Source organism: Staurois parvus, unplaced genomic scaffold (genome assembly GCF_062004578.1).
Source record: "Staurois parvus isolate SC_StPar_1 unplaced genomic scaffold, SC_StPar_1.0 ptg000030l, whole genome shotgun sequence".
NCBI classification, from domain to species: domain Eukaryota; kingdom Metazoa; phylum Chordata; class Amphibia; order Anura; family Ranidae; genus Staurois; species Staurois parvus.
In genome coordinates, this window is record NW_028317826.1 from 1,789,190 (window position 1) to 1,861,278 (window position 72,089).

A 72,089-nucleotide genomic window follows, 5' to 3' on the forward strand; every position below is an offset into this window, starting at 1 on the left:
CGACTATGTGGCCAGAAAGTCAAGCGTGGCCAGGGGGCCCATGTTTCCATCGCCACACTCTGCCATATGCCACTTTCAGGTCTCCTCACACTGCTGGTGGGTTCCATTTTGTCATAGGGTGCTGGCAGATTACGGGCCTCCCATTGCTGCTGCCAGGCCCGTAATCTGTCATGGGCCCCTGTACCGCCCCCTCATGCTGCTGCCAGGCCCGTAATCTGTCATGGGTCCCTGTACGGCCTCCCATTGCTGCTGTCTCCATCGCCACACTCTGCCATGTGCCACTTTCAGGTCTCCTCACACTGCTGGTGGGTTCCATTTTGTCATAGGGTGCTGGCAGATTACGGGCCTCCCATTGCTGCTGCCAGGCCCGTAATCTGCCATGGGCCCCTGTACCGCCTCCTCATGCTGCTGCCAGGTCCAGAGTGTGTCATGGGTCCCTGTACGGCCTCCCATTGCTGCTGTCTCCATCGCCACACTCTGCCATGTGCCACTTTCAGGTCTCCTCACACTGCTGGTGGGTTCCATTTTGTCATAGGGTGCTAGCAGATTACGGGCCTCCCATTGCTGCTGCCAGGCCCGTAATCTGCCATGGGCCCCTGTACCGCCTCCTCATGCTGCTGCCAGGTCCAGAGTGTCTCATGGGTCCCTGTACGGCCTCCCATTGCTGCTGTTTCCAACGCCACACTCTGCCATGTGCCACTTTCAGGTCTCCTCACACTGCTGGTGGGTTCCATTTTGTCATAGGGTGCTGGCAGATTACGGGCCTCCCATTGCTGCTGCCAGGCCCGTAATCTGCCATGGGCCCCCGTACCGCCTCCTCATGCTGCTGCCAGGTCCAGAGTGTGTCATGGGTCTCTGTACGGCCTCCCATTGCTGCTGTCTCCATCGCCACACTCTGCCATGTGCCACTTTCAGGTCTCCTCAAACTGCTGGTGGGTTCCATTTTGTCATAGGGTGCTGGCAGATTACGGGCCTCCCATTGCTGCTGCCAGGCCCGTAATCTGCCATGGGCCCCTGTACCACCTCCTCATGCTGCTGCCAGGTCCAGAGTGTGTCATGGGTCCCTGTACGGCCTCCCATTGCTGCTGTCTCCATCGCCACACTCTGCCATGTGCCACTTTCAGGTCTCCTCACACTGCTGGTGGGTTCCATTTTGTCATAGGGTGCTGGCAGATTACGGGCCTCCCATTGCTGCTGCCAGGCCCGTAATCTGCCATGGGCCCCTGTACCGCCTCCTCATGCTGCTGCCAGGTCCAGAGTGTGTCATGGGTCCCTGTACGGCCTCCCATTGCTGCTGTCTCCATCGCCACACTCTGCCATGTGCCACTTTCAGGTCTCCTCACACTGCTGGTCGGTTCCATTTTGTCATAGGGTGCTGGCAGATTACGGGCCTCCCATTGCTGCTGCCAGGCCCGTAATCTGTCATGGGCCCCTGTACCGCCTCCTCATGCTGCTGCCAGGCCCGTAATCTGTCATGGGTCCCTGTACGGCCTCCCATTGCTGCTGTCTCCATCGCCACACTCTGCCATGTGCCACTTTCAGGTCTCCTCACACTGCTGGTGGGTTCCATTTTGTCATAGGGTGCTGGCAGATTACGGGCCTCCCATTGCTGCTGCCAGGCCCGTAATCTGCCATGGGCCCCTGTACCGCCTCCTCATGCTGCTGCCAGGTCCAGAGTGTCTCATGGGTCCCTGTACGGCCTCCCATTGCTGCTGTCTCCATCGCCACACTGTGCCATGTGCCACTTTGAGGTCTCCTCACACTGCTGGTGGGTTCCATTTTGTCATAGGGTGCTGGCAGATTACGGGCCTCCCATTGCTGCTGCCAGGCCCGTAATCTGTCATGGGCCCCTGTACCGCCTCCTCATGCTGCTGCCAGGCCCGTAATCTGTCATGGGTCCCTGTACGGCCTCCCATTGCTGCTGTCTCCATCGCCACACTCTGCCATGTGCCACTTTCAGGTCTCCTCACACTGCTGGTGGGTTCCATTTTGTCATAGGGTGCTGGCAGATTACGGGCCTCCCATTGCTGCTGCCAGGCCCGTAATCTGCCATGGGCCCCCGTACCGCCTCCTCATGCTGCTGCCAGGCCCGTAATCTGTCATGGGTCCCTGTACGGCCTCCCATTGCTGCTGTCTCCATCGCCACACTCTGCCATGTGCCACTTTCAGGTCTCCTCACACTGCTGGTGGGTTCCATTTTGTCATAGGGTGCTGGCAGATTACGGGCCTCCCATTGCTGCTGCCAGGCCCGTAATCTGCCATGGGCCCCTGTACCGCCTCCTCATGCTGCTGCCAGGTCCAGAGTGTCTCATGGGTCCCTGTACGGCCTCCCATTGCTGCTGTCTCCATCTCCACACTCTGCCATGTGCCACTTTCAGGTCTCCTCACACTGCTGGTGGGTTCCATTTTGTCATAGGGTGCTGGCAGATTACGGGCCTCCCATTGCTGCTGCCAGGCCCGTAATCTGCCATGGGCCCCCGTACCGCCTCCTCATGCTGCTGCCAGGTCCAGAGTGTCTCATGGGTCCCTGTAAGGCCTCCCATTGCTGCTGTCTCCATCGCCACACTCTGCCATGTGCCACTTTCAGGTCTCCTCACACTGCTGGTGGGTTCCATTTTGTCATAGGGTGCTGGCAGATTACGGGCCTCCCATTGCTGCTGCCAGGCCCGTAATCTGCCATGGGCCCCCGTACCGCCTCCTCATGCTGCTGCCAGGTCCAGAGTGTCTCATGGGTCCCTGTACGGCCTCCCATTGCTGCTGTCTCCATCGCCACACTCTGCCATGTGCCACTTTCAGGTCTCCTCACACTGCTGGTGGGTTCCATTTTGTCATAGGGTGCTGTATGGCCTCCCATTGCTGCTGCCTCCACCGCCACACTGTGGCTCCACACTCTGGTTTTGGCCCCGTGACTGCCCAAATGAGTGAAGTGTGCGGTGATTCTAAGATCGACGGCACTCATCTGCATGTCATACTGACTGACAGTATTATTTCTCTTCCCCAGCAGACTCCAAGGGCATTTAAATTAAAGGTACAGTGTTCTGCACTAATATAAAGGCTCTCTGAAGCCTAGAAACACCCTTTTTATAAGTGAAATTCGCAGCGAATATATTCGACTCGAATCAAATTTATTCCGCGAATTCGCCGAATCAGCCGAATCGAATTTTTGAATACTTCGCTCATCTCTACTATTTATTCTTTATAATTAGACCTGTTTGGGATCCAAAGCAATGATGTGCTGGCAACTGGAGTGCCAGGAAAATGGGAATGACTTCTCACGCATTTATAAAGCACAGCAAAGGAAAGTAATAGCATGCAGCTCATCCATTTATAATGACACCACATTTGTGGACACTTGACAATCATGCATATTTAAGTTTGTTGGTCATGCATTCCAAAACCACAGGCATTAATAAGGAGATGCCCCTCCGACCATCTTTTGAGGTTACAACAGCCTCCCCTTATCTGGAAAGACTTTCCACAAGATTTTTGAGTGTGTCTATGGGAATACAAGCCGTTCAGCCAAAACAGCATTTGCAAATCAGGTAAAGGTAATGAATGAGAAAACCCAGCTTACAATTTGCTGTTTCAATTCATCCCGAAGTTGGGTTGCCACCTCATCCCTTTAAAATTGGACACATATTAATTACACAGGTTCTGTGGTTGATTAAGGTGGTAATTAAACTCACCTAGTGCCTTATCTGCATTAAATGAGCCTCAGAAACTGTGTAATTAACGTGTTCGGTTTTAAAGGGATGAGGTGGCAACCCTACCCAAAGGTGTTTCATAGATTTGAAGTCAGGGCTCCAGTGGAGGTTCTCCATACCAAACTCAGAAAACACAACTGGCTTTGTGCACAGGGCCACAGTCATGTTGTAACCAGGGGCGGATTGACAACTCATGGGGCCCCCGGGCAATAGGGGGCCCCTGTGTCCTTGCCCAAACTCAAAAATGCCTATGAAAAAGGTATCAGGGGCATCTCATGGGGCGCCATACTGACCCCGGGCCCTTGGGCAGTGCCCGAATTTCCACATGGTCAGTCCGCCCCTGGTTGGAACCAAACAGGAACTTCCTCATATTGTGATGGCGAGGTTGCAGGCACACAACTTTCTAAAATATCTTTTTTTAATGCTCATGTTCACATAAATGTTTGCCAATGTAAATTGCATGCCTATGTGCTTAAATTTATGCTCCTGCTTTTGGAAAAGGATGCTCAACAAGCTCACATACTGTATGGCGATGGTCAGGTATCCACAAACTTTTTGCCATACAGTGTAGCAAAAGAGGTATATATGAGAGTAATAGTTATTTGACTTCCATCATCCAATCACGTTCAAGCAAAAATGCTGTTTTTTTTTAATTTTCCTTTTATTTGGTTAAGTAGTCTTTGCAGTGTTAACCACTTGCCCTCCAAAAGATTTACCCCCCTTCATGACCAGGCCATTTTTTGCGATACAGCGCTACGTTAGTTTAACTGACAATTGTGCAGTCATGCAACGCTGTACATAAATTAAATTACTGTCATTGTTTTCCCACAAACAGAGCTTTCTTTTGGTGGTATTTGATCACCTCTGCAGTTTTTAATTTTTGCGCTATAAACAAAAAAGACTTTTGAAAAAAACTATATTTTTGACTTTTTTCTATAAAACATATCCAATAAAAAAAAATCTTCATTAATTTAGGACAAAATGTATTTTGATATATGTCTTTGGTAAAAAAAAAAAATCCCAGTAAGTGTATATTATTTGGTTTATGTGAAAGTTATAGCATCTACAAATGGCAGTATATATACTAGAATTTTTTATTTTTTTTATACTAGTAATGGCAGCAATCAGCAACTTGTAGCGGGACTGCGGCGGGCATTCTGACACTAACTGACACTTGGTGGGAGCTGACTAACTGCCACTGACATCTCCAGTGACACTAACACAGTGATTAGTGCTAATAAAAAGCACTGACACTGTGCTAATGACACTGGGCAGGAAGGGGTTAACATCTGGGGCTATAAATGGGTTAATTGTGTACTGCTTTGTGATTACTGTGTAGTGTTTTACTAGGGGTTATGCTGCTTTCTATCTCTCTGTTGTGCAGAGATAGAAAGCAGCACATTACTGCTGACAGAGAAGAGATCTGTATTGTTTACACACAGATCTCTCCCCTGTCAGCTGCTCCGCTGATCACCGAGTACCGGCCATGATTGACCTTTCTGGGAGCCAATGACAACATGGGTAGAGTGGCACATGCGTGTGCGCACGCCCCCTACCTGGAAATGCAAGCTCATATATATATATATATATATATATATATATATACACATGATTTTGCACAGCAGGGCCACCTTGTAGCAGTACATCTGCAATGGGGCAGTCAGCAAACTCCAAGGAAGTCATATAATTCAACTAAATACACAGTAATGTTTCAGAAAATTTGAACATCCTTCTTGGAAACATTTTCTTTCTTGCAACGTGTAGTATTAATTTTTTACCCTTCTCTTTGCATCTTAGATGTGGGTAAATGAAGCCCTGGCCGGAAATTTTATCTCCCTGCTCCACCCCTCCAGTGCTGTAATCTCGTGCATGGGCACTTTAACTTGATCCACAAGGCACAACAATCAATTCTTGCCCTGTTCCTACTCAGCTCTTATCTGCCTTCCTACAGCCCTCCTCCATCCCTGACCCTCCCCTGACAGTAAACTCTCATGAGAATGAGAACAAAAAAAGATGACTCCTGGGATACGCAATGATTCTATCCCGGGAATCAGTGCCTAGGCGAATGACAAGCAATGCAAGCAGAAGTAAAGAAATTAAGGTAAATCTAGAACCATTATTCAACATTAGTATCAAATATTATCTAATAATTATTTAATCATTCCTATCAAAGGTTAATATTTTCAACTTAATGTGTATCAAACCTGAAGCAAAAGACCCAGAAAGAGCCTTGACGGAGTGTCAGATTTCCAAATCGTTCTAAAAAAAAAAAGGTCCAATCCTAAGTGGCTGAAATGTTTTGAAACCTTCTGCAAAACACTAATCGACAATTTTTCACCGCATATGTTCCTTGAAGATTAATTAATAGTCCAAAAAGTGGAAAAACCTTCAAGGTAACTAAGGTAGAATGTGGAGTAAAAGATTTTCTATTATCTATTTAGGAGATTAATGTGGAGCCTTGCATAGCAAAAGGTATGGCTGTTTCAATAAAAAAAAAATGTAATTTGAGATGGTAATGACTTCATCATGAAAAAAGCTAACTTCATAGCAAAATACAATAGAAATTCAGAAATTCCAACCATACAGTAGTCACGTGTAGTTGCCAGGTATCCAGAACCAGTCTAGGCAATCCTTGCCTATATAAAAAGTTAGAGGAGATTTTATTTTTTACTTACCCAAATGGATTGCATGGAATAGGGTGGAGGGGGGTGATAAAGACTCACAAATATCATGAAAGATACATTATTTTTATCATAACCTTCCTATTGCTTTGTTATTAACTGAAAAAAGTGTAACACAGGGATGACATTATTTGTAATATATTTGAAGGTGGGAATATACCTAAAATCATTGGGAGACTTGTAATGCTGAAATGAGATGGATATGGTAAATGGTTGGAATCAACTCCATTTAACAATGAACCCCCAAAATGAACCAATCATTTCTCAGAATCAGGAGATAGTATAGAGATCCATTAAACATATTAGAAATGTCTCTGCTTTGAAGTGATATTACATGTTTTAAAATCCGTGTTAGATTTTATTTCTGTGTCCATGGGCAGAACAGTGGCTAGATGGTTAGCACTTCTGCCTGGCAGTACTAGGGTTGTTGGTTCGAATTCCAACCACGGCACCACCTGCTTGGAGTTTGCATGTTCTCCCTGTGCCTGCGTGGGTTTCCTCTGACTACACTGGTTTCCTCCCACACTCCAAGGACATGCTGATAGGTGAATTGGTTCCTGTCTAAATTGGCCCTAGTATGTGTATGTATGAATGTAAGTTAGGGACCTTAGATTGTGTGCCGCTTGAGGGTTAGGGACTGATGTGAATGTACAATATATATGTAAAGTGCTGCGTAAATTGACTATATAAGTACACATAATAAATAAATATTGGGAAGATTCTCCATCTATGGAGAGGGTTGGGAAATCCATAAGTTTAGCTTTGCAACAGGAGGTAAGAAGGAATTGTCCCTTGCTTTGGAGAGATTTCCTCATTTTCCTGTTGTATCCCTGGAACAAGAAGTGAGGGAAATCTCCTATTCTGGACACAAGAAAAAAAAGTTTTCTCTTTACATAAACTTTAATTTGTATTTGTTAACAGCTTCCCGACCACCCTATAGCAGAAATACTGCTACAGGGTGGCACAGGCGAGGAAAAACACGTGTATATATATATATATATATATGTGTGATTTTTCATTTCTGGGTAGGAGGCCTGCGAGAGTCTCGTGCGTGTCCTACCCGTGCCGCTATTCATGGCCGTGGCTGTCAATCGCCAGGTCCCGCCCGGTGATTTCCAAGGCTGGAAATCAGTTCTCCTCCCTGTCAGCTTGGTCACACTGCTTTGGATGGCTGTGCACAACACAGCCATCCAAAGCAATGTGATTCCAGTGAAGCACACAGACACCACCACCTAGTAAAACATTACCAGCACACAGTTAACCCTTTGATTACTAACCCCTTCCTGCCCAGTGCCATTAGTACAGTGTCAGTGCTTTTTTTTAGCACTGATCACTGTATTGGTGTCACTGGGGATGTCAGTGACACCAAGTCAGTTCCCCCCAGTGTCAGAATGCCCACCGCAGTCCCACGGTCTTACTATAAGTCACTGATCGCTGCCATTACTAGTAAAAAAAAAAACTTGTATATATACCACCATTTGTAAACGCTATAACTTTCACGTAAACCAATTATTTACACGTATTGGGATTTTTTTTTAGCAGAGACATGTAGCAGAATACATTTTGGTGTAAATTTATGATGAAATTAGATTTTTTTAATTTTTTACTGGACATGAATAATAGCAAAAAGTAAAAAATATTGTTATTTTTCTCAAAATTGTCGGGTTTTTTTTTTCGGCGCAAAAAATAAAAAAACTCACAGGTGATCAAATACTACTGAAAGAAAGCTCAATTTGTGGGGAAAAAAAGGACGTAAATTTAATTTGGGTGCAGTGTTGCATGAATGCGCAAATGTCAGTTAAAGTAACCCAGTGCTGTAACGCAAAAAATGGCCTGGTCAGGAAGGGAGGTAAATCCTCTGGAGGGCAAGTGGCAAGTACTTTAACTGACAATTGCGCGGTCATGCAATGCTGCACCCAAATGAAATTTATGTCCTTTTTCTAACAAATTGAGCTTTCTTTTGGTGGTATTTGATCGGCTGTGCATTTTTTATTTTTTGCGCTATAAAAAAATGTATTTTAATTTTTTAATGTAACAAAAAAACTCATTTTACAGTTCTTGATAAAAATAATTTATTATCCAGGGGTGTTCGCCCCTGGATTTTTTTTTTTCAGCCAGGTAGGAGGAAGAAATATCTGAGTGGTGCTGCTGAAGCAAGACAAAGCATTTAACAGAAACAACATAGAAAATAATCATAGTAGTAGAAGAATAGTAAAATCAGTGCAAAAATACAAGCTGTGGTTGTGCGAGATTTAATCTAGTGTCCCCGTCCTATCCAAAATAAGAAATCTGGCTATATTTGGGCTTTAAAGTACTGTATAATTACATCAAAGGACAGAAAAAGTAATATATTGCAGTTTAGATGTGGTGGCTTTATTCATTTCCTTTTTTCAGGCTAATTACATGTTCTGCAAAAAAAAAGTTGATCCTCATTAAAATCCAGTGTCCTTGTACTTTTCTGTGTACTGAACTTAAATCTTATATAATATCAGTAGGGTTGCATGGATACTGATACTGGTATCGGTATAGGTGACAATACTAAGCATTTGCACAAGTATCGGTACTCGTGCAAATGCTCCGATACCTAAAACTGGTACCTTCCAGCTGGTTCTTTCAGCAGTCAGTGGGATTCCGAAGTGTAATTGTTTTTTTTAAATGGCAATTACTGGTTGTTAAGAAATTCTTACCCACTGATGACTCTTTCAGCTGTCAGCTGAGTTCCCCTGCTGACAGCTCAAGTGTAACCAAGTCTTGGTAAGTGGAGCTGTCAAAAAAGAAAAGCAGCAGTTTATCAACAACATTGCTCAGCAGTTAAAACAGAAAGATAAAAAGAAACATTGTTTCTTTTTGTATCTTTCTGTTTACTTATCTACAGAGCAAAGGGATGAAGTCAGTTAAAAGCAACCTGTCAAGTGAAAAAACGTTTTTCATGTTTTAACCGCTTTCCCACCGCCGTATAGCAGGTATACTGCTACAGGGCGGCAGGGGTGCATAAAATCACATATATATATATATATATATACATATATATATATATATATATATATATATACATGATTTTGTATTTCCGCGTAGGGGGAGTGCTTGAGCTGCGTGTGCCCTACCTGCGCCACTATTCGCGGCCTCAGCTGTCAATCACCGGGTCCCGGCCGGTGAGAAATCACCGACCCCAGGTGATTGAGGTGCATTACCGACAGAGGGAGGGAACTTTAAGTAAACAATACAGTTCTCTCCCTTGCCAGCTCCTGCACATTGCTATGCATTGCAATGCCATGCAAAGCAGTGTGCGTACAGTGTAGCACACAGACACAGCTTACAGTAACCCCTGGTTCACATATATGTGGCCGTGCGGGCCACATTTTGTGTGGACATGAGAGCCCATTCATTTGAATGGACTCCCGTGCCCGTGACACGCAGGGAAGAAGTCCCTGCACTTTTTTGGAAAACGCAGCCTGCACGGGAACCTCGGTTCCCAGTACGGTTGTGTTTTCCAGTGTGGGCGGCGTGTCATTAGAACTAAAGGCACCCGCCCGCGGGTCCGCATTTCTCTGTGCGGGTGGTGCTGCTGCACGGATTTTCGTGCAGATACGCAGTGGCACCACCCGCACAGATGTGAACCTAGAGTTAAACAGCACACAGTTAACCATTTGATAGCCCCAGATGTTAACCCCTTCCTGCCCTGTGTCATTAGTACTTTTTATTAGCACTGATCACTGTATTGCTGTTACTGGGATAGTCAATGACACCAGGTCAGTTCCCCACCAATGTCAGAATGTCTGCCTCAGTCTTGCTATAAGTCGTTGATTGCAGCCATTAATAGGAAATTTAAAAAAAAAATAAAAAATCCCAGGTATATATACTTTTGTAAATGCTATAACTTTCATGTAAACCAATTATTTTACACCTTTTGGGATTTTGTTTTAGGAAAGACATGTTGCAGAATACATTTTGGCCTAAATTTATGATAAAATTAGATTTTTTACATTTTTTTTACTGGAGCAGTTTAATAGCAAAAGTCAAAAATATTGAATTTTTTCTCAAGATTGTCAGCCTTTTTTTTATAATAGCGCAAAAAATAAAAACCACACAGGTGATCAAATACCACCAAAAGAAAGCTCTATTCGTGGTGGAAAAAAAGAACATACATTTCATTCAGGTGCAGCGTTGCATGACTGCGCAATTTTCAGTTAAAGCAACACAGCGTCGTACTGCAGAAAAAGGGCGTGGCCAGGAAAGGAGGTAAATCCTCTGGAGGGCAAGTGGTTAAATTAAAGGTTCTTCTGTTTAACCCCATATTAACCCATAAGTTACTCTAATCAGCCCTAATTACCTCCTTATTTATTCTCATTCTATATATAATTGTTTTCCTGATGATTTTCTTTTGTTGTTTATTTCCATTTTATAAACTATTCATAAAGTTTTTTTGGTTTTTATTTCCTTTGTTCATTAATACTTTTACATCTTTAACATATATTAACATGTTTCACATTGGAAAAAGCACAAAATTGAAAAAAATAAATGTATTTCATTTGTAAATGCCTTTTCAATGCTTTGTACCATAATTTTAGTGTCATTTTAAAAGGACAAATTACAGAATAAAATGCGCACTATTTTTTTTTTTAAAAAAAACTAACACTGCTCAAAAAAAAGAGAGTGCATTTTTTTGTTTTGTTATATGATTGTGAAAAAATATAATTGTTGCAAGACAATATTCATGAAAAGAAATCCTTGTTTGTCCTTAAAAAAACAATATATGTATTACATTGTTATCTTAACCTCTTGGCGCCGGTGCCTCACAGCTCTTTAAGAGTTTCAAAAGCCAGGAGGCGGGGCGGGTTTTAGGGTCATATGACCGCCGTGATTTGCCATCACGGCAGTCACATGATCGGAAAAGGTCCCAATCAAAAAGGGAGATTGGGACCTTTCCAGGAGTAGCAGATATATGTGCTAGGAGCTTGCAGGGCGCGCACTCTCAGCACATATGTATTTTTTAATTGCACGCAAATATGCAGCCGCTCGGCGTCAAGGCCCAGACACCAACAGGCCGCATATTTGCATGCAATTGGCGTCAAGGGGTTAAGTAATGACAAAGTTATCGTTGAATAAACAGTTCCATAGCAAAAAAGGGATGAACAGGTGTGAGAGCCGTAGTGGTTATCAAGTGTGGCCGTAGCATCCTTAATAACCGATCACTCATTCAGCTATCAGCGGGGTTCCCCTGCAGACAGCTGGAGTGTAAAGAAAACAGTTGCCAGCAGGTATTGGTAATTGGTATCAGTGAATACAAAAAAAATATATCGGTACTCGCTGTAAACAAATGGTATCAGGACATCCCTATATATCAGTTTTCCCGGCTGCGAACTGCAAAACACCTCATCCCTATATAATGGAGGGGGGAGGTGTTTGCTGTCCAAATCAGGAGAGCCTAAGGTGACAACACTGCTCCTCCATCAATACATTGTTGAGATTGAGTGTTGTCACCCTAAGACAAGTCATGTGTTGCTGGACACGTTACAAAATATTTTAAAAAAGAAAACAAAAGCAGCCACCACATCTAAGGACTGGTAAGCTGCAATATATTACATTTTGTTCTTGGATTTAGACAAACTTTGACTAAAACTCAAGGTAATGTCAGGTTACAAGTTTCAACTGACTTGATATAAAGTGCCAGGTGGCACACTATGGAGGATATACAAATCATATTAATTAGTGGAGCACGTTGTAAAATGCTGGAGCCACTTACGTATAAATCTGAAACATTGCAAATAAAAGTTGTACAGAGTGATCACAGTCCCCAGGTAGATTGGTCCCATTAAACTAATTATATTTGGATTTCAAAGAAAATAACCTCAAGGATAGCTTAAGGAAAAATCAATGTAGAATATGCATGAAGTTAGTTGGTGACACTCTATTTTTATCATAATAAACCAGTAAAAAATGAATTCTGCCACAGAACGTTGTGGGAAATGTGTAAAGTAGGCAAAGCATTGTTTGAGGCTAAGGAAGCAAGGCGCAGCAATTAATGGAACATGCAGCATAGCGAGATGCTGTGCTAGAATTTAAATAAATCCTGCAGGGATTAGTGTCAGGGCCTCGCTAGATCTACCGCAAGCAGGAGAGGGGTCTGAGAAGTGTGAATATCATACTGGAACATAAGACAATAACATCTAATTATGCAGAGGAAAAAAACAACGGATGCTAAGACTAGTAGATAAAAATAGTACTCGTTATACAAGGGTAACTTATGTATGGTACTTAGGGATTGCTAAATGAAAACAAACACTACAGTTAAATGGTAAATACAATGATATATAATATGGTAAATAAAAATTGGATTTTTGCAGTTCAGCATATAGATACATCATCTTGGATTTTTAAGCAGATTTAGATTCTTAAAGCTGAACTCTAGACAGGTATAAAAGACACAGATTAATGCAGCTCTATACTCATTAATAGTGATGAGCCAAACTGCCCTGGGTTCGGTTTGAGCAGGGTTCGGTGAACCTCAAAGAAGTACAGATGTCAAACCTGAATCCCATTGAAAACAATGCAAGCTGAATCTGTCATAATTAAAAATGTATATTTTCTAGGCTAATAGGGAAGGGGGGCATAAAAAAATAGTATGGGAAGGGGAGGGGGTGTTCGCTACCCTGGGGGTCATGTACCAATGCAAAAAATGTTTTTTTAATTCTATGCAGCCAAGAGCAGTGATTTTTTTTTAAAGCACTGATATTTACAAAAGGAAAAAGTTTTAAATTGCTGGAAAATATAATTTCCCTCCTGGCTGTGTGCTTTTTGGGTTTTTTATTTAGACGCTAGCAATAATAGTAATTTATTTGATAAGTTCACCTTTTGAAAAAAAAAATGCATTAAAAGTATGTATAGCCTACTGCATTAGGGTGTGCACCATAAACCTCAAACACACGTGTCTACATATATATGGCACTGGCACATTGATCTCGCTGCCAGCACAAGGAAAGACAAGCGCATGAGCACTTCTCTTATGGCAAAGTCAGTAAGAGGGAGATCTTTCCCATCTTCCCACCTGCACACAGAGCAATAATGCTAATATGCATGGGGGGATTAGGATGTGCCCAGGCACATCCAGGACACCCTGTGCACACGCCTATGAAATGTACATTTTGTTGCAGGCAGATCAACAGTTTGGGAGTGCAATCTCAGGTTCCTGCAGACTCTCAGGATAGCTGCCTGCCTGTACTTCATACAGGCAGGCAGTTACCTGAGTGCAGGAGGAATCAATGAACTACCAAAGCACTCACCAGCACCCTCGTAGCTCATTGAGAACTACAAGCTGTCAGCCGCAATGGCTGATGGTATTCTAGGCATTCATTCACAAGAAACTGGGAATAAATGACACGGCCATGTGGGCAGAGCCCTGCAGGGCTGTGCTGTTTTCAAATTGTGACAGATCAACCTCCCACTGTCACAGGGAGTGGGGGTGGGGAATCTGGGGTGCAGGGGGCAGATGCTGGAAAATGCTACATGTTCCACTCTAAAAACAAGTGAAACAGGTAACATGTTCCAATGGTGAACTTATCCTTTAAACTGTGTCATTTTTATTTCCATTCTAAATGTCTGTGGGGGATTGCCAGTTGGCCTCCCTAGAGGGAAGGTTGGAAACCACAAACCATTTCATTAATTCTTCACATTTCGGTTTTCAAGCATTTGCCCTCCTCATGCCTGGAAGCAATGGACAGTCTAAGACTCCTTTTTGATCCTCCCTTAGCATTTCAGGATGGTGATGTAAAACATGACCCCTTCCTCACCAGACTCTTGATTACTATTGTCTTCTGAATTCACTTCCCTGTATGCTGTATGCTTACTTCACAGGAGGAAACCACTTAATGATTACTGCAAGGCTTCACTCTCATGACACTGCAGGCCAATCAGATAGTGTCGGCTGACCCTGCACCAAAGCAGGTGGCCATATAGATAACAAGCTGTAAGGTGAGGGATGTAAAGCACAACTGTCCTCTCACTGAACAGGGCCACCATCACCTGCCACAATCACCCACTTCCACACAGTGTGACTGCTATGTCTTGACATTGTGTCCCAACCTATAAGGCTATATGTGTTTGTCAAAAGTACTTAACCGCAAGGGTTAACCCAGTAAAAATGTCTGAATGGCTTAATTCTCTAGGGATATTCTTCAGATACACCAAGGCTATACTGATTCCTGTTATAGACACTGCTACAAGTAAGGACACCAACAACTTTTGGATTAAATAAATTTCCTTTTTTTGACAAGGCTGGGGATTACAGGTACATCTCACATCAATCTTCACATTCAAAATCAGTTAATTGAGACCATTTGGCTGAGGTAGAATTGGCTGTGCTGCAGTAAGTTTTACGTAGGAATAAGGTGCATAGAGAACAAAGACAGCCCATAACTGAGATGGATAATGTCTATAGCAATGATAGTCCATTGAAACTTGGTTCCCTGAACATGGGCCCTTTTGAGGGATAGAGGAAGGAAGAGCAAGAAATACATCGTAGCAGTAGGTACTGACAGATGTACTCCCATTGAACAACTACCCAGGGCCTATCCTCTGCAGAAGGGTATATACCCCAAACACACAAGCTGTGACACATCTGCAGAGGAAGAAGTAAAACACAACCTGACCCCTGCAGCAATCAGCCAAAACATTTAAATTGACACCACACCAGAAATACAGTAGCTTTGGCATAGTAATGGAAAAGTAACAGCCAACAATTGGCACCTGTGTACATGTCACTGGCACATTCCACAGCAAGAAAGAAAAACATATTGTGTGGCTTTCACACCAGAATGCATACCAGACCCTTAGAGACTGATATGAATTTTAAAAGGGTACCTCCATCAAAAAAACAAAACAAAAATGCAAGAGGTTCTCTAAAAGTCCATTTAGACCCTTAATCCAAGCATTCAGGCCTTCAACATGGGGGCCCCCCTCCTGGCAAAACATCTTGTCCCCATGTTCATGAGGACAAGGGCCTATTTTTCTCAGCCTTGGCCCAGTGGATGTGGGTTTCTGCAGGCAAGAGGCTTATTAAAATCTGTAAGCCCCCTTAAGTGGGCCCTCAGATACCTCCTCCCTATCCTTGAAAATAATACATAGTACCCCTTCTCATTCCCCCCAAAAAAATAAAGATGTCACCTAGAAATAAAGACATCCAAACATTTCCTTTATTAAAAAAATAAAAATCCCCAAATTCCATTGTTTTAAATCCATCATCAATCACAATGCCCCCCGCCTGCTGACTCAATGAAAAAAACAATGACCCTCCTCAGACAATCAGTCCCAACATTACACATCCCCAAGCTGATATCAACTATATAAAGGAAATCGCAAAGATAGCGGTGACAGCTTTTCCCAAATATTACAATGACCATTACTAGATATGTAAGTGAAAGTGCCCGGTGACATCACAGGTTGGTGAGGACGTGGCAGCTGCAAGTGCCTCCTGCTTCCTTGTGACACCCTAAACACTCGGCGTTCAGAAAAACATCCAAACAGCCAGTGTTCGATCTGAATTTACTTTTGGACTGATCTCTTTTTTTCCCTGTATTTTTTTACATGCAAGCAACATATGTTTTCAGGCCCAGACTGGCCATAGGGAACACCGTTGATGATTGAGCAGGAGGTAAGTGGCAACTATGGTCTGGACAGGGCTGACACTCAGGGAGGAGTGTTCAGGGATCACACTATGCCTGGTCATTGGCTGCAGAGTGACTACATGTAACCAGTGGAGAGCCAGAAGAGGTAGAGGTACAGAGAGAACCCCGGTGGCCCAGATAGTGTGAGAAAGAGAGATCTACTATACAGAGAGTAATAGAGATCCCAGAGAGAGGGAGAGATAGGAGAGAGAGAGATAGAAGAGCAAAATAGGAGCGTGCAGGGGCGGACTGACCATTTGGAAACTCGGGCACTGCCCGAGGGCCCAGAGTCAGTAGGGGGCCCATGAGATGCCCCTGGTACCTTTTTCATAGGCTTTTTTGAGTTTGGGCAAGGACACAGGGGCCCCATGATCCCCTATTGCCCGGGGGCCCAATGAGTTGTCAGTCCACCCCTGGGAGCGTTCAATAGGAGAGAGAGAAATAGAAGGAGAGATAGAAATGGAGAGAAAGAAGGAGAGAGAGAGAAATAGAATGAGAGAGAGAAGGAGAGAGAGAGATAGATGGAGAGAGATCTGATATATAGAGAGGAATCCCATATACACGGCTCAAAAAAATTAAAGGAACACTGAAAACACATCAGATCTTAATGGGGAAACGTATCATGCTAGATATCTATACTGATATGGACTGGGTAATTTGTTAGAAACTTAAGGATGCCCCATCGTTTGATGGAAATGAAAATTATCAACCTACAGAGAACCGAATTCAAAGACACCCCAAAAATCGAAGTGAAAAAATGATGCAGCAGGCTAGTCCATTTTGCTGAAATTTCATTGCACCAATTCAGAATGGTCCTCAGTAGTTTCTATGGTCCCACAGGGAAGCATGACTACAAGGTGCACTGTGATTGGGGGCTATGATTGCTAGGGGCACAGTAATATAAAGGGGACTGCACTTAATCATTACAGAGCCCTTTACATTACAGTGTGGAGGACCTACTCCGTGAATATCCCATCACCAACTGCCTCCGTGAACTGCCACTCCCCCCACCCCCATACCATGGGAAAAATTGACTGGATGTGGCACATGTTTAATGTTTAACAGAAACAAGACACAAGGCAAAGTAGTCTAAGGAATTGGGCAGAGCACTGTCCAACATGCCTGGTGGTACAGTGCAAAGAGCCACAGCCAGACACTGCAGAGGTTGCAGGTTCAGACCCAGGTCCTGGCACTTTCATAGATGATGAGTCATAGAATGAAGATAGCAGTAAGATCCTAAAGATGAAATTCTGTTTTTTCATTCTGCTAACCTTCACATGATGCCAATATGATGGCCTGCTTCTAGATAGACCCATTTTAATTGCAGCCCCATGCAGAAAAGCCTACAGCAATGTGGTAATGGCCATGTGTCTGCTATGTTGTGTCATGTTACATAGTTACATAGTTAGTCTGGCTGAAAAAAGACAAAAGTCCATCCAGTTCAACCAAAAAAAAAGTTATAATCCTATACCCACAGTTGATCCTGAGGAAGGCAAAAAAAAACCCAGTAAAGCACATTTCAATTTGTTCCTGCTGGAAAAAAAAATTACTTCCTGATCCCCCGAGAGGCAATCCAGATATTCCCTGGATCAACTTTACCTATAAATGTTAGTATCCAGTTATATTGTCAGAGCCTGGAATCGAACCTGGGCCTTCTGTGGTGAGAGACAGTGTTTCTTCTCACTGAGCCACCTGGAATGCTGGACACCTCCCTTGACAATTCTTTGGATGATCCTGCCTTTTCCCTGTTTTGTCTTGAACCTTGAACTCCTTGCTCCTCCCATGAACTTCCTATAAAAGCCATGTCTCTGCACTTCCTGGTTGCCAGATTATTGTGCCTTACCAGCCAATAGCCCGCTTACTGTTCCTGCTGCTGTCTTCATCTACGTTACCGACCTTTGGCTTGCTACTGACTACGATTCTGCCTCATCCTATCTACTACCATTGGTGACCGACCCTTGGCTTGTGACTGACTCCGCTTCTGTTTGATCCCTGAACTGTTGATCCGCTTTTGGTTTCCAGCCTACTCATTCCCTGGTGGGGTGATCCTGAGATCTGCAACCTGACTTTAACACGCAGCCAAATCCATCTCCACCATTAGGAGCTCTGGGGAAGACCGGTGGATGCTTAGACCCCGCACCTCAGGTGAGCCTGCGTCATTCCCAGGGTGGGCCGCTGGTGTACCAATCTTGCTGGTTTCAGGTAAGCCTTACAACTGCTGTAGCAACTGGTCTCTGAACCTGACCTTCTATCGTGACAGAATAATCTGGCCCAAACATGGAGGCCGCTATAGCAAGTGTTGTGAATCCTCTTAGGCAGCAAATCGCTGAGCTGCAGGAATTTGGGGTTACCCATCAGGAAAAAGTTGCCAAACTGGAAAGCATTGTGGATAGGCAACAGGGAGAGATTCAGGCTCTGCAGAGGCAACTGCTGAACCGTGATGATCCTAGCTCACATATGCCCCAGCCCCAACCATCTAAGTTTAATGGAGACCGCCGCCAATACAGGGGTTTCCTTAATCAATGTCGCATATATTTTCAAATGTACCCTGCTGCGTTTCCTTCAGAGAAAAAGAAGGTAATGTTTATTATTGGGCTTCTTACTGGGGAAGCTTTAGCTTGGGCCTCCCCTTATATAGAGCAAAACCATGGCATTCTAAATAATTTTGATTCCTTTTTGACCGCGATGAATCAGGTTTTTGATGATCCCAACCGTTGTGCTTCTGCCGAAGCAAAATTACATAGTCTAAGGCAGGGTAGACGCTCGGTCGCTGAATACACAGCCGAGTTCAGAAGTTAGGTTGCAGATACCACTTGGAACCCTGCAGCACAAAAGAGCCAGTTCCGCCAAGGGCTTTCTGAACAGGTAAAGGATGAGCTTGCCAGAGGTGATACTCCTAATGATCTTGAGGAATTCATCCAATTGTGTATCCAAATCGATCAAAGACTTACAGAAAGGAGAAGCTGGGAATACTTGGAAGTAATAGGGGCATGCATCTCTCTGCTAGTCCGTTTGTTCAGCAGGATTCAAGAGTCTCTCTGGGTTCTAACACTCCTGAGCCTATGCAGGTTGATGCAATCAAGAGATCCATCTCCATTCAGGAGAAAGAGAGAAGACGTTCAGAGAATTTATGTCTTTATTGTGGGGATTCTGGTCATTATGCAATTAATTGTCCTAACAAGGTTAAAAGAACTATTGCTGTGACTGATGTGATTGAGCCTGAACACATAAACTCCATAAGCCAGTCTGTCTCCCCACTGATTTCTGAAGAGAATAAAGTGAACTCCCTACTTTCTCACTTTGTTATCCCTATTAAACTTGTATTTGAGGGCCATGAAATCTCCTGCTCAGCTATGCTGGACTCCGGGGCGGGGGGGAACTTTATGGATATAGAGTTTGCCAACAGCAATAATATTGAAGCAAGAGACACATTTACCCCTATTGATATGGAGACAGTTGATGGGTCACCCTTATCTTCAGGACCTGTTACCCATAAAACGGTCCCCCTGAAACTGTTGTTTGAGGCTGACCATTGTGAGACCATCAGCTTTCAGCTGATTACATCACCCAAGTTTCCCATCATCCTGGGCATTCCTTGGTTCTCCACTCACAATCCTTCCATCAACTGGGGAGCACGGACTATAGATTTTACGTCCTCCCACTGTAAAAAACATTGCAAAAAACCTTGCCGACCAAGTTCATCACTGACCAAGGAAGCGCAAGGTGATATAGTGGCTACCCAGTCATATGACAACTTGCCCACACATTACCATGAGTTCCGGGACGTCTGTGACAAGAAGAATGCAGATCTATTACCCCCTCATCGCCCATATGATTGCCCCATTGAGCTGCTCCCAGGGGCAGAAATACCTTTTGGCCGCCTCTTCAATCTGTCGGAACCTGAATTAAAAGTACTCAGGGTGTGGATTGATGAGAATTTGGAGAAGGGCTTTATTAGACACTCAACTTCTCCAGCGGGGGAAGCCCTGTTCTTCGTTGAAAAGAGAGACTCCACCTTGCGTCCATGCATTGACTACAGAGACATGAATAAAATTACTATTAAAAACCGCTATCCATTACCTTTGATCTCTGAAATGTTGGAAAGACTTCGCTCTGCCAAGATCTTTACTAAGCTTGATCTACGAGGGGCATATAACCTTGTCCGTATTCGTCAAGGAGACGAATGGAAGACTGCCTTCAGAACTAGGTATGGGCATTTTGAGTCTTTGGTGATGCCGTTTGGACTTTGCAATGCCCCTGCAACATTTCAACATTTTGTCAACAATGTTTTTCGTGATCTGCTGGACCAATTTGTGATTGCCTATCTAGATGATATCCTTATCTTTTCCAATAATTGGGAGGAGCACCGCAAACATGTTTGCACAGTCTTTGAAAGATTAAGGAAGAATAGACTCTACATTAAATTGGAAAAATGTGAGTTTGAACAAATCCAGATCCAGTTTTTAGGCAATATCATTTCTCCAGAGGGCGTGAGCATGGATCCTGAGAAAATCAAAGCGGTGGTAGATTGGTCAGCACCTGGAAATGTTTAGGAGATTCAACGTTTTGTTGGGTTTGCCAACTTTTACAGAAAATTTATAAGAAGCTTTTCTAAAGTGATAGCTCCAATCACACAGCTTACAAAGAAAGGGGTACCCTTTGTGTGGACCTCTGAGGCACAAGCTGCGTTTGAAAAACTAAAGACTTTTCACTTCTGCACCAATTTTGGTACATCCGGATCCTGAACTACCCTTTACAGTGGAAGTGGATGCCTCCAATTCTGCCGTGGGAGCGATCCTGTCTCAGCGAAGTGGTGAAAAGATGCAGCTTCATCCTTGTGCCTTCTTCTCCCGTTTGATGTCCTCAGCCGAAAGAAATTACGACATTGGGAATAAAGAGCTACTGGCAATTAAGGAAGCCTTTTCTGAATGGAGGCATCTGCTAGAAGGAGCTAATCATCCTGTAACTGTTCTCACAGACCATAAAAATCTGGAATTTATTCGTTCAGCCAAGAGATTGTCTTCTAGACAAGCTCGCTGGTCTCTATACTTTTCCAGATTTAATTTTGTTATATCATATCGACCGGGATCGAGGAATGGTAAGGCCGATGCCTTATCAAGGATGCTGTCCGAGCCTCTCCTGGAGGGCAACTCCGAATATTCCATCCTAACACAAAAGAACTTCCTAGGGGCCACAAGTGCAAAGACATTCTTGAGTCTTCTCAAAGAGGGGTATGAGAATGACCCACTTCTCAATGATCCTCCTAGGGACATGAACCTGGTATACAAAAATGGCTTTTGGGTTCAAGGACATCATCTTTATGTACCCTAATCTGTTCGGGTGGAAGCTCTCAAGTTGGTTCATGATTCCAAACTTGCTGGGCATTTTGGGGTTACTAAGACCGAAGAACTGTTGTCACGTTCCTTTTGGTGGCCGGGGTACAAGAAGGATGTCAAACGCTATGTGGCCTCATGCTTGACCTGTGCACGCAATAAAACTCCCTGAGCCTCTCCTTTGGGGTTGCTTCAGCCACTCCCTGTTCCATCGAGACCATGGGGGTCTATTTCTATGGATTTTGTGGTAGATTTACCTCCCTCAAAAGAAATGACCACCATTTTGGTGGTGGTTGACCGTCTCACAAAGATGGCCCATTTTGTTCCAGTGAAGGGGGTGCCCACTGCTGAACAGACTGCAGAACTAATGGTTCGAGAAGTATTTAAACTGCATGGAATCCCTGATGATGTGGTGTCTGACAGAGATGTGCAGTTTACTTCGAAATTTTGGAAAAGCTTTTGCTCAGCCTTGGGTGTTACAATCAATCTGTCCTCTGCTTTTCATCCCCAGTCTAATGGTCAGACTGAGAGAACTAAACAAACAATGGAGCAGTATCTTCGATGCTTTGTCACTTATCTTCAGGATGACTGGGTGGACTGTCTTCCCACTGCAGAGTTTGCATACAACAATTCTAAACATAGTTCCACCTCTCAAAGTCCCTTTTACTTAAACAATGGTTATCATCCAGTTTTTATTCCTGATCTCCCTATCACAACTCCAATTCCTGCTGTTACCAACAGACTAACTACATTGCAGGAGATTCAGGAGAAATTGATTGAGACTTTGAGGGAAGCTCAGGAATATTACAAAAAGGCTGCTGACAGACACCGGAGAGCACTTCCTACGTTTCATGTGGGTGACAGTTTGGTTATCAACGAAGAATCTGAAGGTGCATGTGCCATCTGCTAAGTTGGGTCAAAAGTTTGTTGGTCCTTTTCAGATTTCTACTCGGATCAACCCAGTTACCTTTCGCTTAAAACTTCCTGACAGTATGAAGACTCACCCGGTTTTTCATGTATCGCTTTTCAAATCATTTCATGAAAATCCTTTCTCTGGAAGAATTCTTCCACCTCCTCCACCTGTTGAGGTACAGGGCGAAGAAGAATATGTGGTGGAGAAGATTCTTGATTCTAGGATGTTTAGAGGAAAGTTGCAATATCTGGTCCAATGGGAAGGATATGGGCTAGAGGAAAATTCTTGGGAGCCTGAGGAAAATGTTCATGCTCCTAGACTAACAAGATAATTCCACCAGAGGTTTCCCCACAAGCCTGGTCCTAAGATGTCCAGGGGACGTCCTGTGAGGAGGGGAGTACTGTCAGAGCCTGGAATCAAACCTGGGCCTTCTGTGGTGAGAGACAGTGTTTCTTCTCACTGAGCCACCTGGAATGCTGGACACCTCCCTTGACAATTCTTTGGATGATCCTGCCCTTTCCCTGTTTTGTCTTGAACCTTGAACTCCTTGCTCCTCCCATGAACTTCCTATAAAAGCCATGTCTCTGCACTTCCTGGTTGCCAGATTATTGTGCCTTACCAGCCAATAGCCCGCTTACTGTTCCTGCTGCTGTCTTCATCTACGTTACCGACCTTTGGCTTGCTACTGACTACGATTCTGCCTTATCCTATCTACTACCATTGGTGACCGACCCTTGGCTTGTGACTGACTCCGCTTCTGTTTGATCCCTGAACTGTTGATCCGCTTTTGGTTTCCAGCCTACTCATTCCCTGGTGGGGTGATCCTGAGATCTGCGTCCTGGCATTCACACGCAGCCAAATCCATCTCCACCATTAGGAGCTCTGGGGAAGACCGGTGGATGCTTAGACCCCGTACCTCAGGTGAGCCTGCGTCATTCCCAGGGTGGGCCGCTGGTGTACCAATCTTGCTGGTTTCAGGTAAGCCTTACAACTGCTGTAGCAACTGGTCTCTGAACCTGACCTTATATCGTGACATATATTCTGTGTATCTAAGAAACAATCCAGGACTTTTTTGAAGCAATCCACTGAGCTGGCCAGAACCAACTCTTGAGGGAGTCTATTCCACATTTTCACAGCTCTCACTGTGAAGAAACCTTTCCGTGTTTGGAGATTAAATTTCCTTTCCTCCAGATGTAAAGAGTGCCCCCTTGTCCTCTGTGATGACCTCAGGGTTAATAACTCTACGCCGAGTTCACTATATGAACCACTGATGTATTTATGCATGTTGATCATATCCCCCCTTAGTCTCCTCTTCTCAGGAGACAATAAATTCAGTTCCTCTTATCTTTCCTCATAGCTGATCTCTTCCATGCCTCATATCAGTTTGGTTGCCCTTCTCTGTACTTTCTCAAGTTCCTCAATGTTCTTTTTGTGAATTGGTGCCCAAAACTGAACTGCATATTCCAGATGAGGTCTTACTAATGATTTGTACCGGGGTAATATGATATCTCTCTCAGGAGTCTATACCTCTTTTAATACAAGAGAGGATTTTGCTCGCTTTAGAAACCTCAGCTTGGCATTGCATGCCATTATTAAGCTTGTGATCTACCAGAACTCCCAGATCCTTCTCCACCATTGATTCCCCCAGTTGTATTCCCCCTAGTGGGGAATCATTATCCAGAGGACCCATTGAGCTTTATTACTCTGTCTTGCACCAACCTTTTCATGGCCCAGTACAGGGGCTTCCAGTCCATCCTGAATTGGCCCACTGGCTGCACACAAATTCCATCCCATAGTTGACTACGTTTGATGGTACAGTCTTTAGGGCGCAATCTCTAACACTTGCTTTCTTTTGTGGGTAAGTCTCTCTGTATAGCAGAGCCTCTGCCAGGCTCTCTTTCTGGTCTTTTTGTAAAGCTAAAGGAATGGGGCAGGCTCTCTTCTAGTCTGTATGGCAACATCCATGGTAGTCCTACTACTATATGGAATAGGCTTAACTGAAGGTGCAGCCTCTGTCAGGCTTTCATTTTGGCACATTCTCTCTGGTGGTCTAGTTGAATTGGACAGTCTCTCTGACAGTATGTAAGGCACTGTTTTTGATGTCCCTTTCTATATGGAGCAGTCTCTGGTCATATGGCACCATTTATTATGGAGCAGCACTAATATATACCAGTTTGGGGTAGAATTGGGGGAGAATATGGCTTATATTTCTGTTTACTTAGAGTCACACATCTCCAGATATGTAGATTCTGAGATATCTCATTTCAACACGCAAGCTGAAATTTGAAAAAAAAAAAAAAGGGGGGGGGTGGGGCTAAGCCAGATATGATAATCCCCATGGTTGTTGTAGGAAATATTATACCCTTGTAGATGCACTCTTTGTAAGTATGACTGCAAAGATGAAACTGCATGTGCAGTAAGTCTAGGGACATTACCAAGGGTGGCATATTTAATGTAAAAAGGACTCTATAATTTTTCTTTAGGCTCAAGGCAGACTTCTTGGAGAGGCAGTGAGCCAACTTCAGAAGCAGGGAAAGAAGGGTTCTCCCAAACTTTGTCTACAACCCAAATGCTGTTGCCATAGTTGCAAGGAAGAGAAATTTGAATATTTTTGCCACAAGCTGAGAATTAGGGAAAGGTAATTCTCAACACAACATTACACTATAGAATTACTTGTAGAGCAATAATACAATATATGTTATGTCAATGTTACACAAAACTAAAGTTTTCCTTTCAGTACTTTTCCCCGTGAAACAAATCACTTTACTGTTCTGCTGTAATAAACTTTATTAAAGCCACCATCCCATTCATGATATTCAAAGTATTTTTCTTACTCTTAATTGTGGTCATCTTCCAGCCAAATCATACTTCATCTTCATCTTTTCCAGCAGTTTTCAATTTGAGAGCAATATCAATGTTAAAAAGTTTTGTAAGAGTCTTAAATACAGCTTCCATCCTAGTGTATTTCAACAATAGCTGTGTAACTAAGTCCGAATTACTGGAGGTTTTCTAACACTGTGTCTTTCTTATTGGACACAGGCATGAGCTGTTAACTAGCTGCTCATGGAAACGGCGAGCATCAAGATGGAATGTGTTATTGCTGTAGACTTGGCCTGCAACTCAAACGCATAAACTAGCTCTTGATTCAGCCTGATGACATGCAGATTAAGTAAGAAATGAAGAAAATATAGGTTTATGAAAACAGCCTATAATGAAGTTTCATTTTTGTTTAGAATCATTGTTTCCTCAAAGCCATGCTTTTCCCTTTGTGCAAATGTATTTTTCCAGTCTCCTGGGTACAGGGTCTCATCTGTAATTTCGATGTGGCTGTTTTTAAAAACTATTTTAAGAATGAAGGTATAACCACAGGTTTCTCTGGAGGAATGTGTCAAGATACAGGCTGGTTTCATGTTTCATTGTAAAAAAATTATCGATTGAAACAAACATAACAATTTGACCTTTGGTGTAGACAGAAATCCTCCTTAAAGGTCAAGTCCAACCCTTTCCTACTCTGTCTAAAACTAAATAAAATCTTTAGGCTAGAGGTGGGCATTATTCTTTTCCACTTTCTTGCAATGGCAAAGAAGAGCATAGCAAATTTGTACCAACTATTTTTAATCTTACTACTAGAGATGAGCGAATTATTCAAAAATTCGGTTCGGCTGATTCGCCGAATTCGCCGATTAAATTCGCTTCGTGAATATATTCGCTGCGAATTTAACTTATAAAAAGGGTGTTTCTAGGCTTCAGAGAGCCTTTATATTCGTGCAGAACACTGTACCTTTAATTTAAATGCCCTTGGAGTCTGCTGGGGAAGAGAAATAATACTGTCAGTCAGTATGACATGCAGATGAGTGCCGTCGATCTTAGAATCACCGCACACTTCACTCATTTGGGCAGTCACGGGGCCAAAACCAGAGTGTGGAGCCACAGTGTGGCGGTGGAGGCAGCAGCAATGGGAGGCCGTACAGGGACCCATGACACACTCTGGACCTGGCAGCAGCATGAGGAGGCGGTACAGGGGCCCATGACAGATTACGGGCCTGGCAGCAGCATGAGGAGTCGGTACGGGGGCCCATGGCAGATTATGAGCCTGGCAGCAGCATGAGGAGGCGGTACAGGGGCCCATGGCAGAGTGGCGGAGCGTAAGCAGCTAAAATTGAAGGCCATACAGAGGCCTATGTTAAAAAGTCCCCCCAGCAGCAGCGTGGGGAGACGACTATCAAGAGTCCAATGGCAGAGTGGCGGAGCAGAAGCAGCTTCAATTGAAGGCCATACACAGGCCTAGGTTAAAAAGCAGAAGCCGTCAGCAGCGTGAGCAGACGACAGACACATGGCGCAGGGTGGCGGTGGATGCAGCAGTATTCGGAAGCCAAACACAGGCCTCAGTTAAAAAGCGAAAGCCGTCAGCAGCGTGAGCAGACGACAGAGGCACATGGCGCAGGATGGCGGTGGAGGCAGCAGTATTCGGAAGCCATACACAGGCCTAGGTTAAAAAGCGGAAGCCGTCAGCAGCGTGAGCAGACGACAGAGACACATGGCGCAGGGTGGCGGTGGATGCAGCAGTATTCGGAAGCCAAACACAGGCCTCGGTTAAAAAGCAGAAGCCGTCAGCAGCGTGAGCAGACGACAGAGACACATGGCGCAGGGTGGCGGTGGAGGCAGCAGCAATGGAAGGCCATACAGCACCCTATCACAAAATGGAACCCACCAACAGTGTAAGGAGACCTGAAAGTGGCACATGGCGCAGGGTGGCGGTGGAGGCAGCAGTATTCGGAAGCCATACACAGGCCTAGGTTTAAAACTGGAACCCAGCAGCGTGAGCAGACGACAAAGACGCACATGGCAGAGGATGGATCTGGCAGCAGTATGAGAAGGCGGTACAGGGGCCCGTGGCACAGTGTGGTGATGGGGGCTACAGCAACTGGATGCCAGAAAGTGGCCGATAGGGCTATATACTGCATGACTACATAGGTGGTTTTTATAGTACTTTATTTTGGCCTCCCTCTCAGCAGGTGTGAAAAAGGCCACCATTTTTGAACGGTAGCTAGGGTCCAACAAGGTGGACAGCCAAAAGTCATCCCTCTGTCTGATGGTTATTATTCGGCTGTCGCTACGCAAGCAACCGAGCATGCTATGGGCCATTTGTGCCAAGGAATGCGAGGGACTCCCTGCCTCCATCTCCACAGCATACTGCCACGGTGCGTCTGGGTCCTCTGTCTCCTCCTCCTCCTCTACCAGATGCTCCTGCTCCTCCACTCCTGTCCGCTGAGTGGAAAAACCACCCATTTCACTCAATAATTCCTGAGCACCAATGTCCTCCTCTACCTCCTCCTCTTCTTCCTGTCCTGCCCCCACAGGGGTCATGTGGCGTTGAGATCTGTGCGCCACGTCTACCGCACCCTGACCAGCCATTGTTAACAGCATTTGTTCCAGGACGTGCAACAGAGGAATGACGTCGTTCATCCCATAGTCCTGCCAACTCACGAATAGCGTGGCCTCCTCAAAGGGCCTGAGCAAGCGGCAGGTGTCACGCATGAGCTGCCAATGGCTGACATCTAAGTTACACAGGGGAGTACCTTTATCCGCTTGTAACATCAGGAAATCTGTGATGGCCTTTCGCTGTTCGTAAAGGCGGTCTAACATATGTAGGGTTGAATTCCACCTTGTTGCAACGTCGCAAATCAGGCGATGCTGTGGAATTCCGTTCTGCCGCTGCAGCTCAAGGAGGGTGTGCTTTGCGGTGTAGGAATGGCTGAAATGCATGCAAAGTTTACGTGACATTTTAAGGATGTCTTGCAGTGGGATGGTGGATTTTAGGAACCGCTTGACAACCAGATTGAACACGTGAGCCATGCATGGCGCATGGCACAACCTTCCTTGACGCAGAGCAGACACCATGTTCTTTCCGTTGTCGGTCAACATGGTTCCGATTTTCAGTTTGCGCGGAGACAGCCATCTGTCGATTTCTCTGTTCATTACACTCAGAAGTTCCTCCCGTGTGACTACATTTGCCAAGGCATACCAGGTGCAGCACAGCGTGACACCGTTGCGCCCTGCACATGTGATATGCCGGTCGGGTAATGGGACTTGGCACGGGGGTGGCGGCTGAGGACACAGCGGAAGAAGAGGTGGTAGAGGCGGACATCTTTGCTGGACCAAGGACGTGCAAACGTGGAGGCAAAAGCGGCGTGACCTGTCCAAGTTGCTGGTGCGGCTGTGCCGGCACCACGTTCACCCAGTGGGCCGTAAATGACATGTACTGTCCCTGACCGTAGTTACAGCTCCACACGTCGGCGCTGCCGTGCACTTTGGCAGAGACCGACATGCTCAAAGACTGGCCCACCATCTCTTCTACATGTGAATGCAGGGCTGGCACTGCCTTTTTGGCGAAGAAATGCCGGCTTGGCACTCTCCACCGCGGCTCGGCACAAGCCATCATTTCTCGGAAAGGTGCTGAGTCCACCACTTGGAAAGGGAGGGACTGCAGCACCAGCAACTTGGACAGGAGGACGTTCAGCTTCTGCACCGTCGGGTGCGTGCTCGCAAACTGTTCTCTTGGAAACGGATTCCAAGAAAGACTGCTGACGGAATCCGTGAAGAGGAGTAGCAGGAGAAGGAGCATCTGAACGAGCGGAAGATGCCAACGAGCGACAACTCCCCTCAGCAGAGGTGTTGGAGCCTTGACTGGCTGATAGAGGGCGATTGACGTCGGGTGACGGAGCAAGTAACGGAGCGGGTGATGGAGCGGGGGCTGGGGCAGGCAGAACCGCCATATCTTTATCACGGTTTTCCCAGGCCACCGAATGGCGATGCTGCATATGCTGACGCAACGCTGTAGTCCCAACATTGGCCCCCTGGCCACGCTTGACTTTCTGGCCACATAGTCGACATACAGCTACGTTTACTTCCTCGGGCGGCTTGACGAAAAATTGCCACACCGCCGAGTAGGAAACTTTGCCCCCGCTACTCCTCACTGGCTGACTGCTACTTCCTCCGTGCACACCGGCACCACTACTGGCCGTGGTGGTAGGCTGCAGTGGAGCTGGTGCTCTACTCCGTGGCCGTTTGGCTCCACTGACACTGCTGCGACCCTGCTGCCTCCTGGGCAACCCACCGACTGTTTTGCTCGCTGCCAAGCTGCCACCCTCTTCTCCTGATGATGCAGAAGCAATAGCCTGATGACGACGAGGCTGCCAAGTGCGATCAGCCTCATCATCATCAATTAGGGTCTCCGCGTCACTACTAGCCCCCTCGGCTGCGTGTGGGTCAGGAGACAGACCTGTCTCTAGACCGGCTACCGAGCCACTCTCCTCGCCAGTACTTCTTCGCCTGGCTGCTGAAGAGGCGGATGTCTCCCCCCGTTCCTGACCGCCCTCTGTTAGCTCTTCCTCACTGTACAGTGGGGCTGAGCCCACAGCATGCGATACTTCGCTTGGTGAGGGAACACCAAAGGACAGGGGCAGGTAGAGGACACGTGATTTCAGTGGGCTTGCTCCCGGGCCATGCCAACTAACAGTTGTGTCTGACGTACCCACCGACCGTTGGCTGTAGGTGTCAGAGGTGACCTGGGAAGAGGAAGACGACCGAGTCAACCAATCGATGACGGCAGGGTTGTCGGTGGAGACACGACCGCTGGATGACACCGGGAGCACTGGCCTCTGGCTGCGACTAGTGCTGCCTCGACCCCTTCCTCTGCTGCCACGTCTGCTCGCTCCTGAAACATTGCCTCCTCTGCCACGCCTCTGCGTGTTGTCTGACATACTCTTCAATTCAATAAGCACCCCAAAAATAAAACCGGATTTAACTCTTTGAACGTACAATAGTGGTTGTGAAGCAGAAAGTCAGTTTATTGTACACAATCGGTCAATTGCAGCTTGCCGTTGGCTGGAAACTGTACGTTTGTGTCACTGGAATGCACTAATCACCCAAAAATATTACCGCCAGCCAGCGTGTAAATGGATTTAACTCTTTGAACGTACAATAGTGGTTGTGAAGCAGAAAGTCAGTTTATTTAGCACAATCGGCAAACTGCAGCACCAACTGTGCACGACAGCCACCAAAAAAAAAAAGGGTGTATGTCACTTTAAATTTTCGATTCTTTGATAGCTGTTTCCCTGAGTAACGATTCTGTGTCCCTAACTCTGTCTCTTAATACAGACAGGTCTGTCTCTCTTGAATGACCGGAGGCTAATGGAGAATTCTAAGATGGCCGCGATTTATAGCTCCACCATTACACAGTGCTGGCTGGCTGCTGATTGGCTAATGCGATCACATGTCATGATTCATGACTCATGAATGCATTATGGGTCAGCGCGCCTTGTCTGCGCGCCTTCCCAGAGATCCCCGCCCCATCTTCTCTCTCCATTTTCTCCTGTCGCCACACATGTCGCCGCCATTTTTGGGAAAATTCGATTCGTGCATCCGAAGTTTGCTAATCTTCGGATTCGTCGCGAATCGAATTTTTCCAAATCTTCGGAACAAATTCCACTTCGTCATGTTCGATTCGTTCATCTCTACTTACTACCACTAGGGTGATTGCCTTCCTAATCCACAAGCAACTTGCTGCTCCCAGACCTTGCCTGGTCATGCCACCTCAAGTGCATAAATCAAAAAGATGGACCAAACTTTAACAAGAAAGTCTTAATGCATTTCACACCCAAGGTGCTTACTTAAAATACTTTTTTGTTGTTTGATAGTTAGTGCCTTTTATTTGAAGAATAAATCTTCCATTTAGCAGTAAGCACCATGGACCCTTCATTTTGATTTATGCACAAAAGGATTTGAGGTTCAGATCAGTTAGCTTCTGTCTGACTATGCTGAATCTAGCTCTGGCCTTTTGGGTTTGCACCAAGATATGTGAGCATATGGAAACCATGGCACCATACCTTGGCAGACCTCACAAAGCTTACAAAGGTTGCATTGTTGATGGAGGAGTATGTCCACTTTGGCACACCAGGCAGTGGATAACATTGTACAATACAATGCACTCTTTCCACTGTGAATGCTTCTAAAAATGACATCATGACTAAATTCCCTCACAAGGAGACTCTTCGCATATTCTGAGGGCTTAATTCTCCCTGACAGGCCCAGGAACTGCAGGCTGTTTTTCTTCAAATTATAAATAATTGCGAGTGCACTAAAAGCTGCTACGCACAAAGGTAAACAATAAACCTCAAACAGACAAAATATGATAAAGAGCAGCGCTATAAATAAGTACAAAAAAAAATCACTGTATAAATAGTTCATATAATGACTGGTAACGTGAATGGGAATCCTGTATTCATCTAGAACTTGGTGCTTGTGCAGTCAAAAATTAGAAGAATGCGCACTCACCAGAGCGCATAATGAAATGCGCATTTGTGTGTAAATATCCTGAGGTCATCCAGGTCTGGACAGAAATGAAATGAAACTCCTTACTGTGTAGGCCTGGGTCCTGAAGCATCTGGTGTGTACTGGAAGGATACCAGAGGTCCCTTTAAGGGATGGACAGGTCAGCTCACCAAGGTGTATAGGGCTCCCTCTCTGGGTCCTGGGTATCTGCAAAGCAAATCCTCCCCAGGGGAGGTAAACAGAGAGAACTTCATAGTGTAGTAAAATTATTTTATTGGTGAAATCAGCATCCAGATAAAAGCAGGTATCCAGGTGAAATAGTAAGCATCTGTGTAACTTGGACTAACCGTGCTGGCATAAAGATGGCCGCCGGAGCTCCACGTTGCTCCGACGGCGTGACGTCATTGGCTCCTCCTACGTGTTTCGTGCAACACGCACGTCGTCGGGGGGGAACATCAATAACACCAAGTCGTGCGCCGTTGATTTATATAGGCAATGGTGCATGCGTATTCAGCAGGCCCCATTTTCCTGGAGATAGGTTGTAATGCGCACGCGCGTGTAAACATGCGCCATTTTTCCATGGATCATTGTAAATAGTCAATGGCGCATTCGTAGTCAGCAAGCGCCATTTTCCTAGGGACAGATTATAATGCGCAAGCGCATCTAAGAACCCAAAATGGCCGCTGAAGCACTTCCGGAAATGTCAGTGCGTCACTACGTCACGTGCCCAGGACGCGTTTCGTCACATTTGGACTTTTTCAACGGGGATACGGACGTGTCCCTGTTGAAAAAGTCCGGATGTGATGAAACGCGTCCGGGGCACGTGACGTAGTGACGCACTGACGTTTCCGGAAGTGCTTCAGTGGCCATTTTGGGTTCTAGTACACGTGGCTGTTCTTATCCCCAAGGATTTCTATTTACCACCATTGGAGGTGGCTCTGAGACTCTCCTTTTTCTATGTGGATTGTATTTCTCCCATTATGGATGCCGATTTCAGCCTTTTTCTATGTAAGTTGATAAAATAAAATTGAGGTTTTACTTGATCTTAATACTGACCCTGGTCTGTCTATGAGGTCTGTGGAAAAGTATCCAGAGAAGCTCATGGCATTTTGATGAAGCTCCATCCCACATATGGATTCAATGCTGGTTATGTTTACCTTAGGGTAATTATGCATTTTTACCTTACCGTGTGCAGTTGGTTCATTTTATTTAGTTTATGTTCACGATTGCTGTGGCACTTAATTTTTTGCATGTAACACGAATGGCACATACATGTTATCCTAAGATAATACACTATGTTTAGGTTTTGTTTTATTTGAGGTCTATGAGAGGTATCTGGAATCCATCATCGACCCCTTTGGAATCTAAGCTATTTGGATCTGCTCTGAGCATTGTTGTCACCTTTTCACATGTTGATGGACTAATGTTTGGACTATTTTTGGACTTTTTAGATACTATTATATTCATTCAAGTCTGCTGTAGTATTTGATTATTGCAGAATGTCCCGATAAAAATGCAGACTGAGAGGTATATCTCAATATAAATATAAAGATATAAATAAACTCTGTTGATGGGGACTAAGATGTGTGTCCCAATATCAATATAAAAAGAAATAAAATAATATATATATCCCATGGAAATATGTAATAGTCTCTATTGTCAATATTAGAGATGAGCGAATCGAAGTATCTGAAGTGGAATTCGAGTCGAATATCGGAAAAATTTCGATTCGTGCCGAATCCGAAAAATAGCCTAATTCGGACGCGCGAATCGAAATTTTTCAGAAAATGGCGGCTGACATGTGCGGCGACGGAGCGGGGATGTCTGGGAAGGCGCGCAGACAAGGCGCGCTGACCCATAATGCATTCCTCAACTACATGTGATCGCATCAGCCAATCAGCAGCCAGCCAGCCAGCACTGTGTAATGGTCGAGCTATAAATAGCGGCCATTTTGGAATTCTTCATTTGCCTGCAGTTATTGAACAGAGGCAGACCGCTCTGTACTAGGGACAGGGACAGAGTTAGGGCCACAGAAACGATAATTGGGGACAGAGAAAAGTTACTTAGGGACAGAGAACCATTACTCAGGGACACAGACTTGTTAATGAGGGCCACAGAATCGTTATTTAGGGACAAAGAAACGCTAGTTAGGGCCACAGAATTCATAATCAGGGACAGACAGAATTGTTACTCAGTGCCAGAGAATTGTTACTTAGGGCCACAGAAACGTTATTAGGGCCACAGAATTTTTACTCAGGGACAGACAGAATTGTTACTGAGTGCCAGAGAATTGTTACTCAGGGACAGACAGAATTGTTACTGAGTGCCAGAGAATTGTTACTTAGGGCCACAGAAACTTTAATTAGGGCCACAGAATTTTTACTCAGGGACAGACAGAATTGTTACTGAGTGCCAGAGAATTGTTACTCAGGGACAGACAGAATTGTTACTGAGTGCCAGAGAATTGTTACTCAGGGCCCCAGAAACTTTACTTAGGGCCACAGAATTTTTACTCAGGGACAGACAGAATTGTTACTGAGTGCCAGAGCATTGTTACTCAGGGACAGACAGAATTGTTACTGAGTGCCAGAGAATTGTTACTTAGGGCCACAGAAACTTTACTTAGGGCCACAGAATTGTTACTCGCACAGACACAGAATTGTTACTCGCACAGACACAGAATTGTTACTGAAGGCCACAGAACTGTTACTTAGGGCCACAGAATTGTTACTCGCACAGACACAGAATTGTTACTCGCACAGACACAGAACTGTTACTGAGGGCCACAGAACTGTTACTTAGGGCCACAGAATTGTTACTCGCACAGACACAGAATTGTTACTCAGGGCCACAGAACTGTTACTTAGGGACAAAGAAACGCTAGTTAGGGCCACAGAATTCATACTCAGGGACAGACAGAATTGTTACGGAGTGCCAGAGAATTGTTACTCAGGGCCACAGAAACTTTACTTAGGGCCACAGAATTTTTACTCAGGGACAGACAGAATTGTTACTGAGTGCCAGATAATTGTTACTTAGGGCCACAGAAACGTTATTAGGGCCACAGAATTGTTACTCAGGGACAGACAGAATTGTTACTGAGTGCCAGAGAATTGTTACTTAGGGCCACAGAAACTTTAGTTAGGGCCACAGAATTGTTACTCAGGGACAGACACAGAATTGTTACTGAGGGCCACAGAACTGTTACTTAGGGCCACAGAATTGTTACTCGCACAGACACAGAATTGTTACTGAGGACCACAGAACTGTTACTTAGGGCCACAGAATTGTTACTCGCACAGACACAGAATTGTTACACAGGGACACAGAACTGTTACTGAGGGCCACAGAACCGTTACTTAGGGCCACAGAATTGTTACTCGCACAGACACAGAATTGTTACTCGCACAGACACAGAATTGTTACTGAGGGCCACAGAACTGTTACTTGGGGCCACAGAAACGTTAATCAGGGACACAGAATTGTTACTTAGGGCCACAGAACTGTTACTTAGGGCCACAGAATTGTTACTCGCACAGACAGAATTGTTACTCGCACAGACACAGAATTGTTACTCGCACAGACACAGAATTGTTACTCAGGGCCACAGAACTGTTACTGAGGGCCACAGAACTGTTACTTAGGGCCACAGAATTGTTACTCGCACAGACACAGAATTCTTACTCGCACAGACACAGAACTGTTACTGAGGGCCACAGAACTGTTACTGAGGGCCACAGAACTGTTACTGAGGGCCACAGAACTGTTACTGAGGGCCACAGAACTGTTACTGAGGGCCACAGAACTGTTACTGAGGGCCACAGAACTGTTACTGAGGGCCACAGAACTGTTACTGAGGGCCACAGAACTGTTACTGAGGGCCACAGAACTGTTACTGAGGGCCACAGAACTGTTACTGAGGGCCACAGAACTGTTACTGAGGGCCACAGAACTGTTACTGAGGGCCACAGAACTGTTACTGAGGGCCACAGAACTGTTACTGAGGGCCACAGAACTGTTACTGAGGGCCACAGAACTGTTACTGAGGGCCACAGAACTGTTACTGAGGGCCACAGAACTGTTACTGAGGGCCACAGAACTGTTACTGAGGGCCACAGAATTGTTTCTCGCACAGACACAGAATTGTTACTGAGGGCCACAGAACTGTTACTGGGGGCCACAGAAACGTTAATCAGGGACACAGAATTGTTACTGAGGGCCACAGAACTGTTACTTAGGGCCACAGAATTGTTACTCGCACAGACACAGAATTGTTACTCAGGGACACAGAATTGTTACTCAGGGACACATAATCGTTTAATTAAAGAGTATGTCAGACAACATGCAGAGGAGTGGCAGAGGAGGCAATGTTTTAGGAGCGAGCAGACGTGGCAGCAGAGGAAGGGGTCGAGGCAGCACTATTCGCAGCCAGAGGCCAGTGCTCCCGGTGTCATCCAGCGGTCGTGTCTCCACCGACAACCCTGCCGTCGTCGATTGGTTGGCTCGGTCGTCTTCCTCTTCCCAGGTCACCTCTGACACCTACAGCCAACGGTCGGTGGGTACGTCAGACACAACCGTTAGTTGGCATGGCCCGGGACCAAGCCCACTGAAATCACGTGTCCTCTACCTGCCCCTGTCCTTTGGTGTTCCCTCACCAAGCGAAGTATCGCATGCTGTGGGCTCAGCCCCACTGTACAGTGAGGAAGAGCTAACAGAGGGCGGTCAGGAACGGGGGGAGACATCCGCCTTTTCAGCAGCCAGGCGAAGAAGTAGTGGCGAGGAGAGTGGCTCGGTAGCCGGTCTAGAGACAGGTCTGTCTCCTGACCCAGACGCAGCCGAGGGGGCTAGTAGTGAGGCGGAGACCCTACTTGATGATGAGGAGGTTGATCGCACTTGGCAGCCTCGTCGTCATCAGGCAATTTCTTCCGCATCATCAGGAGAAGAGGGTGGCAGCTTGGCAGCGAGCAAAACAGTCGGTGGGTTGCCCAGGAGACAGCAGCAGGGTCGCAGCAGTGTCAGTGGAGCCAAACGGCCACGGAGTAGAGCACCAGCTCCACTGCAGCCTACCACCACGGCCAGTAGTGGTGCCGGTGTGCACGGAGGAAGCAGCAGTCAGCCAGTGAGGAGTATCGGGGGCAAAGTTTCCTACTCGGCGGTGTGGCAATTTTTCGTCAAGCCGCCTGAGGAAGTAAACGTAGCCGTATGTCGACTATGTGGCCAGAAAGTCAAGCGTGGCCAGGGGGCCCATGTTGGGACTACAGCGTTGCTGCAGCATATGCAGCGTCGCCATTTGGTGGCCTGGGAAAACCGTGATAAAGATACGGCGGTTCTGCCCGCCCCAGCCCCCGCTCCATCACCCGCTCCGTTACTTGCTCCGTCACCCGACGTCAATCGCCCTCCATCAGCCAGTCAAGGCTCCAACACCTCTGCTGAGGGGAGTTGTCGCTCGTTGGCATCTTCCGCTCGTTCAGATGCTCCTTCTCCTGCTACTCCTCTTCACGGATTCCGTCAGCAGTCTTTCTTGGAATCCGTTTCCAAGAGACAACAGTTTGCGAGCACGCACCCGACGGTGCAAAAGCTGCACGTCCTCCTGTCCAAGTTGCTGGTGCTGCAGTCCCTCCCTTTCCAAGTGGTGGACTCAGCACCTTTCCGAGAAATGATGGCTTGTGCCGCGCCGCGGTGGAGAGTGCCAAGCCGTCATTTCTTCGCCAAAAAGGCAGTGCCAGCCCTGCATTCACATGTAGAAGACATGGTGGGCCAGTCTTTGAGCATGTCGGTCTCTGCCAAAGTGCACGGCAGCGCCGACGTGTGGAGCTGTAACTATGGTCAGGGACAGTACATGTCATTTACGGCCCACTGGGTGAACGTGGTGCCGTCACAGCCGCACCAGCAACTTGGACAGGTCACGCCGCTTTTGCCTCCACGTTTGCACGTCCTTGGTCCGGCAAAGATGTCCGCCTCTACCACCTCTTCTTCCGCCGTGTCCTCAGCCGCCACCCCCGTGCCAAGTCCCATTACCCGACCGGCATATCACATGTGCAGGGCGCAACGGTGTCACGCTGTTCTGCACCTGGTATGCCTTGGCGAACGTAGTCACACAGGGGAGGAACTTCTGAGTGTAATGAACAGAGAAATCGACAGATGGCTGTCTCCGCGCAAACTGAAAATCGGAACCATGTTGACCGACAACGGAAAGAACATGGTGTCTGCTCTGCGTCAAGGAAGGTTGTGCCATGCGCCATGCATGGCTCACGTGTTCAATCTGGTTGTCAAGCGGTTCTTAAAATCCACCATCCCACTGCAAGACATCCTTAAAATGTCACGTAAACTTTGCATGCATTTCAGCCATTCCTACACCGCAAAGCACACCCTCCTTGAGCTGCAGCGGCAGAACGGAATTCCACAGCATCGCCTGATCTGCGACGTTGCAACAAGGTGGAATTCAACCCTACACATGTTAGACCGCCTTTACGAACAGCGAAAGGCCATCACCGATTTCCTGATGTTACAAGCGGATAAAGGTACTCCCCTGTGTAACTTCGATGTCAGCCATTGGCAGCTCATGCGTGACACCTGCCGCTTGCTCAGGCCCTTTGAGGAGGCCACGCTATTCGTGAGTCGGCAGGACTATGGGATGAACGACGTCATTCCTCTGTTGCACGTCCTTGAACAAATGCTGTTAACAATGGCTGGTCAGGGTGCGGTAGACGTGGCGCACAGATCTCAACGCCACATGACCCCTGTGGGGGCAGGACAGGAAGAAGAGGAGGAGGTAGAGGAGGACATTGGTGCTCAGGAATTATTGAGTGAAATGGGTGGTTTTTCCACTCAGCGGACAGGAGTGGAGGAGCAGGAGCATCTGGTAGAGGAGGAGGAGGAGGAGACAGAGGACCCAGACGCACCGTGGCAGTATGCTGTGGAGATGGAGGCAGGGAGTCCCTCGCATTCCTTGGCACAAATGGCCCATAGCATGCTCGGTTGCTTGCGTAGCGACAGCCGAATAATAACCATCAGACAGAGGGATGACTTTTGGCTGTCCACCTTGTTGGACCCTCGCTACCGTTCCAAAATGGTGGCCTTTTTCACACCTGCTGAGAGGGAGGCCAAAATAACGTACTATAAAAACCACCTATGTAGTCAGTTGGTCTCTGCCTTTGTGCGCCAACGTCCATCCTCAGACACTGTGGGCCCTGTGCGCTCGCGTTCCGCTGCCATGGCAGCAGGGGAGGGGTGGGGTGGTAGGAGCAGTGGCAGCTCCACCAGCAGCGGCTGCCTCAGTCTGCAGTCGATGATGAGTAGCTTTCTTCACCAGCGCAGTGAGGAAACTACTAACCAGCCGCAGCAGCAGCAGCAGCATCAGGTGGACCTGGAGCAGGACCTCAAACAAAAGGCTTGGGCCTACTTGGACAGCACCCTGCCAACCGAGGTAGACAATCCCCTTGACTACTGGGCAACGAAACTTGACCTTTGGCCCCAACTAGCTGAATTTGCCCTTGAAAGGCTGTCATGCCCGGCCAGTAGCGTGGCATCGGAGCGCGTGTTTAGTGCGGCAGGAGGTATTGTAACTCCGCGGAGGACACGACTGTCCACCCAAAGTGTGGAGAGACTCACGTTTGTGAAAATGAATCAGGCGTGGATTAGTCTGGATTTCAAACCACCAGTTCCTGACACAACTGACTAAATCCGCCATGAATCATGCCTCAAACATGTGCCACTTTCAGGTCTCCTCACACACTGCTGGTGTGTAGAATTTTTTGACATAGGGTGTTGGCAGATTACGGGCCTCCCATTGCTGCTGCCAGGCCCCTAATCTGCCATGGGCCCCTATATACCGCCTCCTCATGCTGCTGCCAGGTCCAGAGTCTCTCATGGGTCCCTGTACGGCCTCCCATTGCTGCTCTCTCCATCGCCACACTCTGCCATGTGCCACTTTCAGGTCTCCTCACACACTGCTGGTGTGTAGAATTTTTTGACATAGGGTGCTGGCAGATTACGGGCCTCCCATTGCTGCTGCCAGGCCCCTAATCTGCCATAGGCCCCTATATACCGCCTCCTCATGCTGCTGCCAGGTCCACAGTGTCTCATGCCATGTGCCACTTTCAGGTCTCCTCACACTGCTGGTGTGTTGAATTTTTTGACATAGGGTGCTGGCAGATTACGGGCCTCCTATAGCTGCTGCCAGGCCCCTAATCTGCCATAGGCCCCTATATACCGCCTCCTCATGCTGCTGCCAGGTCCAGAGTCTCTCATGGGTCCCTGTACGGCCTCCCATTGCTGGTGTCTCCATCGCCACACTCTGCCATGTGCCACTTTCAGGTCTCCTCACACACTGCTGGTGTGTAGAATTTTTTGACATAGGGTGCTGGCAGATTACGGGCCTCCCATAGCTGCTGCCAGGCCCCTAATCTGCCATAGGCCCCTATATACCGCCTCCTCATGCTGCTGCCAGGTCCAGAGTCTGTCATGGGTCCCTGTACGGCCTCCCATTGCTGCTGTCTCCATCGCCACACTCTGCCATGTGCCACTTTCAGGTCTCCTCACACACTGCTGGTGTGTTGAATTTTTTGACATAGGGTGCTGGCAGATTACGGGCCTCCCATAGCTGCTGCCAGGCCCCTAATCTGCCATGGGCCCCTATATACCGCCTCCTCATGCTGCTGCCAGGTCCACAGTGTCTCATGCCATGTGCCACTTTCAGGTCTCCTCACACTGCTGGTGTGTTGAATTTTTTGACATAGGGTGCTGGCAGATTATGGGCCTCCTATAGCTGCTGCCAGGCCCCTAATCTGCCATAGGCCCCTATATACCGCCTCCTCATGCTGCTGCCAGGTCCAGAGTCTGTCATGGGTCCCTGTACGGCCTCCCATTGCTGCTGTCTCCATCGCCACACTCTGCCATGTGCCACTTTCAGGTCTCCTCACACACTGCTGGTGTGTAGAATTTTTTGACATAGGGTGCTGGCAGATTACGGGCCTCCCATAGCTGCTGCCAGGCCCCTAATCTGCCATAGGCCCCTATATACCGCCTCCTCATGCTGCTGCCAGGTCCAGAGTCTCTCATGGTTCCCTGTACGGCCTCCCATTGCTGCTGTCTCCATCGCCACACTCTGCCATGTGCCACTTTCAGGTCTCCTCACACTGCTGGTGTGTAGAATTTTTTGACATAGGGTGCTGGCAGATTACGGGCCTCCCATTGCTGCTGCCAGGCCCCTAATCTGCCATGGGCCCCTATACCGCCTCCTCATGCTGCTGCCAAGTCCAGAGTGTGTCATGGGTCCCTGTACGGCCTCCCATTGCTGCTGTCTCCATAGCCACACTCTGCCATGTGCCACTTTCAGGTCTCCTCACACTGCTGGTGTGTTGAATTTTTTGACATAGGGTGCTGGCAGATTACGGGCCTCCCATTGCTGCTGCCAGGCACGTAATCTGCCATGGGCCCCCGTACCGACTCCTCATGCTGTGACGTTGCAACAAGGTGGAATTCAACCCTACATATGTTAGACCGCCTTTACGAACAGCGAAAGGCCATCACCGATTTCCTGATGTTAAAAGCGGATAAAGGTACTCCCTGTGTAACTTAGATGTCAGCCATTGGCAGCTCATGCGTGACACCTGCGCTTGCTCAGGCCCTTTGAGGAGGCCACGCTATTCGTGAGTCGGCAGGACTATGGGATGAACGACGTCATTCCTCTGTTGCACGTCCTGGAACAAATGCTGTTAACAATGGCTGGTCAGGGTGCGGTAGACGTGGCGCACAGATCTCAACGCCACATGACCCCTGTGGGGGCAGGACAGGAAGAAGAGGAGGAGGTAGAGGAGGACATTGGTGCTCAGGAATTATTGAGTGAAATGGGTGGTTTTTCCACTCAGCGGACAGGAGTGGAGGAGCAGGAGCATCTGGTAGAGGAGGAGGAGGAGGAGACAGAGGACCCAGACGCACCGTGGCAGTATGCTGTGGAGATGGAGGCAGGGAGTCCCTCGCATTCCTTGGCACAAATGGCCCATAGCATGCTCGCTTGCTTGCGTAGCGACAGCCGAATAATAACCATCAGACAGAGGGATGACTTTTGGCTGTCCACCTTGTTGGACCCTCGCTACCGTTCAAAAATGGTGGCCTTTTTCACACCTGCTGAGAGGGAGGCCAAAATAACGTACTATAAAAACCACCTATGTAGTCAGCTGGTCTCTGCCTGTCTGCGCCAACGTCCATCCTCAGACACTGTGGGCCCTGTGCGCTCGCGTTCCGCTGCCATGGCAGCAGGGGAGGGGTGGGGTGGTAGGAGCAGTGGCAGCTCCACCAGCAGCGGCTGCCTCAGTCTGCAGTCGATGATGAGTAGCTTTCTTCACCAGCGCAGTGAGGAAACTACTAACCAGCCGCAGCAGCAGCAGCAGCAGCATCAGGTGGACCTGGAGCAGGACCTCAAACAACAGGCTTAGGCCTACTTGGACAGCACCCTGCCAACCGAGGTAGACAATCCCCTTGACTACTGGGCAACGAAACTTGACCTTTGGCCCCAACTAGCTGAATTTGCCCTTGAAAGGCTGTCATGCCCGGCCAGTAGCGTGGCATCGGAGCGCGTGTTTAGTGCGGCAGGAGGTATTGCAACTCCGCGGAGGACACGACTGTCCACCCAAAGTGTGGAGAGACTGACGTTTGTGAAAATGAATCAGGCGTGGATTAGTCTGGATTTCAAACCACCAGTTCCTGACACAACTGACTAAATCCGCCATGAATCATGCCCCAAACATGTGCCACTTTCAGGTCTCCTCACACTGCTGGTGTGTTCCATTTTTTGTCATAGGGTGCTGGCAGATTACGGGCCTCCCATAGCTGCTGCCAGGCCCCTAATCTGCCATGGGCCCCTATACCGCCTCCTCATGCTGCTGCCAAGTCCAGAGTCTCTCATGGGTCCCTGTACGGCCTCCCATTGCTGCTGTCTCCATCGCCACACTCTGCCATGTGCCACTTTCAGGTCTCCTCACACTGCTGGTGGGTTCCATTTTTTGTCATAGGGTGCTGGCAGATTACGGGCCTCCCATAGCTGCTGCCAGGCCCCTAATCTGCCATGGGCCCCCGTACCGACTCCTCATGCTGCTGCCAGGCCCGTAATCTGTCATGGGCCCCTGTTGTCGCTTGTTGGCATATTCCGCTCGTTCAGATGCTCCTTCTCCTGCTACTCCTCTTCATAGATTCCGTCAGCAGTCTTTCTTGGAATCCGTTTCCAAGAGACAACAGTTTGCGAGCACGCACCAGACGGTGCAGAAACTGAACGTCCTCCTGTCCAAGTTGCTGCTGCCAGGCTCGTAATCTGTCATGCGCCCCTGTACCGCCTCCTCATGCTGCTGCCAGGTCCAGAGTGTGTCATGGGCCCCCGTACCGACTCCAAATGCTGCTGCCAGGCCCGTAATCTGTCATGGGCCCCTGTACCGCCTCCCCATGCTGCTGCCAGGTCCAGATTGTGTCATGGGTCCCTGTACGGCCTCCCATTGCTGCTGCCAGGCCTGTAATCTGCCATGGGCCCCCGTACCGACTCCTCATGCTGCTGCCAGGCCCGTAATCTGCCATGGGCCCCTGTACCGCCTCCTCATGCTGCTGCCAGGTCCAGAGTGTGTCATGGGTCCCTGTACGGCCTCCCATTGCTGCTGTCTCTATCGCCACACTCTGCCATGTGCCACTTTCAGGTCTCCTCACACTGCTGGTGGTTTCCATTTTTGTCATAGGGTGCTGTATGGCCTCCCATTGCTGCTGCCTCCACCGCCACACTGTGGCTCCACACTCTGGTTTTGGCCCCGTGACTGGCCAAATGAGTGAAGTGTGCGGTGATTCTAAGATCGACGGCACTCATCTGCATGTCATACTGCCTGACAGTATTATTTCTCTTCCCCAGCAGACTCCAAGGGCATTTAAATTAAAGGTACAGTGTTCAGCACTAATATTAAGTCTCTCTGAAGCCTAGAAACAGCCTTTTTTAAGTTAAATTCACAGCGAATATATTCGACTCGAATCGAAATTTTTCCACGAATTCGCCGAATCAGTCGAATCGAATTTTTGAATACTTCGCTCATCTCTAGTCAATATCACAGCAATCTCATAATGACATGATCAGATATCCTTACTAAAAGGGGGGATAGTGCCCCTATAAATCCTGACAATAATACACATAAAATACATCAAATATAACCATATAGATAAAATGAGCCAATGTATAGTTAAAATTCCATATAATAAAAGTTATATAAATAAAATGAACTAATAAATAGTCAGAATCTCATAAATAAGTGTATGAACAATTAAGCAACAATAAAAAGTTAAATATGTAATGGTAAAACATTAGCTGTTGTTGATGAAACAATTTATATCAATGTCAATGTTGAGACCATAGGGGTGCAGGGTTCGCAGTTAGTACACCCACCGGGTCTCAAGTTGAGAAACAGCACGTAGTTTATTGGTACCTCTCCAATGGGAGCGAACCATATCTACCCCTATAAATTTTAATGTTGTGGGGTCTTTATTATGTTTCAAGCTGTAATGGTTGGACAGTGAGTGTTACCTATAACCCTTTTTAATGTTACCGATATGCTCCCTAAGTCTATCACGTAAGCGCCTGGTGGTGCGTCCTACATACTGGAGCTTACAAGGGCACTCTAACAGGTAGACAATATATTTACATGGTTTTTCTTCAGCCTGTCATTTATATCATTCTTATTGCTGTACAGAAATGAGATTAGAGAGTATCTGCAGAGCCTGGAGTTGAAGTTTCAATTCATAAATTTGGCAAAAGTCTTGGCGGCTAAGCTACATGTCAATTTTTGCCTCACCAATTTTTAGGTCAGAGTTTACTGAAGTCGCTATAGCCTCATGTAGCTTCAGTATATTCTGTCTCTGAGTTGCCCATGTGCCATCGAGAAGTAGCGGCATCTTCAGTGGTGGAACCATAACATCTGCTTAGCTAACTGCTTGTGTATTTAGTATCATGACCCAGCTGCCAAAACACCTATGTACAGTAGCTCTAGACATACACAGCAGCCTTTCCTTCTTCAATTTTACAGAAGGTCATTGTGATACCACATGCCAGAGTTCCAGTTGTAAATGTCCAGCCTCTGCTCATGGCAGCCCCCTGGAAACCATGTGGCATGGAGACTGATAAGGATTCATGACTGGTGAATCTGTTGATCCAATTGGTAAAAAGTAAGAGGCACAGACTTTAGTTAGCTATTTCTATTTACAATGCCTTAACATGTTCTTTTCACTTCTTTATGGCATAATTCAGATACAGGAATTTCTAGAATAACTATAATAATATATAAATGGAACATTTTTTGGAAATGCACATTAATGCATTCAGAACATAAACTCCAGTTTTCCTGCGATTACAATAATTTTACATCTGACATTTGTTTTCTTTAAATGATCTATTTACATCTGGGTTGGCTAGATCCATGCAGAATCAATCTCTCAATTGTCTTCTTTAAGCTTTGCATGACGGGAAAATTGCATTCATCTTTTTGTGGTAATGACTATGAATCTGGGTGAGCTTCCTCAATGGCTTTTCTGTATCAAAGATGAAAAAAAGGTTACTTGAGACAAAATAAGTCAATTGTTCTTTATGTAAACTTTTCCAAACTCACGGCTGGTGATGACACTGCGGACTACACAGAAACCACAGGAATCCAAACCATCGATGGTTTTCTACTTGCTCTGATTTAGAAAACACTATACAGTTTGTACTTGGTGCAGGCACAAAATAGATTACTGTTGATAGAGTATTTAAACATATTATTCACAGGTCAATGCTTGATACCAGAAAAATTAGTTTTTTGCTGTTGACAAGAACTTCAAATATTACCGCAAAAACAAATATACAATCATGGCCAAAAATATTGGCACCCCTGCATATCAGTCAGATAATGCACCACTTCACCAGAAAATTGTTGTAATTACACATGTTTAGGCATTCTCATGTTTATTTCTTTTGTTTATATTGGTATGACACAAAAAAAGTGGAGAAGCTAAAAGCCAGATCTGACACATTCCTCGTAAAACTCCAAAAATGGACTGGACAAAATTATTGGCACCTTCTCAGAATTGTAAGAATGTTTTGCATCCCAAGTTTGTGGTGCTCCTGTAATCTGTAATAAAACTCAATGCATCAATTAACAGGTGCTGACAATATAGAAATCACACAGGCAACCAGTTAGAATGGTGAAAAAAGTACTCAACCTTTCTGTTGTTTGTCTCTGTGTGCCATGTGGAGCATGGACAAGAGGAAGAGAAGCAAATAAATGTCTGAGGATTTGTGAACAAAAATTGTGGAAAAGCATGGACAGTCTCAAGGTCACAAGGCCATCTCCAGAGATCTTAATGTTCCTGTGTCCACTGTGTGCAACATTGCCAAGAAGTTTACAGCCCATGGCACTGTAGCTAATCTCCCTGGATGTGGGCGAAGGAGAAAAATTGATCAAAGATTGCAAACAAGGATTGTACGAATGGTGACTAGAGAACCTTGATCAACTTCCAGACAAATTCAAGCTGATCTGACTGTGTCAGCTAGCACTATATGTCACCATCTGTAATGAAAAAGGAACACTATGGTAGGAAACTCAGGACCCCACTGCTGACACAGAAATATAAAAAAGCCAGATTGGAGTTTGCCAAAACTTACCTGAGGAAGCCAAAATCCTTTTGGGAGAATGTGCTGTGGACAGGTGAAACAAAATTACAGCTTTTTGGTAAAGCCCATCATTCTACTTTTCAGAAAAAGCAATGAAGCCTTTAAAGAAAAGAATACAGTCAAACATGGTGGAGGTTCACTGATGTTTTGGGGTTGCTTTGCTACATAAGGCATTGGATGCCTTGACTGTGTGCATGGCATTATGAAATCTGAAGACTACCAAGAATTCTGGGGTGCAATGTAGGGCCCAGTGTCAGAAATTTGGGTCTCCATCAGAGGTCATGGGTCTTACAGCAAGACAATGACCCAAAGCATGCATTATAAAGCATGCCAAAAAGCACCCATGATCAGCAGACTTTCAGTAAGCTTTCTGCCCGTTCCTCCCATACAGGCAGGCAGTTACTGAATTACAGAAAGCCTCAATGAATTAAGGGAACTCTCACCAGTGCCCTTGCAGTTCATTGAGAACTACAAGCCATCAGCTGCAATGGCTGAAGGTACTTGTAGTCTGTTCATTCACAGGAAACCTGTGAATGAATGAATGATACTGCTGTGTGGGTGGAGTCCTGCACAGCTGTGCTGTTTTTAGATGGTGATAGCGGATGTGGGGAGGTCTGTCACAGAGAGGGTAGTGCTGGCAGTGGGAGGCAGGAGAATAGGAGCGTTACAACACCAATATTTAGGGTGCAACATGTATTAAGCAGCTAACTGCAACACAGAAATGTTCCTTTTCGAGGAACTTTCACTGACTGCAAAAATGGTAATTTTGCAGTCAAAACAATTTGGCTGAAATCACGCCTCTCCATCCCTATTCTTCACATACTGTATAACAACATTTTAATTGTTTTTACATAACCCTATCTCCGAACTCTACTTGCCTAAAGCTCATGCAATTTTTTTTTTCTCTTATAGAACACGAAATAAAGAAGACTTTTTTTTTTAGATATACTATACTTATCAAAAAGATCAGCTTTTGTGTTCATATTTTATGTGCCTTGCTTTTTTTTTACAGTTCATAATTCTATCTGTACATAGGGGCAGACACAGCATGCTCTGCTTCTGCTGATCTTCCTATCATACCGATAGTGTGCTTGATCAGACCCTGCAGTCTCTAATGATTTGAAGCATCCACAATGCTCCTGGTACTCCTATCATCTTTGCATAGGCAGTAAATGACATGAAGATGAGCCAGAAGAGTTTTTTGTTCATGCAAGAAAATTGTTCAGGTGATGCTGATGAGTATGTCTTTAGTCAATATGTGATTTTTAAGGACAGGTACATTTGACCAGACTTTATTTCTTCAGGCCCATTGACTCTTTAGATTACATTAGTGACTGCCAATGAAAAATTGGACTGGGGTCCATTTATAGAAGGATAGAACTTAGGGTCAGCAGGATGAGAAGTACATTTTTTCATTTGTTATTTTTCCTTGTCCATTTGTTATTTATCCTTTTCTGTCAAGGAAAAATAACACATAGAAAAATGCAGAGGAAATATTTTGTTAAAAAAATAAATAAAAAGTTAAACCACCTCAGTACCTGGACTCCATATTTAAGAAAGGTTTGGGCCCCAAAAATAAAAGCAAGCTGTAACTTATACAGAAAGAAGATATTGTTTGCTAGTAGATAAAATATATGAAGGACTTCTACACAATTAATAAATAATAAATACATTGTTTTCACCTTTTTTAAAATCTTTTGTTGCACCTTAGATCTGCTGAACTCCAATAGGGTGACAATTTATTAAATTTGCCTTTACTAACTGTTTCAGTGCCTGTTTTCATTGAAATAATACTACAACTGATTACCCGGGATTACTTTCAGTGTTTTTTCTGTGATATGGAAAGTGCTGCAATTTCTTCTTCTTCCTTAAGGACAATATTTGAAGACAGGTTAATATACAAAAATGTAAAATAAGGTCATATGAAGAATTATACAGCACCTATGAATGTCTGGCTATTGTTGGAGAAATTATAAGGCAGCATTCTAGATAGCATGTGATAAAGATTGAAGAAACAATTCCAAAGAATAATTTTGATACCAATCCAGGAACGGAAGAAGGAACGGAAGAAGCAAACGGTTGTGGATACCTGGCCATCAAAATCACACCTGCTAAATAGCCAAAAGTATTTGAGCACTCTTCTGATTATTATTTGTTTCAGTTGTTTCTATTGAAATGTACTGGTAATGCTATGGCAAAGACATTGTAGACAATTGTTAACTATCAACCCACCTAAGCCAGGTGTTATTTATTTATGAAGTGATGGTTGTGTGAGTGTAAGAGGTTGGTTGGGTTAGTTTGGCTGATATGTGGGGTGGACTATGCTTTTATGGTATGTTCTTCCTTGTTGCTGTGGGGGGGATTTTTTGTGGGTCATTGCGTATATTATTGTGAACGTTTGTGACTTAGGGCTTGTTGGGTTCTGGTGTTTGGTTGTGTGTGGCATGGATGTCTATGTAAGGGGGTGCATAGGGGGATTGGTCATGTGTGGCAGCACAGTGGCTAAATGGTTAGCACTTCCACCTGGCAGTATTAGGGTCGTTGGTTCGAATCCCAGCCACGGCAACTCCTGCCTGGAGTTTGCATGTTCTCCCTGTGCCTGCGTGGGTTTCCTCCGAGTACTCCAGTTTCCTCCCACACTCCAAAGACATGCTGGTAGGTTAATTGGATCCTGTCTAAATTGGCCCTTGTATATGAATGTGAGTTAGGGACCTTAGATTGTACGCCCCTTGAGGGTTAGGGACTGATGGGAATGTACAATATATATGTAAACCGCTGCGTAAATTGACAGCGCTATATAAGTACCTGAAATAAATAAATAAATAATGTGTGGGTTGTTGGTGGAGTGTTTTCTTGGATTTAAGAAAGTTGTGGTGTTATGTGTGTGTACATTTGTTTTTTTGAGGGGATGAGGCAGGAGTGTAGTATGAATGACAGTTGTTGTGGTGTGCTGGGGGTCCACCATGGGTGGGGGGAGTAGCTGTTTTTCAGTTGGCTTATTGTTCCTGTTTTTGTTTTTGCTCTTGTTTGAGTGGAGGTAGTGATGCAGTTATTGTTATTTATTTATTTTCTTTGCAGCTGTATTAGATGTTGGCAGGGTGTGGCCCCTGTCTCCTCCCTGGATGGTCCAGTGCTTCTCACCCCATCCTCTGACCGAGTTGCTTTTGGGGTTGGGTGGACACATTTTTGCCAGTGGCAACCTGGTGGTGCCTTGGGGTGCCTTGCATGTCTAATAGGAATATAAAATTGTGGTGAGCCAGTTTGTAGACATTTGTGTTATAATATAACAGCTTTGCAAAAATATCACGGTACCATTGATGTTTTCAATTTTCTATATTCTTCTGCATTATCCATGAGAAAGCAGCAAAATGCATTTGACTCAGAACACTGGAAAATGTGCAAGCATTATTATGGACTCTGTGTAGATTTATTTAGTACTTTATAGTGTGGTTTTATATGTGAAATTGCAGAAACAGCAAAAAAAAATACACGTGACATGATTTTAATCTGGATATTTTGATTAATAAAATTCATCTGTTTTTTTTATCTTAATTGTGTTTCGATTTGCCTTAGTATGTAGCCTTAAAAGTCCCTTGCCCGGAATCACTTCTGGTTCCTTAAGATAGTCTGAGTTTCCAACCTTTTGGAAACAGTCCCTTAAGATGTGGTTTGTTAAGTCTGGTGTCAAGGAACTGGAGTGGCTTGCAAGCCCTGACCTTCACACTTTTGGACACCTTTGGAACGGATTGGAATGCCAATTATGGGCCAGGTTGTGGGCTGGGTGCAGCATGGTTCAGCGCCAGTAATAACACTGAGGCCCATATGAGAAACAAATGTATTGAAGAACTTGCAAAGCAGACACAACAGCCCAGCGAGAACACCCTTCCAGGAACTCACAGAGAATGCAGCGGAGAGCAGCGGTAGTAGGCCTGAGCTGAAGATAGCTCCCTGGTGAGGGAGGTGAAGTGGCCGGTCCGACCCAAGCAGGGTATAATGGAAGTATGCTTTCCCTACTCCCCTGGAATCTCTACCTACTGCTAGCGCTGTCCCTGACAGATGGGTTACTTCTCACCACACAAGCCACTTCGCAAATGTCCACCAAAACCTGGGGGGGAGGGAATTAAAAAGGCTCTTGACCCAAAATGGCCTCCAGGGTCACCTGGATGCAGTGTAGCCAACTGGAACTCTTCTTCAGGGGACTGAAGAAACCATAGAGAAACCCAGTTTCTTGTACGTTCCTCTCCAGCTGCAGTACCGCTCCAGTCAAGTGTCACCTACAGTGCAGAAAGCACACTGCACCTGCCTACAAGGCCTTCTCATCCAACATTAGCACCTGACGTCTTTTAGCTAAACAGATAAGGCTGTTATAGCTGTAAGGGGGATGCAAAGAAATCTTCATATTATTCCCCATGAATTGGGAATGTGATATCAAACAAGCTCATATAGGTGTGACAGTCAAGGTGCCCAAAAACCTTTGACTATATAGTGAAGGAATCAGATGGCAGAAATTAATATTGATACAGAATGCAAGAAGGCGAAAATCAGGAATAATGGAACATACAAAAAAGTGATGATATAATCTTAGGTATAAAGCAGAATATTGTACGTTAAACACTACTAAGACAAAGAAATGGCTGCACAGGAAAAAGAAATATAGGTACACCATGTCCAATATAATGGATTGAACAGACTAGCGGAAGTTCTTTTTTAACTCTTGCCTCAATGGAATTATAGGGTAGGAGCGAGCAATAAATTTGATTATTTTGAAAAACATAAAAAAACAAGCTTTGACACACAATAAAACAAACAATGATTGCAGGAGCGAAAATGATAGTGTGTAAATTGAAATATGTCTCAATTCACTTCCGACTTTTTAGCTGCCAGCTTATTCTAGACATTTTAAAAGAGACTTAGTCTTGCCAAGTTCACTATTTCCTGCCTGATAAAACATCAGACGATATATGAGTGCTTATACAAATATAAGACAAGCTGGCAAGGGAAATATATACAGTGCAATCTCACACACAACACCCCACATAAGAAAGAGCATAATACTAGTCTGAAATCTGAGGACATTAGAAGTCATGGAGAAGGTCGCATGAAAAGGCACATAGATATTAACGAGTAGGAGGGGGGAGGTGGGAGAGGAACATAGGAAAACTGTGACTGAAAGATGAGAGAAAGGCAAAAAGAAGAGTGAGAGAAAGAAAAATAGAGAGAGGAATAGAAAGGGGAATAGACATAGAGATAAAAGTATTAGGAAAGAAAGAAAGAAAAGTAAAGAAAAAAACATGAAAGAGTTGGGGGGGGGGGGGCTCATTCCTGGGACAGGTCTATCCAGCTCCCAGGGTAGGGATGCAGAACTTAAAAATATAGAGACTCAGTGAGCGCTTAATAAAAAAGCAGCTATTGAACTAAAAGGAATACCTTATGCCTTGAAGACATAAATAAGATAATTGTGCAGTGCTAAGAAGTATCGAAAAGTATATCATAAATAAATCAATACATCATAAATAAATCCAGAGGGTGTCCAATTAATAATTCATATGTGCGTTAAAGAGATTGCTCTGATAATGTGAAAGTTCAAATGGATGTAATCACAGTTCAGATAAACATCAACGCTTTCAATAATTGTGACCAAGGTGACTCTGTTATTCCCAGTAGTATATGATTCAGTTATTCAGGTGAAGTGCAGGATAATACAGTAGGTAAAATGCACACTCACCAGATGAGCATATATTAAGCGTGTTGTATACAGTAAATGATGGTCTGCCAGGAATCCCTTCTAGGGTGATACCGGATACAGCCTTGGGTTAGGTGGCCTTCATCTGGATTACAGGATGGTGATAAGCCGGAGGTTCTCTTTAAAGGATGTTTGGATCAACCTCTTCCAGGCACGGTCCTCTACCACAGACACCGAGCAACTGATTCCCCAAAATGCCCCCAGGGATGGAGAACTGTGTCCCCTCCCCCACTACTAATGCATGTTGTAGAATGGGTTACTGCCCTATGTTCATTCTCTGCCGCCCTTGCTCTGCTGCTCCCAGGGCAGCTGTACATCCTACCCACCCCTTTTCCAGGCCCTGGGGGTTTGTTAGGAAGAGAAAAGGATATTGAGAGAGGAATCAAAAGGGGAAGAGATAGAGAGAGGAATCGGAAGAGACAGAGATAGAGAGAGGAATCGGAAGAGACAGAGATAGAGAGAGGAATCGGAAGAGACAGAGATAGAGAGAGGAATCGGAAGAGATAGAGATAGAGAGAGGAATCGAAAGAGACAGAGATAGAGAGAGGAATCGAAAGAGACAGAGATAGAGAGAGGAATCGAAAGAGACAGAGAGAGAGGAATCGAAAGAGACAGAGAGAGAGGAATCGAAAGAGACAGAGAGAGAGGAATCGAAAGGGGAAGAGATAGAGAGAGGAATCGAAAGGGGAAGAGATAGAGAGAGGAATCAAAAGGGGAAGAGATAGAGAGAGGAATCGAGAGACAGAGATAGAGAGAGGAATCGAGAGACAGAGATAGAGAAAGGAATCGAGAGACAGAGATAGAGAAAGGAATTGAAAGAGACAGAGATAGAGAGAGGAATCGAAAGGGGAAGAGATAGAGAGAGGAATCAAAAGGGGAAGAGATAGAGAGAGGAATCGAGAGACAGAGATAGAGAGAGGAATCGAGAGACAGAGATAGAGAAAGGAATCGAGAGACAGAGATAGAGAAAGGAATTGAAAGAGACAGAGATAGAGAGAGGAATCAAAAGGGGAAGAGATGGAGAGAAGAGGAGTTGAAAGAGACAGAGATAGAGAGAGGAATAAAAAGGGGAAGAGATAGAGAGAAGAGGAATCGAAAGAGACGGAGAGAGAAGAGGAATCGAAAGAGACGGAGAGAGAAGAGGAATCGAAAGAGACGGAGAGAGAAGAGGAATCGAAAGAGATGGAGAGAGAAGAGGAATCGAAAGAGACGGAGAGAGAAGAGGAATCGAAAGAGACGGAGAGAGAAGAGGAATCGAAAGAGACGGAGAGAGAAGAGGAATCGAAAGAGACGGAGATAGAGAGAGGAAACGAAAGAGACGGAGATAGAGAGAGGAAACGAAAGAGACGGAGATAGAGAGAGGAATTGAAAGAGACAGGGAGATAGAGAGGAATCGAAAGAGACAGAAATAGAGAGAGGAATTGGAAGAGACAGAGAGAGGAATCAAAAGGGGAAGAGATAGAGAGAAGTGGAATCGAAAGAGATAGAGAGAGTAATCAAAAGAGACGGAGATAGAGAGAGGAATTGAAAGAGACAGGGAGATAGAGAGGAATCGAAAGAGACAGAGATAGAGAGAGGAATTGGAAGAGACAGAGATAGAGAGAGGAATCAAGAGGGGAAAAGATAGAGAGAAGTGGAATCGAAAGAGACAGAGAAAGATAGAGGAATTGAAAGAGACAGAGATAGAGAGAGGAATCGAAAGAGATAGAGAGAGGAATCGAAAGAGACAGAAATAGAGAGAGGAATTGGAAGAGACAGAGATAGAGAGAGGAATCAAAAGGGGAAGAGAGAGAGAGAAGTGGAATCGAAAGAGACAGAGATAGAGAGAGTAATCAAAAGAGACAGAGATAGAGAGAGGAATCGAAGGAGACGGGGATAGAGAGAGGAATTGAAAGAGACAGAGATAGAGAGAGGAATCAGAAGAGACTGAGAGAGGAATAGGAAGAGACAGAGATAAATGAATCGGAAGAGACAGCAATAAAGAGAGGAATTAGAAGAGACAGAGATAGAGAGAGGAATCAAAAGGGGAAGAGACAGAGAGAGGAGAAGAGAGGAGTAGAGAGGAGAGGAGAGGAGAGGAAAGTTGAAGTCCTGCTCCTGAGTGGTAGAGTGCTTCATTTCTGGGGATTACTTGTGATCGTAAGTGCAATTCCTATGAAAGGTGTTTATAACTGACTGAAAATTGCCAAGTGTATGGCAAATGTAATGGTTTAATTATTTAGTCCATAGCTCCCGACTGTCTCTCTACTAGATCAAAATTTTCCAGGACCCTTTTTTCACAACAGTCCCTTTTTCAGGTCTGCCACAAATGTATAAAATCAGATGTGTTTTTTTACTTGTACTGTATACATCAAAACAGAACTCCATGTCTTTGTACATAGTTACAATATATTGGTCCAGCTTGGTCCAATGCAAGTATGCTGTAACTATGCAATAAAAACCATACATGGAGTTCAGCTTTAAAGTTGTATTAAATCCAAAAGCATACATTTATTATGTTGAAGTTTTCCAATTCTTAGATGTGATTGCCACATTAGTTTTCTTTTTTAGACTTTCTTTCCTTTATTTTCACCTGATGATCCTGTCAGTAAGTCTGTTTTTGAACAGAACCAGGGCAGGATTAACATAGGGGCTATTGGAACTGCAGCCCCAGCCCTGACCTTAATACAGCTGTCAGCTAACACATTATTCAGACGCCATCCTGAGGAAGTGACTTGTACGTGACGCAACGTGTAGATGCGATGTGGTGACGCACTTCTGGCGGAGCGCCATCTTGCTACACCAGGTTTACACAGTACACCCATACCGAGTGGTGTGACAAGCCTTGTTTGAGCTGCGTTAATGTGAGTGCAATATTTGGCGATTTAACATGCTTTTGACATATTAAATGGTGTTGCACTATGGGAGACTTGTCTTTTTGTACTTTCATGGCTGTAATGTGATAATCATTTATTGGTCCGCACTGCGTTTATCCCTGAATGGAAGAGTGATTTATATTGGAAAGAAGTGACCAGTGAGGTTCAGTGGAATCAGAGCGTCCTGGAGAGTTAATACCTGTAGGATCCAGAGTGATCCAAGAGGCGTGTTGACCCTTTTGGGTCGCAGCAAGGAGGTGAGGGGGCATGCCTGCCATCTAAGGATATATGCTCACCATCTGCACCAGCACTATAGCACGTGGTTTGAAGATATAGGCACATTTTGGCAGTCATTTCCATGTTTGCTATTCTTGGCAATTTGTTGGACACTTTTTATCGTTTTATGCGTTTATGAAGTTTATGTTGATATATTGTGTTTAACATTATTCACTAGTCACTTTATTTAGTTTTATCCCAATTTTGGGATACACTTTATATATTATTTGCCTTATTTGTGATCATATCCCTTATTTTTGGATCCACTGTATATAGCACCTAGTCTTTCGGGGTTTGGTCCCAAGTGGGGCTGGGTATTGTCACTGTATGAGGGTCCGGGCATAGGACCAGCTTAATCTTATGCACTCTGTGTACTGTTAATATCACAGTTTGAGACACTGTTTTTCTAGATCTTGATAGATCTATCACTTATATATTTCTATTCATTCATTTATGTGATTTATGTTTTTTATCTTATCATTGTGGAGTTTGCACATTTAGTTATCAGCGTTACACCATTATATTTTATCATTATTCAGACTGTGGATCACTGTACCTAAGCTGTCCCGCCATGGCAGTTACAGTGCATTCAGTGCACTTCAGTACTGGCTACAGAAAGGACATGGAGGTGGAGCTTAATGTTGCCAACAGCTCTGAATGGCCGCAGAAGGTGCATGGAGGTGGAGCCACCATCTTGCAGTTTCTCTGACTGGCTGCAGAGGGGACACGGAGGTAGAGGTGGAGGCGGAGCCTCCATTTTGCCAGCTGCTCCGTTACTGGCCAGATCACCAGGTGAAAACAGAGGGAAAAAAATTAAAAAAGGAAACTAATGCAGCCACTACATCTTTAATTGGTAAGCTGCAATATTTTAGATTTTAGGTTTTGGGTTTAATACCACTTTAAATCCACCTTTGATTGTATTGATTTCAAATGACAGTAGTAGTGATATTGGCAAAAAAAATTGTGTTTAAGTGATTTGTCATTTATATATTGTCCGTATTTGCTGATATTGAACATTTAGTAATCTATATATACATAAATGTATTTATTCTTCATGATCCTTAGGCTCAAGGGTGTGCAGAGACATGCCTTTTTCTAAAATACTGATCCATTGAAAGGTGTCCCTCTTTGGAAGATTGTAGTCCCTGTATTTTAGAGCCGTCAATACGTTCTGGTTGGAACACGCTCTACTCCTGGAAGATCGGGGGAGTGTGAGGACAGGGCACAGTATCTGGTTCTGGAACAGTACCATTGAATGTAAGCTGAGCACTTGTTTTTATTGCTTTTATTAATAAAATGTATTGCACTTTTGGCACCTTCTTTCTTGTATGTTTTAACTACCTGGAATTTGGTGGGGAAATTTGAAGTGAAGTTGTTTTGGGAAATATCTCATTCTGCAGATTGGTGAGAGCATTCAATTACCTTTTTTTTTTCCCTGTTGAAGGTCATCTGGTTTTTGGTGAGTTCACCCTGAGAAGTGGGTTTTCACTGAGTGAGTCACATTTTATCTTGAAACGTGGATCTTGATGAATCACATACTATACAGGAGAATATTGGAGCTTAAGATTGTTACATTGATCACATATACCTGGAACTGATTGCTTCTATGGGTAGCAATGAATGCACAAATATTCACTTATAATAAAAATATAATATTTGCCTGTTATTATCACTTTTTCACTTTAATATACACAGCCTTTTTGTCACTATTATTGTTAATTATTTATTGGATTTTTTAAGTGTTCATTTATTAGTTGCCTTTGGGGCGGAGAATTATTTATTATTAAGTTATTAGTTAGGGTCAATGCATAAAAAATGTGTTGTGCAGATGTCTCAAGCATTCATACAGGTGTCACAAATGTACAAACTGTATTGTTTATAATTGACCTCAAGGCAGCAGCTGTTAGGGGCAGTTCTTAGTCCTTATTCTTCAGCCGGCTAAAGGTTGGGGACCGGTAAACGTTGGTGCACATTAAGGTAATCAACAAGGCCTGCAGGCAGTTCAACAACTATAAGGCAGTTGATTAGGTGGTGTTTCATGGCTCAGTCTTTAAGGATGACAACAGGTAAGGGCCTATAGGACCTCTCACCAGACCCAGCAATACAGCAGCAGTGGACCATCTGGGTAGGTGTCCCCTCACTCTAGTTTGCCGGTGATGACTCCGGTATACAGTGCGGCAGGGTTGGTATCCTGGCAGTGCCTGTTGCTCTCTGCACTCAGGTCACAGCTCTGCATCATCTGGCTTTCTATGGCACAGTCATAGTCTCTCTCCCTTTCTCTTTGGGATAGCACCATGCAACACAGATCTCTCGTGCACTCTGCATCTCTGATTACCTGAACTCTCCTCAGAATTTGCCCGGGAACCTCTCTCAGTCTCTCTTCTTTCTCTGTAAACTATGGGCACAGCTGATCACATGACCAGGTAAAAGGTCAATCCCAACAGCCTTTTACCACGTGATCAGCTGTGTCCAATGGCAAAGTAAATACAGTTGCCTGTTATCGGTAACCTTTCCTCACGCTGTCACAGCATAAGGAAAGTACTACTGATAACTCACAAGTGTCACAGAGGACATCTGCACTGATAATCAGTGCCTTGATTATCAGTACAGTCCAAAAAGTACCCAGCAGTGCCACCTATCAGTGCCTCCCAGCAGTGCCATCCATCAGTGCCAACCATCAGTGCCGCCCAGCAGTGCTGCCAGTCAGTGACGTTTATCAGTGCCACCAGTCAGTGCTGCTAGTCAGTGCCGCCAGTAAGTGCCCATCAGTGCCGCCTATCAATGCCCATCAGTGCCGCCTATCAGTGCCCATCAATGCCCATTTGTGCTGCATATCAGTTCAGCATCATCAGTGCCTCCTCTTCAATTTACATCAGTGTCAAATCATCAGTACTGCCTATCAGTGCCTATCAGTGCAGCCTCATCTACGCATATCAGTGAAGGTGAAAATGTACCTGTTTGCAAAATGTTATCATAGAAACAAAGAAAAACTTGGTGATTAATTACCACTTTTGAAAGTTCTATTTTTGCAAAAACAAAAGATGAAACTTTCATATGAGTACAGTGTTGTATGACCACGCAATTATCATGCAAAGTGCAACAGCGCTGAAAGCTGAAAATTGGCCTGAGCATGAAGGGGGTAAAAGTGTCTGGTAGGCAAGTGGTTAATGAGTTCTCAAAAAGAGATTGCCCCCTGTCTGAAAAGGACTTCATGTTGAGTATAAGCACTGACATTATTGCAGAATTTCCCACTCTTTCAAGTAATGGATAAGAGTGGTTCTAAAGCCTTCTATGCATTAATGTAAAAAACCTTCTATGCTGCAGAATCCCCCAATCCCTCCCCCTTATTCTTACCTGAGCCTCATCCGATCCAGCGTTGTGCATGAGAGCAATGGCTCCTGCCACTGTCTCCCTCCTCACTGGGCAGATTGATAGCAGTGAGAGCCATTGGTTCCCACTGCTGTCAATCAAATTCTGTAAAAAGGGAGTGGGGGGGGGGGCGAGACACCCGCTCTGTGTCAGTAGACAGAGATAGGGCAGCTCGGAGGTGGGGGTGAACGTTGCTTTCCATGGGGGCACTCACTGAAGCAGAAGAGCCTGGAGTGCCGACGGGGGACCCCAGAAGAGGAGAATTGGGGCTACTCTGTGAAAAACCATTGCACAGAGCAGGTAAGTATAGCATGTTTGCTATTTTAAAGTGTGACTAAACCCAGGACCCTGCATTCACTATATCTGGTCTCCCACAGTACACAGAACATGGAATGGCAATTATTTTAGTAAATATAAACTGCTTCTCATCAGCAGTATATAGCAGTCTTGTGATTTCCATCAGTGTTCAGCAGAGCACTGGTTAAATCTTGTAGGCGGAGTTTTCATTTTGCTATAGTTTGATGCAAAACCCCTGGACTCTGTCTGGACAGTGCTGATTGGCCCTGTGCTGATCATATGCACTCTCCAAAGAAAACAAAAAAACCTCTCTAGCAATACACACCAAACTGAGCATATGCAGAATGGCCACTGGTTCTGTCTTTCTTATCAGAAGATAAGACCTGGATATTTGAACAAGAGGAGGAGCAGAGAAGTCAGGATCAAAAGGCCTTTTTACACAATGCAGAGGATTAACCCCTTAGGTTCCACAGTGAGTATAACAAGCATGCTTTACTGCATATACAGACTGATTTTACTGTTGTGGGTTTAGTAACACTTTAATAAAAAAGAAGGTTTAATGTTACTTTAGGTGTCATTTTAAGTGATAGCCAACAAGGTCAGTACTATAGTCTATTATGGGAGGATCATTTCACCTAACCCTATTTCTGAACAGTACTGCATAGATAATAAAATATATTGGACATTGACCCTCTGTGCCCTGAGGCTGTAGGGTTGCCCCCTGTTCCCATTGGAAGCTTTCCATATACCTCCAGCTCTGGAGAACCCCAGTAGTGATTAAATACCACCAAAGGAAAGCTCTATCTGTCTGTGTTGTTTGGGTACAGTGTTGCATGACTGCGCAAATGTCATTCAAAGTGCGACAGCACTAAATGCTGAAAATTGGCCTGGGCAGGAAGAGGTTGAAAGTGCCGGTAGGCAAGTGGTTAAGGGTTTAAGATTAGGGTTTAACCCATTACAAACTTGTTTCTAAAATAGTTTGCCCTTACCACTCACAATCTTCATTTGTGTGTTTAACTTACCCCATCTGTTGGCTGGTTCTCTTGTCAGCACCTTTGCCGACAAATCTGATGGATGATAGAGAACAGAAAAGGTTAACAGATTTGAACTTTTATTATGTAAACAGCATAAACATTGGTAATTGCCAAACACACCATGCAGGCTTTGCCCATTGAGCCTATTAGCATAATGTCAAACACATTTGCCAGGAAATGCTAATATAATCCCTTTTTCAATCTGTTTTTAATTATCTCACCTCTTATTTCTGATGGAGAAGGCAGCTATTTGCATAAAACCTTGTGGACCGATCGGGAAACAAATGGATTTTATTAAGAGATTGTATTAAATAATATGGAAATGACATCACAGAGGTTTTTGTTCATTAATACTATCTCTGGTATTTACGATTCGGTTCTGTGGCACTGGGCATGCCGCCACCAGCCTGTAGAAAGAGAGATGGCTGCAAACAATCAAGCAGATGTGCCAGGAGAAAAGGGAACAAAATGGCTGCCCGTCCTGTCACTTAACCACTTGCCTGCCGAGCACTTTCACCCCCTTCCTACCCAGGCCGATTTTCAGCTTTCAGAGCTGTCGCACTTTGAATGTCTATTCTGTGGTCATGCAACGCTGTACACAAACAACATTTTTAGCATTGTTTTAAAACAGATAGAGCTTTCTTTTGGTGGTATTTAATCACCACTGGGGGGTTTTATTTATTTTTTAATTTAAAAAACAACGTTTTTCTTAGATTCTGTTATAAACTTTTGTAAATAAGTAACTTTTCTCCTTCACTGATGTGCGCTGATGAGGCTGCACTGATAGGCAGCACTGATTGGTGGCACTGATGGGCACTGATAAATAGTACTGATAGGTGGCACTGATGAGGAGGCACTGATAGGCAGCACTGACAGACATCACTGATGGACACTGATACGCAGCACTGCTTAGCACTAATTGGCACTGATAGGTGGCACTGATGGGCAGCATTGATGGGTACTAATAGACTGCATTGATGAGGAGGCACTGATAGGCACTGATGTGTGGAACTAATGGGCACTGATAGGTGGCAATGATGGGCACTGATGGGCAATGTTAAGCGGCACTGATGGGCACTGATAGGCGGCACTGCTTAGCACTAATTGGCACTGATGGGCGGCACAGATGGGTACTAATAGACTTCACTGATGAGGAGGCACTGATAGGCACTGATGTGTGGAACTGATAGGCGGCAATGATGGGCCTTGATTGGCACTGATAAATGGCACTGATGGGTACAAATAGATTGCACTGATGAGGAGGCACTGATAGGTGGCACTGATGGGCATTGACAGGCATCACTATTGGGCACTGATAGGCAGCACTGATGGGGCTGCACTGATGATCAGTGCCTTGATAATCATTAAGAAATGGATCCTTTTGTTTCCAAAACTGGCAAAAAATAAAAATTTGTTGAACAGTGTTATCAGTGTAGATGTCTCCTCTGAGAATTGCAGCTTATTGGCTCTCCTCTCTCCGGCATTTCCTGTGTACATGTGATCAGCTGTGATTGGACACAGCTGATCACATGGCAAAGAGCCTACATCATTGGCTCTTTACAATGATCGGTGTCCCTTGGACACAGCGAACCACTGATCAACGCGCCGCACGTCCCCGGGGGCATGCATGTGCGGCTAGAGTGGGAAGACGTCATATGACGTCCTCCCGAAACAAGAGAGCTCCCGCCCATACATCATTTCCCAATACAGCAGGCGAGAGGTGGTTAAGGGGATCATTTAAAAAAAATCCTAGCAACAGATACACATGCATGATTAATGATGTGTCACCTACAGGTATTTATTACCACTGATAGAGATCACAGTATTCTCCCTAACAAAGACTTTGTTTTTTTCTCTCCTGAGGGACAGAGACAACTTTGTTTAGTCATGATCCTGGCCCGGACTGGCCATAGGGCCGGCACCACCTGGATAGGAGAGGCGGCCAGGCGGCACATAGAGGATCGTACAGTTCTCGGTTCCTCCATGTGCCGCCTGGCTGCCTGGCCGCCTCTCCTATCCATCTCCTGCATGCGGTCGGCTCCTGTATGCTCCCCCTGCTGCTGCCCCCTTCCCTCATCTCCTTCAGCAGTCCCCCTCCTCATCTCCTCCAGTGCCCCCCTCTTCATCTCCTCCAGCAGCCTCCCCCCCTCATCTGTTCCAGCAGCCCCCTCCCTCATCTCCTCCAGCACCCCCCCACCTCCAGTTGCCCCCCTCATCTCCTCCAGTGGCCCCCTCCTCCAGCAGCCCCCCTCCTCAGCTCCTCCAGCGGCCCCCCTCTTCATCTCCTCCAGCACCCCTCCTCATCTCCTCTAGTAGCCCCCCCATATCCTCCAGCAGCCCCCTCCCTCATCTCCTCTAGTGCCCCCCCCCCACCTCCAGCAGCCCACCTCATCTCCTCCAGTGGCCCCCTCCTCCAGCGGCCCCCCTCCTCAGCTCCTCCAGCGGCCGCCCTCCTCATCTCCTCCAGCACCCCTCCTCATCTCCTCTAGTGGCCCCCCTCCTCATCTCCTCCAGCACCCCTCCTCATCTCCTCTAGTGGCCCCCCTCCTCATCTCCTCCAGTGCCCCTCCCTCATCACCTCCAGCGGCCTCCTCCTCATCTCTCCCAGTGCCCCCCCCTCATCCCCTCTAGCACCCCCCCATCTCCTCCAGCACCCCCTTTCATCTCCCCCAGGATCCCCCTCATCTCCTCCAGTGCCCCCCCTCATCTCCATCAGCAGCATATAGCAGTCTTATGACTTCCATCAGTGTTCAGCAGAGCACAGGTTGAAGCGTGTAGGAGGAGTTTTCATTCTGCTATAGTTTGATGCATAACCCATGGCCTCTGTCTGGACAGTGCTGATTGGCCCTGTGCTGATCATATGCACTTTCTTAAGAAAAAAAAACCTCTCTAGCAATACACACCAAACTAAGCATGTGCAGAATAGCTACGGGTTCAGTCTTTCCTATCAGAAGATAAGGCGTGGACATTTGATCAAGAGGAGGATCGAAGAAGTCAGGATCAAACGGCCTTTTTGCACCATGCAGAAGATTAACTCCTTAGGTTCTACAGTGAGTATAACAAGCATGCTTTACTCCATATACAGACTGATTTTACTGTTGTGGGTTTAGTAACACTTTAATAAAAAAGAAGGTTTAATGTTACTTTAAGTGTCATTTTAAGTGATAGCCAGCAAGGTCAGTACTATAGTCTATTATGGGAGGATCATTTCACCAAACCCTATTCCAGAACAGTACTGCATAGATAACAAAATACATGGGACATTGACCCTCTGTGCCCTGAGGCTGTAGGGTTGCCCCCGTCCCCATTGGAAGCTTTGCATACACCTCCAGCTCTGGAAAAAATGTGATATTCTCACCACATTTTGCCCCAGTGATATTAGTGATGAGGACAAGGAGTCCTTTCTCACCACTATCCAAAACTAAAAATAAAACTTGAAAGAGGTTGTAAACCTCAGACATGAAATATGAACAAAGCATGTCCCTCTATAATATGTACTTGTCTCAATTAAGAGCACTAAGTGTAATCCTGACACTTAGTGTCAGCTGCCCCCCCTCATCTCCCCCAGTGCCCCCATCATCTCCTCCAGAACCCCCCTCATCTCCTCACCCCCCTCATCTCCCCCAGCGTCCCCCTCTTCACCTCCAGCGGCCCCCTCCCTCATCTCCTCCAGCACCCCTCATCTCCTCCAGCAGCTCCCCCACATCTCCTCCAGTGGCCCCCTCCCTCATCTCCTCCAGCGGCCCCCCTTCTCATCTCCTCCAGCAGACCCCCTCATCTCCTCCAGCTGCCCCCCTCATCATCTCCTCCAGCTGCCCCCTCCCTCATCTCCTCCAGTGGCCCCCCTCTTCATCTCCTGCAGCGCCCCCTGTGACGAATGCAAGATCGCTGCCACCAATATGTGACGATCCCACGATCGCTGTCACCAATATGTGACGAACGCAGCATCAGACCCCTGACCTTCTCACCAAACTCGTGACCGAAGGACTGGCCAATCTGAAACTGTGATGTCACATGCGTAACAATGCCACACCCAGCTGCACCCTGCACAACAATTTTCCAGCTAACTGGACCACCATCTATGTACCAGCAGCCTGAGCGATTGTTACTGGGTCAGCTTTATTACACAATTAACCCTTCACGCTGCCACCACCTCCTTTTTGTACAGAGAAAGAGGAAACTCTGCGATATCAGCTATAACACTATTGTCAGGGATCCCGGCCGCTCAGCGTCGCGCGCATGCGCAGATCGCCGACTCTTCCTGGCCGGCGAATACAGAGATCGCGGCGGCGGCCGCGCATGCGCAGTAGCGATCGCGGCCGCGCCAATGGAAACTCAGGGCGCCCTATTTAAATCTGCCCTGTGCATTTCCAAAGTGCCGCAAGGTCTTGTTCCTGTTCCTGTGTTCCTGCTAGTACGTTTCCTTGTTGCCAAACTCTGCCTGTTCTGATTACGCTGACCCTCTCCTGCTCTGACCCCGGCTCGTTCCTGACCATCCCTCTGACCGACTCTCTGTACCACGCTGCCCGCTACCTGCTGAACCTGGCTTGTGACCCCGACCATTCTCCGCTTGCTCCCTCTGTACCACGCTGCCCGCACGATACCGACCCGGCTAGTCTGACCTCGCTCACTCCTAGCAGTCGTCCATCCATCCCGCTCGGATCGGGATCTGTCATCCCATCCATCCCGCTCGGATCAGGGTCTGTCATCCCCTTCACAGCAGACTCATCCCGGGCGCATACCCTCAGCGGGACCCCTCTGCCACCGCCGGGGGTGCCCAGGGACGCGACCTGGTTCCAGTCTTGCACCAAGCCCATCCCCACCATCAGGGGCTCTGGTGAAAAGGCAGACTGGGACTTAGACTCCGCGTCCTGGGAAACCCCGTGCCGTGGACCACTAGAGATCCCGCTGGGCGGAGCCTGACAGTACCTTGCGGCCATGACTGAGTCTGGAAGGGGAACCGTCCCCCTGGACGATTTGTGCCAACACATTGCCGCCCTCACAGAGGGGGTTAGGCTCCTCCAGGAGGGCTATACAGAATTAGGTGACCGTTTGCAGACCTTAGCCACCCCTACCGGGCAGGTTAAAGAGCGCCCTGGGGAAACACTAGTTCTGACATCTGCACCGGAGCCCCGAGTTCCCTTACCGGAACATTTTTTCGGGGATCGAGGTAGATTCAGGAGGTTTCGTATTTCCTGCCAGTTATACTTCGACCTCCAGCCTCGAACGTTCTCATCAGAAACCATAAGGGTCGGGTTCATTATTTCTTTATTACAAGAGGAACCCCAAGCCTGGGCCCACCGACTACTAGAAAACCGAGACCCTCAGTTGGGTTCAGTAACAGCATTTTTTAAAGCGATGGCGCTCTTATATGACGACCCAGATACGGCCACGACGGCCGAAATGTCCCTACGTACCCTAAGGCAAGGTAATCGGGCAGTGGAGGAATACGCCGCCGAATTCAGGCGTTGGGGTGGTGACACCAAATGGAATGAGGCGGCCCTGTCTCACCAATTTCGCATGGGGTTAACCGAACCACTGAAGGACGAGCTGGCCCGAGTTGACATGCCTGAAACTCTTGAGGGCCTAATAACCTTATCTATCCAGATTGACCGCCGGTTGCGGGAACGTAGGAGGGAAAGGTCCAGTCAAGAGCAGAGATCAGCCAGGCGACTTTCAGTCCAGACCAAGTCTCCACGGGTCAACCGGAACCAGGAATTCACGAATACGTCAAATCTCAGGTCAGCAGGAGGGGTTCGGTCTCCACTAACGTCTGAGGAGCGCCAGAGGCGTCAGGTAAACCGGCTTTGTTTTTATTGTGGGGAGGCGGGCCATATAGTACATACCTGCCCTGCCAAGAGGAGGAGGTTTCCTGTGATATTTTCCACGGTTACTCCTAAGGTTAAGAACGACACCAGTTATCTAGCAGTATCTATCTCCTTGCAGCTGCCAGGGAGAACTGTGGTAACTACCGCAATTATAGACTCTGGAGCATGTAGTTGCTTCATAGATCTGGATTTCGCAGCTCAGCAGCAGATTCCTTTACAGTCAAAGGAGACAGGGTTAAATATCTTCTTAGCTGACGGGTCCCAAATTAGGTCAGGGGTAGTGGACCGTGAAACTCCACCTATTTTTACTACAGTGGCCAACCATCACCAGGAGCTTCTCCGCCTGGATGCCATCGCATCCCCCCTGTTTCCGGTGATCTTGGGCCTCCCTTGGTTACAAGCCCATGACCCGCAGATTAATTGGAAGTCTGGCTCAGTTCACTTCACGTCATCCTATTGCCAGCAGCATTGCCTCCCTAGTGCGTCTCCGGCACCGCAGGCTTTGCTCTGTCTGGATATGGAGGCAGAATTGGCTCAAGCCATTCCTTTAGCCTACCATAGTTATTTAGATGTATTCAGTAAGCGGGGGGCAGAGGTCCTGCCCCCGCACCGAACATATGACTGCCCGATTGATTTGCTCCCAGGCTCGGAGATACCTTTTGGGCGAATATTTCCATTAACTGAATGGGAATTAGGGGTTCTAAAGGAGTATATTGACGAGAGTCTCCGCAAGGGGTTTATTCGGCCCTCCACTTCACCAGCTGGGGCTGGTATCTTTTTTGTGGAAAAAAAAGACAAATCCCTACGACCCTGTGTAGACTACCGAGACCTGAACAAAGTAACTGTCAAGAATCGTTACCCGCTACCTCTAGTCCCTGAGCTCTTTCAGAGATTAAAGTCAGCTTCTATCTTTACTAAACTGGACCTGAGGGGAGCATACAATCTAGTCCGCATCAGAGAGGGGGATGAGTGGAAAACAGCATTCCGCACTAGATTCGGGCATTTTGAATACTTGGTCATGCCCTTCGGCCTATGCAACGCGCCCGCCACTTTCCAACACTTCATTAATGATGTATTTAGGGACTATCTGGACATCTTTGTTGTCGTATACCTAGACGACATCTTGATCTTTTCCCCATCCTTAGAGGTCCATAGGGGGCATGTGAGGTACGTTTTGGAACGACTCCGCCAACACGGTCTATATGCTAAGGCAGACAAGTGCTGCTTTGAGCAGCATAGCATTTCCTTTTTGGGTCTGACCATTTCCACTACAGGTATAGCCATGGATCCCCAAAAGGTGTCAGCTATCTTAGATTGGCCTATACCCACTGACAAGAAGGCGGTCCAACGGTTCATAGGCTTCGCAAACTTCTATAGAAAGTTCATTAAGAACTTTTCAGGTTTAGTTTCCCCGATTACTCAGTTAACCAGACAGGGGGTCTGTTTCCAGTGGACACCAGAAGCGCAGGAAGCGTTTACCACTTTAAAGAGGTTATTCACTGAGGCCCCTATCCTGAGCCATCCTGACTCATCTATGCCCTATATCCTGGAGGTGGATGCGTCCGAAAACGCAGTGGGGGCGATTTTGTCGCAGAGGAAGGGCGTTAAAGAGCTCATGCACCCAGTGGCCTTTTTCTCTAGAAAACTGACTTCCGCAGAAAGGAATTACGATATTGGGGACCGGGAGCTTCTAGCAATCAAGGTGGCACTAGAGGAATGGAGGTATTTATTAGAAGGGGCAGTACACCCAATATTGATATTCACAGATCACAAAAACCTGGAATATTTGAGGACAGCAAAGCGCTTGAGACCACGTCAGGCTAGGTGGGCACTTTTTTTTTCGCGATTTGCTTTTCACATTACCTATAGACCAGGATCAAAGAATACTAAGCCCGATGCGCTTTCCCGTATGTTCGGGGACCCTGAAGAGACGCCCCGACCCGACACAATCTTGTCCTCAGGGAACTTTTTGATCCTACAATCTGAGCTCCGCTCCAGACTGCAGACCGCATCCATAGGCATGCCAGGCACACCCGGTATTTCCTTAGTGAATCGGGAGGGGCTTCTTTGGAAAGAAGGCCAGATTGTAGTTCCCGAGGAGACCCGTACCTTGGTACTTGGATACTGCCACGACCACCCGTTAGCGGGACATTTTGGAATACGCAAGACCCTGGAACTATTGCAACGCACCTTTTGGTGGCCCACTATGGCCAGGGATTGCGAGAAATATGTTAAGACTTGCACTGTGTGCCAGAGGAATAAAACTACCAGAAACAAGGCCTGGGGCCTATTACGCCCACTACCAATACCTGACAGACCTTGGAGCATGATCTCCGTTGACTTTATTGTAGAGCTTCCCCCCTCCCAGGAACACACAGCAATCTTTGTGATTGTAGACCGGTTGTCCAAGATGGCTCATTTTGTACCCTTAAAGGACACACCGACAGCCCATGAGACCGCACAGGTTTTTATCAGGGAGGTGGTAAGACTCCACGGAATCCCCAAGGATATTGTGTCAGATAGGGGGGTTCAGTTTACGTCTAGATTTTGGAAAGCTCTATGTGAGACGCTTGGGATTAAACTGTCATTGTCCTCTGCATATCACCCACAAACAAACGGCCAGACAGAACGAACGAATCAGACACTTGAACAGTACCTCAGATGCTACACTACCTTCCTCCAAGACGACTGGTTGACCCTCCTGCCGCTAGCGGAGTTCGCCTATAATAACGCGAGTCATTCTGCTACAGGCCAGGCTCCTTTTTTCGCAAATTATGGGTTCCACCCCACTTTTTTGCCGGATTTGATTCCGGAAGTCACGGTTCCGGCCACGCAGGACATGCTGAGCTTTTTATCCTCTAATAGCAAATTGCTCCAAGAGGCGATGGCAAAGGCCCAGGAGAGCAATAAGAGGGCTTTTGATAAAAAAAGAAGAGGGGAGTTGAGTTTGCGGCCGGAGGACCAGGTTTGGTTGTCCACCACAAATTTAAAGATGTCCTGCCCATCGAAGAAATTGGCTCCCAAATTCCTGGGTCCATTTCGGGTCAAACGCAGGATCAATGAGGTAGCATACGAGCTCGCTCTGCCTGAATCTATGAAGATTCATCCGGTCTTCCACGTATCCCTACTGAAACCAGCAACTCCGGACCCCTTCCCGGACCGAAGGTCTAAACCACCGGAGGCAGTAAACGTGGATGGGGAGGAGGAATTTGAAGTTGAGGCTATCCTGGATTGTAGGAAAAGGGGAGGCCAGACTCAGTTTCTGGTGAAATGGAAAGGGTATGGGGCGGAAGAAAATTCGTGGGAGCCGGCCCAAAATGTGCACGCCCCAAGACTTGTGCAGAGATTTTTTCGGAACCAGGCATTAGGAAGGGGTCGGTTGGGCATCCGGAGGCTGCCCGTAGGAGGGGGGCAATGTCAGGGATCCCGGCCGCTCAGCATCGCGCGCATGCGCAGATCGCCGACTCTTCCTGGCCGGCGAATACAGAGATCGCGGCGGCGGCCGCGCATGCGCAGTAGCGATCGCGGCCGCGCCAATGGAAACTCAGGGCGCCCTATTTAAATCTGCCCTGTGCATTTCCAAAGTGCCGCAAGGTCTTGTTCCTGTTCCTGTGTTCCTGCTAGTACATTTCCTTGTTGCCAAACTCTGCCTGTTCTGATTACGCTGACCCTCTCCTGCTCTGACCCCGGCTCGTTCCTGACCATCCCTCTGACCGACTCTCTGTACCACGCTGCCCGCTACCTGCTGAACCTGGCTTGTGACCCCGACCATTCTCCGCTTGCTCCCTCTGTACCACGCTGCCCGCACGATACCGACCCGGCTAGTCTGACCTCGCTCACTCCTAGCAGTCGTCCATCCATCCCGCTCGGATCGGGATCTGTCATCCCATCCATCCCGCTCGGATCAGGGTCTGTCATCCCCTTCACAACAGACTCATCCCGGGCACATACCCTCAGCGGGACCCCTCTGCCACCGCCGGGGGTGCCCAGGGACGCGACCTGGTTCCAGTCTTGCACCAAGCCCATCCCCACCATCAGGGGCTCTGGTGAAAAGGCAGACTGGGACTTAGACTCCGCGTCCTGGGAAACCCCGTGCCGTGGACCACTAGAGATCCCGCTGGGCGGAGCCTGACAACTATAATGGTTGAGATAATCATCCGTATAACACGGTCACCGCATGTCGGTTATACAGAGGGTTAAACAAACACAGTAGCGCTCTTTTTAGAGGCAGGAATTCGTAAGTTGCAATAAAGAGCTATAGAAACAGTTCAACACTTTCAGAAGGAAAGATTTATTACTAATAGGTCAAAAGGGTGAAATAAAAATATTTACAGAAAAAAAGATGTAACCAATATATATATATAAATATACAGAGAACAACAGCACAGTAAAGAGTAACAGAAAGGAGGTTAAAGGGTTAAAGTACTTGCCAATCAGCCTTGGGTTTGCAGATCAAGTTTCAGAGCGAAAAGGGCACGGGTCTCCCCAGGTGGTACTGATGGTAAAATGGGAGAATTTTTCTTAGGCCTGACAACCCAATTTGTAGTTCCCCAGCAGGGGGTGTCTCTGAAGTCAAGGACCAATACCCCGTTTAGGGCGGGAAGGTCTGGGCGTAGACCTAAACTAGAGCCAGAATCTCTTCTAGTTCATATTTTGGCTCATAACTTCATCTGCACAAGTGACACTCCACCCGCGGGTAGATTATTATGCAGACACATCTGAGGATTGATTAGATATTAAATATGAAATTCTACACTGAATGGTTCACGAGATCTACTTTTCAGCTTTTCTATGTATTCCAACCACTGCTCGCCTCCTCTTGACCAATCTGACGATATGCCTGGTTTTTACGTAAGTCTCTCATATCCCAAGATATGAGACATAGGGAAAAAATGGATTTTTAAAAAGGTTATCTGGTTCAATGTCTTTTGAACTGCTGGGAAAGCTGCGTTATCTTTTTACAAGGTGTTAAATTGCACAGGTTCTTTGGACAGAAAGGCACTTCGTGGCTCCCTGCTGGACTCTGGCCTGTGACACTAACACACACACATACTGGCCAAATGTCACTGTGACTATCAGAGAGGGAGGGAGAATTCTTAACAAAATGGAGGGTTGGAGCAAAATGGTTGAACCACGTCCATCTCTGTGTGTACGCTTGCTACACTCCCCCTCATCTCCTCCAGTGGCCCCCTCCCTCATCAGCAGCCCTCAACATCTAAACATCTTCTCCAGCAGCCCCCCTCCTCATCTCCTCCAGCAGCCCCCCTCCTCATCTCCTCCAGCGGACCCCCTCATCATCTCCATCAGCAGACCCCCCCCCCTCTTTCTTTCTTTCTTTCTTTCCCTCCTTCTATATGTCTCTCTTTCTTTCTCTCTCTCTGTCTCCTTTTTCCCTCCTTCCTTCCTTCTTTCTTTCCCTCTTTCTTTCCTTCTTTCCCTCTTTCCTTGTTTCTTTCTTTCCCTCCTTCTATACATCTCTTTTTCTTTCTCTCTCTCTGTCTCCTGTTTTTTTCCTTCCTTCCTTCCTTCCTTCTTTCCTTCCTTCCTTCCTTCCTTCCTTCCTTCCTTCCTTCCTTCCTTCCTTCCTTCCTTCCTTCCTTCCTTCCTTCCTTCTTTCTTTCCCTCCTTCCTTCTTTGCCTCCTTCCTTCTTTCTTTCTTACTCACTGTCTCCTGTTTCTCTCCTTTTCTTTCTTTCTTTTCTTTCTCTCTTTTCCTCTCTTTTTATCTCTCTTTCCCTCTTTCTCTTTCTCTATTTCCCTCTTTCTCTCTGTCTTTCCCTCCTTCCTTCCTTTTTTCTTTCCCTCTTTCTTTTTTTCTCGCCTACAAAATTTTTTTTACAAATAATAAAATATAAAACTGTGAAAAATGAAATACAAATAAAAACCTACTGACACTAGTGGCGGAATTACCGAGGTCGCAAAGGTCACTCTTGTGACCGGGCCCTGAAGAAAGGGTCCCCGAGCTTTGGACTGCTCAGTCCAAAGTGCCCGGGCCTATTTTTTGTCCCAGTCCAGGCCTGTGGGTTACCATCTACTTTCTAGACCAAGATGCCAGATTAGACATGACACATTCTTGAAAACCCCAGTACCAGTGCAGGTCTTGGCTGTGTTCACAAATGTTTGTCCCAGATCAACGTTTGCAACAGCCTTTCCCCCTGTAACTTTCTACAAAGTTACTTTGTTGCAGTTTCATCACTAGGGGAGAGGAGACTGAGGAAATACGTCTTGCTGTCTACAGCAGAATGGTTACATCATCTTATCCAAGGCAAATTCTGTTGTCTGGAGCTCAAAGACTGCTTTTTAGACACTTCATTTACCACCATATATCTTTAAATGGAGGAATGGTGGCCGCAGTTTTCTAGATTTACATTTTTAAACAGTGCTGTGTATACA